Source organism: Callospermophilus lateralis, chromosome 4 (assembly GCF_048772815.1).
Source record: "Callospermophilus lateralis isolate mCalLat2 chromosome 4, mCalLat2.hap1, whole genome shotgun sequence".
NCBI lineage: Eukaryota > Metazoa > Chordata > Mammalia > Rodentia > Sciuridae > Callospermophilus > Callospermophilus lateralis.
In genome coordinates, this window is record NC_135308.1 from 15,617,559 (window position 1) to 15,689,647 (window position 72,089).

A 72,089-nucleotide genomic window follows, 5' to 3' on the forward strand; every position below is an offset into this window, starting at 1 on the left:
GTCATTAAAACGTGAGTGGATGAGTCCACTAATTCACAGATTGATCCATTCATAGATTAGTGGATGGATGGGGGATGGTGAACCCTCTGTTGTGCTTGCCCTGACGTGCCATGTGATGCCAGCCAGCATGTCATTACCCAGAAGGTAGGTCCTCCTCCGATGCCAACAGAAGCCAGCGCCAAACTGCTGGACTTCCAAAAGCATGAGCTAAATGCATTTATTTGCTTTTATAAATGATCCAGTGTGTGGTATTCAGTTCTGGCCACAGAAAATGGACGAAGACACCAGCCCTGTCCTTGCTGGCTGTTGCTAGAACTTCTTCACTACACAGCGCAGAGGAAGAGGCAACACTCCAGGTCAGATGGAAGGAAGAACTAGGAAACCAGCTCTCAGGAATATTCTTGGCTTTTTCTTTTCCTCATAGTAATTAAACTGATTTTTTTAAACAAAAGATATAGCTTTTTGCAAAACATGAACTTTTTGATGGGGCGAAGAACTTATTTTTTAAATTACATTAAATCTCCCTAGGCCTGGTTTACCTTCCTGAGAAATGGCAGTGGTTTAGGTGGGGGATAGGCCAACATTTGCCCCGTGATGATAGAGAGAGGAACCACCGTGAAGAACTAATGAGAACAAGATGGTGACCTGGAGTTTCAAACTAACTCAGAAGGGTGAAAAACTAATTTTAAGGATCATCAAGAATACAGAAAACCCATTAAGATGTGAATACTGAGGGAATCAACAAATACTTTGTTTATACATTGAAGTTTCAACAGGAGTTCTCGAAAACAATATCTCTAGGAAACATTCTAGTTAGATATAATCTTCAAGGTACAAAACTGGATCTCTTGAATCATTTTTAAAATCTATAGTTCCACAGCCAGGCACAGTGGTGTACGCTTGTAATCCCAGTGGCTCAGGAGGCTGAGGCAGGAGGATTGCTAGTTCAAAGCCAGCCCTCAGCAAAAAGTGAGGCACTAAGCAACTCAATGAGACCTTGTCTCTAAATAAAATAGAGACATATAGGGCTGAAGATGTGGCTCTGGGGTCGAGTGTCCCTGAGTTCAATCCTTGGTACCAAAAATACACACACATACATACACACACTTCCACAAGTGTAGGCAGGCCCTTCTTCTATTGACCAAAAATGCTGACTTGAATTCAAGGGAGACTGAACTCTCTTAGGATGTTGAGTCCTGGGTAGAATGACAGTAAGACCTTGTTCTCTAGGAGAGTAAGTGGTTCTGTTGGAAAGATAGGGAGTAAAACAAACCACTTGAAATATTATCTATGTTGGTCAGCTCGGGCTGCTCCGAGGGCCCAGTGGCTCACACAGCAGACACTTATCTTCTGACTGATCCGGAGGACCCTCTTCTGGTTTGCCGATGGCAGCTATCTCTCCATGTACTCACCCCGGTTTTCTTAAAGGCGTGGCTGTAGAGAGAGAGAGCTCTCCAGTGTCTCTTTTTATGAAGAAACCATGTCCCACCCTCATGAGCTCATTTAATCCTAATTAACCTCCCACAGGTCCACTCTCCAAATATATTCCATTGGGGGTTAGGGCTTCAACATTTGGGGTGCGGGGACAAGAATCTTCAGTCCATAAGAGTATGGAAGCTCACAGTCCATCAGGGTATGGAAGCTGTGGGAAAGTAACTGAAATGCAAATTCAGAAAATTTCTGAAAGAGCTCAAAGGAAGGTGAGATCTCTTGGTATGGAAAGATGCTATGGAAGCCATCGAGTCCGAGCTGCATTCCCAAGAAGCAATTGGGATTCAGCTGAGGAAAGAAGTTCAGGAATGCTTCCGGGAGAGCACAAGGTATTTTAGGGATATTGGAACCATGGATAGAAGATGGGGGAGGGATGGTCAGTGGGACGGGAAGAAGTGTCATGTTGAGCAGAAGTGGGAGCTAAGGAAGGAGAGGCAAGCTCCAAGGCCAAGTGGGGGAGACTGCTTTCTTTCTGGTGGTTAGGAAGAGACCACATGTAGTAGTCCAGGAAGACGGCTCCATGGCCAGGGCTATACAGAATAGAGAAGGGGGCCACAGGAGACAGGAGCCTGCTGAGAAGGCTGCAGCAGTGTCCTCAACCCTGAGGAAACCAGAGCCTGAACCAGGATCTTGGATCTTGCTTATTTTTGCCATGTTGCAGGTGGCCATCGCTGGCTTCCTTCTGTCTCCCAGAGTTGAAGGTGTTGCTCAATCTGGTGGAGTGTGAAGAAGTCCAAGAGGTTTTTTCAAAATCCTTGTCCTGTTTGGACTAAGAAAGCCAGAGGACAGTAGAAAGAGCGCCAGAAAGAAGTCAAAAGCCCAGAGAGACCATGAGCAAATAGCTCAAGGTGTTAGAATCAGCCACAGCTTGATCTGTGGTGGAATTAGAGAGATTCCTCTGGGGTCACATGTGGAAGCGTTTGTTGGTGGAAATCTGACTGTTAGGAAGCATGAAGACACCTCGTCCTTCCACACCTTCTCTCCCACACAGGGAGCGTGAACCAGAAAAATCACAGGGACTTGGGTTGGTTTCGTAAGATTCACTTTTCCACTAAAAACCCCCCAAAACTAAAACAACCACAAAACCAACACTCACTTTCTATCCAAACAAGATATCACTGGATATAATTCTCTGGAAATCATTTCACAACTCCCATTGCTACGCCAAATGCTCCTAGAGTAGATGGCTCTTCCTCTCCCGAGAGCACTGGTAAAGGAATTTCATTATATTTGGCAAAGAAAGTTAGACACATCCTTTTTAGGTGAAAGAGGACTTGACCAAGCCATATTAGCCCAACGCCTCACACAGTTTGTAAGCCAAGTAAAAAATTCAAACCAACAGTATCTGCCTTGTTTTTTCCCATCCCTGTTTATCATTTCAGTGCCCTAAATACAGTAAAGATACCATGATCCCTGACATGGAAGCTGCTGGTCCCTGTAGGGTGACCTGTGGTCAAGTGAGCCCCAGACAGGAAGCTGGCTGATAAGCCATTGGTCCAGAACTTGGATACGCCCCTGAACAGTATCTATTGGAAACATTCTATTTTAAGGTTTGTGTCAAGTCATGTTCAGAATGACGCTGAATGTGGAAGGGTCTGGAGGCACATTCAGGGTTGGGATGGGGAGCAATCACACATTCTGGAACTTTCCATCTCTAATGGGTCTAAAATAAATCTTAAAACTAGAAGAGGGTCTCCTCTGGTCTTGAGTGAGATAAATGTGGCACAGGATATGAAGGTTGAAGCTCCTAATGAAAAATAATGATATTATCTTAAATTCACAGGGCACCCTGCAACATATAGAAATCTCCTCATTTGATGTGACAGGAACAAGGCAGGTATCATTCATTCCACTCTGTAGACGGAGACCCAGACATTCTGGAAGGTTCTGTGTCACATGCAGGTCACAGAACTCATAAGTGGCACAGCCAGAATGCAATTCCAAGTCTTCTGACTCCCATCCATGATACTTTCTGAAATTTTTTTCTTATAAAGAAGCCTCTGTAAAATGAACCTATTTCCTTCTCTGAGTAAATGACCTGTAGCATAACAGTTGTAATAGTCAATTATAAGAAATGTTTCACCTGATTTTTATGCAGTTGGCAATCATCATTTGTGATTCAAGTCAAAGATAAGCAGATTTTCTAATATTTCCAGAGGGGAAGAACTTTGGGCTCCATTGTAGCCAAGCTCCTCTTCACAGTTCTACTTTTTAGCAAAATCTATCCTTCCACTCCCACCTCTCCACCTCAAACTTGCAAAATATACCTGAAACTGTTTCTAAATAATGTGGAGGCTCATTCTCATGCCCCTCTCCCCTAGATCCCAGACTCCAGAGGAGGAAGGAGCTAGTAAGGAGAATGTGGAGCTGTGTCTCTAATTTCTCTTACAGAATTCATGGGACTTGTTTCTCTTACCAGTTCTGCGCAGAGAGCTCTGCTTTATGTCCTGGACACATATGCTCCAGCAGTTTATTCTCCAGAATAAACTCCAACCCAAACAAGTCATAGATATTCTAAGGCTGTCACAATGACATTTTGGAGGTGGTCTCTGTTTTGTTTTAAATGGACAGCTGCAAGAACCTCACACAGTCTTCACATCAGTCCCCAACCTCTGCAGCAGATTCCATTGCCGACCCACCATGCTGTTTTATTTTGGGTCAAGCACAAAATTTTGTATAACAGCATAAATACGTACACATGTGCACATGTACATATCTAAAATTGTAGAAGACAAAACCTAATAAATATTCCTAAGAGTTTTGGGGAATGCAAAGGAAATTCTTAATGACGTCAGTGATCAACAGAGCAGGATAAGAGCTTGAGGCCATTGGGTGTTCCTTGATGTTTTCTTCTCTATCTTCTTTGACAAATGCAAAGATCTCATAACCTGTTTCCATGTTAATTAAAAAAAAATGATCACCACTAAAGTCAAATTTAATTTAAAAAGTCAAAACAATAGACCAAAGCTCTGCTTTGTTTTCTGCCCTTATGTCACCTGCTACCAATTTGTGATATACTTTTCAGAATAACAAAATTTCTTGTTCAACCATAACTTCGTATAGTAGAGGAAATCCTCAAGAGAAGCAAAGTGACTCAACAGGCAGCGTGACCTCACAGGAACCTTAGTTGGGGGATCAGAGCCTCTGAATTTTAGGTATAGATGCTCACTTGGGCCTGTATGACTTTCTCAAGGCCTTAGCTTTCTCATCCATTAAGTAGATATTTTTATAGGCCTTATTTTACTTCTTTCCATAAGAATGCACCAAGATCAAGCTAGATAATAGATAAAAACTATTCAAAGGTAGAGGAGAACTGTACATATGTAGTAAAGGGATGCATACTGATACCCTAATAAAGCAATGGATGAACTGATTATTGCTTCATTACGGCAGTTGTTGTACATTCGATTTTGGAGGCTTCCCCAAGCCTGCCTCTGGTTGCTCAACTCTCCAAGGCTCTCTGATTCCTTCCTATGCAGCCAGCGGTTTTAAAGTTGCCGAAATAGCACATTCTCTTCTCAAAGATCTCCTAAATTCCTCAGCAGAAGATAAGGAAGTTAGAAGCTGAAGAAAGTCCCTTGGTGAAAACCCACATATTTGATGTGTGACCCTGGGTGGCACTGCTTGAGGCCCAGGTGACTTAGGTCCACAGAGAGCTGGGCAATGTTCCCCTTCCTGCCCTAGAATCCCAAGTAGCCTGGGGGGCTTCAGAAGAGAAGCAAAGCAGGAACAGCAGGAGGATCAGCAGGATGCAGAGTTGCAGGAGTAGTTTTCAGGCTGTGGCAAGAGCTTCCTGCAGACATGACTTCTCAGGTGCCCACTTCTAGGAGGATGTGAACTCCAGAGAGCTTGCCTCCCACTGCAGCCTGCTTTAGAGGCCTCCCAATGGCCAAATTCAAGATGAACTGGAATAAAGCAAGAATGCTAGAATCTATGCTGAGATACAGTCGTTCTTCAGTATCCATGGGGGATGGGTTCCAGGATGCCCAAAGATATCAGAATCTGTAGTGTTTAAGTCCCTTTATATTTGCATATAACCTAAATACATGCTCCCAGACATTTTAAACACATCTCTAGATCCAGTGCAATGTAAATTATAAGAAAATAATTGTTATTCTGTATTGTTTAGGGAACAATGAAAAGAGAAAGAGTATGCACATGTTTAATATAGATGCGAGGTTTTTTTTAAAATATTTTCCATCCAAGGTTGGTTGAATCTGTGATTGCAGAATCCACAGATATGGGGGGCCAACTATGAATAAGCAAATGAATAATTAAATAAGTGAGGGAGAACAACGCCCTTTCTTAGTACAAAATTCCATCTAGCAAATGTAAAAGGGCTGAGAGAAATTGATCATCATTTGACAAACACAATGGTGATTGTTGTCACAGGTGAGAATCAAAATCAAGGTAGGCTAAACTTAATAGACAAAGGTATAAGGGGAACATAGTTTATATGCTCTGAAAGTATCTGCCCATAAGGCTTTTATTAGGTACAGAAGGAAAAATGGTAACTTTACTATGGAGAAACCATGTAGATATTATTACCTTAATAAGGGGTCAAAGTTAACATCAACTGGAAGGGGGAAAATTGACCTCGTGTGCTTCCTTATATGATGTCCTAACAAGGACAGGTCACTTCTGTGACATTTGTACCCTAAACAATGTAAATCATAAGGAAACACCAGGAACCTGAAGTAGAGAAAAACTGTACAAAATAACTGATCAGTATTCCTTTTGCGTGGGGGCTGGGTACCAGTGATTGAACTGAGGGGCACTCAATCGCTGAGCCACATCCCCAGCTAGATTTTGTATTTTATTTATAGACAGAGCCACACCTGATTGCTTAGTGCCTCACTTTTGCTGAGGCTGGCTTTGAACTTGTGATCCTCCTGCCTCAGCCTCCTTCAAAGCCGCTGGGATTGCAGGCTTGTGCCACTGTGCCCGGCCTGATCAGTACTCTTTGGCAATATCAAGATCATGAACATCAAAGGAAGCTTGAGGAACTGTTCCACATCAAGGTTGATGATGAAGAAATGACAACAAAATGCAGTCTGTGAACCTTGAGTGGATCTTGGGTCAGAAAAAGTGAAACTAGGGAGATTCTAGCAGATTCCGGCGTTATTTACACCAATGTTAATTTTACTGGGATCATTGTACTGAGGTTATGTAACATGTTGACATTTGAGGAATCTGGGTTATAGTAGAATTCTTTGAACTACTTTTGCAGTGTTTATTTAAATATGGAATTCCTTCAAAATGTAAAGTAAAAAAATGTAATTAACAAAAATACTTGTGAGACTCTTCAAGGTAAGGAGAGATACCTGGGGGCAGGGAGTGGGAGGGAGGTGTTTGTAAGGTGTGGAAGATGGAAGTCTACAGGTAGAAGCTGATACCTGTTATTGCTGGGTAAATATCACACGGTATGTCTACGTGAACTTCATTAGATTATTTTGGGCTTCAGTGGAATTGTGCACATAAAATGCCATTGTCCTCTTCGTTGCTACCATCATGGCTCTCGCAGGCTGGTGATGCCTAGGGATACTCTGGTGGCACAGAGGTTATTCTTGGAAATGTTCACCTCTGCACCTACTTTCCTCTCAGTTCAATTCTTAGGCAACTCTGCCACAATTTGTTAGGAAATGAAAAGTAGGATTTACGTGCATTTTTAAAATAAATGCATCCTTAAACACAGAGAATCTCAGAATTAGAGGATTAATTTGACTTCAGTGACTCTTGCATGGAGGAAGTGCTAAGTGAGCAGAGGAACACCTGAATCAGATAGTGACAAGGGGAGAGATGTATGCCACAAAACAAGGGTGACTTGAAGGACACCCAGTTGTTCTCCCTAAGTGTGCTTCTCTAACACAAACGCTCTGGGGTGGCACCACTCTGCAGAACCCAGCACTGCACTGCGTCTGCTGTCTGTGGTCGACCTTTTAGGGGGAACATGCAATTTAATTTTGAAAGTAAAAGGAGTGCTAAGAAGCCATGGGCTGATATCAGTTGCTCTGCAGCAGGAGCGCACTGAGACAGCCTGATGTAGAGCAAGTCACACCATCACCCTGTCTACAGAGAGATATTACGGGCTTGGTTCTCTGCTAGCATGCAAGTCCTAACCTACCATGCAAGGGCAGCCAGCGCGCACCTTCAGATGACAGGCAACCTCTCCCACCAGCCCTCCCAACCCTGACATCTGTGCAGACTTGGCTTCCTGCTGGGGAAAGATCGACCTTACAAGTCCCTGTCAGATTGTGCAACTGCATTTCCAGCACCCCTCCCACGCTCAGCTCTGGCTTCCTCCCAGTTCTTGCTTCTCTCTATGTGGCCGGGGGTGGAGGTCGTCCAGTACATGAGTTGCCTACTGCTCAACAGTGTCAGAGGGATGCCAAGAGAGCTCTACAGGCCCCCCTCTCCACATAATCCCCCACACCTTCCATTTGCTGATCTTTGAAATTCTTTAGCGGAGAAAAAAATCTTTTGTCCAGGAAACAGAGAGACGTGGGGAGACAATGGAAAATGAACGATGATCTTAGACTTGGATTTTAGTCTTTGCTCCTGGTTTTACTGTTTACCACTTGCCCTTGGAGCAATTTAACTCTCAGTGATGGGCTATGCTTACTAGATAAAGAACTGTGACACTTGCTCTGGACGTCCCAGGAGCTGCTTTGATGGTTGAATGACCTAACATATGTGAAGCTGCTGTGTGCACATTTGGAAGTATCATTATCCTGAGAACTAATGATCCAAGTCCCCATGCCTGGGAGAAGAGCATGCTGAGATTAAAAGAAGATAAAAACAGACAAACAAAAACAGGGACCTACCAATCTGTTGGGATGGAGAATTGGGTGCTGGTGATTTTACTTAGGTATATAGTTGAAAATTAAAACATTTAAGACTTTGAAGTGTTTTTACATCATGAAACAATCTTGGTCTATTTCACAGGTAGCTCTTACTGCTGTGGTTTAGGTAAGTGTCCCAATTAGGACCACATGTTAAAGACTTGGTCGCCATCCTGTAGCATTACTGGGAGATGGTAGAAACTTCCAGAGATGGAGCCTGGCAGGAGGTCTTTTGGTCATCAAGGGCATACCCTGCAAGGGAACATTCAGACTCCAGCCCCTTCCTCTTCCTCCCTTCTGTGTCCTGGTCATAAGGTGAATGGTTTTGCTCTGCTGCTCTGATGGGTTGCCTCGCCACAGGCCCCAAACTAACAAAGTCAACCGATCATGGATGGAAACTTCTAAAACTGTGAGCCAAAATAAACCTTTCCTCTGGATAAGCTGAATACCTCGGGTATCTGTTACAGTACCATAAAGCTGATTAGCACACTTATAAAAAGTGCATTATGATTGATCCTTTTCTCCTATATCCGTGAAACCTAGATGAGAGATCAAGAAAATAAAGTAAGAGCAAATGCTCCTCAGCTCCTGGCTTCCTGAATCTCTCACTCAAGCTTAAGGGATGCCAGGTAATTGGCAGGTCTTAATCCCTGCAAGAAGCTCAAAGGAAGGCAGTATGTGGGATTCGGGGACCAATCACACAGATGTCTCAACATGAGTATTTCCTGTAACAAGCCAGTGAAGTAACGGGGAATCAGTTAATCAGGAGGAAAGAGAATCCTAAAGAATGCAGGGTTCCCAGGTAAAAAGAAAAAAAAAAAAGCAGTCACTGCCCCAAGGCTGAGATCTTGTGTTTTCCATGGGGCCCAGCTGTGGCTCACTGCATGATCACAAAGTTGCAGAGTAACAGGCTGGCAGAAGTTGCTGGAAATCTGCCCTCTGTGGTGCCAGGAAGGGCTCTTCACACGGAGGCAGCAGCCTCAGAATGCACTGCGGTTTGCTGAGGAGGCACCGAGGAAGGCCGCTGACCCCTGGACAGCTGGGTGTTGAAGTGGCTGCTATCCCCTGGTGGCAGCTGGGCGCTGAAGTGGCTGCTCCCTTCTGGGACCAAATGTGGGATAGACTGTGGACTGCAAGAACCTGGAGGAGGAAGCGCCCCAGAACCTGAAGAGAAATCCCCTGCAGAAGTGTGGCTCCAACCTCTTCCCCTAACAACGGTTAACAGTGCACCGAGGGGCAAAGGAGACAGGCGTGTGTGGCTCCATTTATAGAACCACAGGGGGCGGACTAGAGGTAAGAGGCGAAGGATGGGTAATGGACACGAATCGTGACATCGTATGGGGAACGAGAGCTCAAGCCCCAGCACTGTGGCTCAGCACACATAGGACGTCAGGCAGGTCCTGTGGGGACAGGTGCATGGAGTACTGCATATGTGGCATACAATAAGGGCGTCTGAGTGGCAGGCCACTCCCCTAGTGCCAGGCATGAGAGCAGCAGGCCGCTTACCCCGTGGGCACAGCCCTGGGCGTGAGGCCATGAGTCACAGTCCTGAGCTTGCTCCACGGCCCACTCCTTGATTGATTGCTGCAAGTACAGTTAGCAGAAATTGCACTGGTGGCTGCCTGAAATCTGCTTAGCTACTGCCTGAGTATATATACATGGTAACCACATAATAAAATTAGACTGCTTCTTGCTTGGTCTTAGGAGGTCTTGATTAGTGACTCTGCAGCCATGCTGTGCTCTACCCCGTTCTGTGGACTTCCTCACTGGACGAGAGAGAGCCCATGCAAGATCCCACTCTCTGAGCCTCAACTTCTAGGGCTACATAGTAGAAAGGCTTTTGAACGTTTGCAACACAAAGAAGGGATAAATGTCTGAGGTGATAGATCTGTCAGTGACTGATATGATGACACATGTATGCATGCACACCACCATTATGATTATGTACAGTTACTATGTAGCAATTAAAATAAATAACTACATATCCATTAAAAATGTGTGTATGTGTGCGTGTATGTGTGTGTGTGTGTGTGTGTGTGTGTGTGTGTGTATTTCCATGGTTACAATGTATTGACATTATAATGATATCTATGCATTTATCTCTTGTGATGATCAAATAAGATGGATGGTGGGAATTGTGTGACATTAGTGATTGCATAGCAGCATTGATACAATACAGTGTTTAAAAGGAAGGACTCTGGTGACAGACTGCCTGATTCCAGCTCTCCCCTCAGGAGCTGTGTGCCTGTGAGCAAGCCACTTCTCTCAAGGCCTTATTTCCTTATGTGTAATGGTGACACCTTGTCACCTGCCATTGGGAAGAGTCAGTGAGAGAGTCCACTCAGCACATCAGCACAGAGTAAATGCCGATTGATGTTGTATTCACTCCTTATCATTAAATTGCTTCAAATAAAATACCTATATGCTCACTTTCCCCTGACTGGGGTTGTTCACCTTTATTTATTGAGCACCTACTATAATTTGCAGGTGTGATGCGAAGTGTCATCTTGGAGGCCCAGGCCCAGAGGCTGCCTTGAGAAGTGGGAGGATCGAATACTTTCAGGGAAATGGTTCTGTGGAAGGAAATGCTGCTCATTTTTCTCAAGATCTGAAAAGCCTCCTGTATTCCCTGGGATTATGTCCATTATAAAATCAGCCCACTGTGGTTTCTCTCCTGCTCCCACCACCCTGCATTTTATTGCTTATGACACTCAGAAGAAGGCTTTAATGCTGAAGAAGGTTTTACAGCCTGAATTGCTCAAAACATGTTCTGGAGGAGCATGATTGAGGTTTTTCTGTGTATTTATTTTAATGTAACTAAAGTAAAAAGTATGCAAACCACTAATAACAATGCACTGCTAAGAGTGGGGATGGGAACCAGCCCAGGACCCTCTGGGCTCTGCTGGCTCTGCTCAGCTCTTGTGCTGCAGATGCTGGAGAGGAGAGGCCAGCGGGATTTACATTAGGACAAGGCCAGAGCCCATGGTGCCTACATTGGCCTCAAGTTTTTTCTCAATTATAGTCTCTTAGGTTTTCCGTCCTTCTAGTGGAGGAATAATACATTCTTATGTTATTGACATTTGAGGCTGGAAAATTGTTCTGTGCAGAGTGCTTGCATTGTATGGTATTCAGTAGCATCCCCGGTCAACATCCACCAGATGCCAGTAAAACTACCTCCCTCCACTGACGGAAAGGTCTCTAGAAGTTACCAAGTCCTCAGGGACAAAATTGCCCCCTGGTTAAGAACTAAATTATAGTCCTTAAGAAAATTCCAGAAGCAAGTCTTTCACAAGCTTGAATAAGTCCATGACACTCAAGATTCTTCAGCAATCCAACTCTTTCTATAAAACACATCCCAATCTTATCGAATAGAAAAAGAAGCAATAGGCATGGACAAGAATGTAGAAAACAAACAGGACAAAAAAATCTGAGAATGTTCTAGAAATCAGCCTTATTATAAATGAAAACAACAAGGCCCTGTTTTTTATTATTAGGTCAAAGAGTATCGAGGTTGTTATTAAACAGAGTTTTCATGAATACAGGGAGAGAGAACGCTATCACTTGCTATGATTTAAAGGGAGAACAATTTGGCAATATCTTTCAAAATGCTAACTGGACTTTCTATCTGGTCATTCCACTTACAGGAATATATCCTATAGCTACCCTGTGTGATGTGTACAAAGAGAGAGATGCAAAGATATTCACTGAGGTATTCCTTAGTGATTGGTTAATAGCAAAAAGACTGAAAGTTCTCCATAAGTCCAGCCATATGAGAAATGGTACAGCAAATGATTATGTGACCATACGGAAGACTCCATGGGTGTGAAATACGTGTGTCAGTCTATATGGGTGAAATAGATTCAGGCACAAGATATGTTAAGAGAGAAGGAGGAGGGGGCAGGGATATCTGTGTGTGCATATGTGTATTTCTGTGCTTACAGGAGGAAATTTCTGGAAAATGACACAGAATTCACTAAGTTGGCTTTTGAGGGAGGAATGATTGGGATGTTAACAGGGGAGAAAAATTTTCTTTTAATTGCTTATCATTGGATTTAAAAATATATTTTGTATAATATCTATTAAAAATATGAGATTATACTTACATATCAACTCTATAAAAATAACAATATAGTTATAAAATATAGTTTATATATAATACATATAAACATACATGTTATGTGGAACATATAAGCACCCTTAGACTTAAAAAAATACTTGTTTTGCTCTTTTATTTTAAAATAATAAAACTCTCATCATTGATAATATTAGAGGAAGCCCTCATGAAGCTTAGTGACCGCCCTTGCCCACCATGCCACCGTGTGTCTCTCCCATTTTTATTGTCGAGGGTCCTCTTGTGAGTTCACATGGAGTCATCCATGGACCTCTGTCCTCCCAGCTACGCTGTGGCGGGTTCTCAGTGACTTTATTTCCCCACTAGGACGCCGGTGCAGAGCTCAGGCAGGTACGCCCTCACCTTACCTGGCCGTGGACTGACTCCTTCTAAGGATGATGTGCTCATCATGCAGAGAATGACAACGGAGCAGAGGATTATCCCGGGACAATGGGACACCAGAAGCGGAAGCCTTCTGGTCACTTTGCGGGTATGAAAAGGAAGCCTGGAGAAGTGAAAGTGGTCTTCCAAATTACCAACCAGTCAGCAGCGGGATGGAGACCAGAGCCCAGGAGCCAGAGCCCAGGAGCTGTGGGACCGTCTCCAACCTAAGAAGAGAGACAGAGGCAAATGTGTAAAATGATTTTTAAAAGGACTTTTTTTGTATACTTGTAAGAAACTGAAAAGTGGGCATCTTCTGTTTCTGTAAACTTATCCAGCCTGTAAAATGCATCCTTCCATGAGCTCCCATTTCTTAGGGCTGTTCACATAGCTCATGAGTACAGTGTTTCCTATTATAAGTGAAGCTCTGGGGGGGGGGGAACAAAAGAAAGATTTTATCTGTTACTTCATATTTCTCCAATATCTGATGATAAGAATTTCCAGTTTTCTGGAAATTATAAGAATCTGGATGATCTGTACTTTTTAAAACAGGTGATTCAAGTAAAGCTTATAATTAAGTAACGATATAAATGCCATTCTCAAAACAAGACAGAGATGGGAAATATATATATATTTTTATATATAAAATACTTTATCCCCATGTTATAGATGAGGAAACTGAAGCTTGCTGAGCTTAAGCAGCTTCCCTTTAATCCAAGAATGACATTCCAGTATTCCTTACTGATATACCATTCTCTCTCTTGTGGTCTAACTTACAATTAACTTTTCACTTTCAGCAACGAGAAAAGAGAGATTTTTTTTTTTTTTAAAGAGAGGGAGGGAGGGAGGGAGGGAGAGAGAGAGAGAGAGAGAGAGAGAGAGAGAGAGAGAGAGAGAATTTTTGATATTTAATTTTTAGTTTTTGGCAGACACAACATCTTTGTTTATATGTGGTGCTGAGGATCGAACCTGGGCCACACACATGCCAGGCGAGTGCACTACCTCTTGAGCCACATCCCCAGCCCCAAAGAGAGATATTATATGACTGCTAGCATATCCACATCTTCATTTAAGTTGCCATGATAAAGGTACCCGGAATGATGGAGCCCTGTGCTTGAGGTCAGTAAGAGTGAAGGTTACTGAGGGTGCATTCGAAGGAGAACTTAAGTGCTTGCATAAATCCCACCCAAGCCTTCCGGTTTAGAATGATCACAAAGAATGAAAAGGAGAAGGGTGATTTTTGCAAGTCAATACAATAATCCTGATCTTCCACTAAATCATTTTTTTCTCAACTGGAAGACCTTTTCTAAGACCTTGGAGGAGGAGGAAGCAACCGTATGAATCATGCTGCCACTTTGTCTTAAAATAAAAAAGCAACAGTGAAAACATTAATTTTAAGAAGAAAAGGGGAAACAGGCTTTGAAACCACACAAGCCCACAGGTTTCAGGACAGAGGTTACAGGCTGAACTCTTTCTGGGTTACTTAACGTGGAGGAAGCTCCCTTCTGGTCATCACACAAGGAAGCTTCTGTGGCCTTCCCTCCTCAACTTTAAAGTCAAATTCTAGGTACTTGGAACTCTGGCAATTAGCTGTTTCTGGGCGCTGATTTTTATTTTAATAGCTGAGGGGCAAAATATAAACTCAACCCAGCCGTTTTAGATGGAAATCAATTTTCAATAAATCTCCCCAGTATCTTATATGAGCTTCATCACACAGAATCTTTTTCAGAATGAGTGAAGTCACTGCTAGAAATGGCAGTCCTGGTAAGTTGCTCTAACAACAGTGATTCCCAGGGAATTACTGAGGAAGTCCATTTGGATGATGATCTTTTTGTCCCTTACTAAAGCTGAATGGTTTTTAAGTTGATGTGCTATTTTAAAATATTTTTTTCTAGAAAATTTGTACTCAACGCCTTGAATTGCTAGTAATTTTTTCACACGTCTTTTTTTCCATTGCTAGGTCTAAAGTCCCTTAAAGACAGGGAATCTACACTGTGCTTTTGGGTGTCACCCACTGCACATTGTCTTACAGACAGCAGTACTCATCAAGTATGCATTGATAAGAAGTGGGAAGGCAAGAGTGAGAGGTGTGAGCCACCTACAATGGCATAAAATCCCTGGGATGAATGGGAATGATTGACTAGGTGGATTTCCCACCCTAAAGACCTCTCAGGATCAGCTTGAGAAGATAAGCCCAATTAATCACTAATCAATCAATCAATCAATCACTAAAGAAGATTTACGTTAGGGAGAGGCTTCCAGTTTTCAGAGATAAGCATGTTTACTTTCATATAGATATTTGTTCTCTAGATGGACTTTCAGACTATAGATTGGATACAACTGAAATCAAAATCCCAAACAACATTTTCAAGGGTCTTGACAGACTGAGTTAAAAAATTGACCCAGGGAGATATGGCCAAGAATATTCAAGACACTTTCAAATGGGAAGACGAAGTGACATCCAAACATATTATAAAACTGAATTAGCTGAAGAAAGTGAAATACTGAAACGGAGCTAGAAGAATTCTCTGATAGAACTCGGAGTATGGAATGAGGCCAATATGGAAAGCCCATCTATGACAAAAGTGGACAGAAGACCCTCAGCAAACCAAACCAATGGTGATGAAATGAATGATTATGTAGTGGTGAGGTGGGACATGAAATTGGATCTCTTCCTCACACTACACACACACACATACACACACACACACACAAAACTGAAACTAGTGAAAACACCTAAATGCCAAAAGGAAATCATTAAAGCTTTTGTTAGAAAATATAGGTTGATATCTCTCTGTTCCTTAAGAAGGATTTCTTAAATAAGACTCTGAAAGATTGAGAGTTTAACCAAATTAAGAAGTTATGTTCATTAATAGAGGCTTCAGAGCAGGAAAAGAGTGTTGTTATGGTTTGGATGTGAGGTGTCCCCCAAAAGCTCATGTGAGAAACAATGCCAGAGAGTTTAGAGGAGAAATGATGGGGTTGTGAGAGTGTTAACCCAATCCTGTGTTGATCCCCTATAGGACTAACCGAGTGGTACCTGAAGGTGGGTAGGGTGTGGCTAGAGGAGGTGGGCCTTAGGGCATGACTTTGGGGTATACATTTTGTGTCTGGCGAGTAGAGTCTTTCTCTGCTTCCCTCCACCCCACTCTTCCACTATGATGTTCAGCTTCACCTTGAGCCCCAAGGAATGGAGCCGGCTGTCTATGGACTGAGACCACTGAAACCATGAGCCCCCCAATAAACTTTTCCTCCTCTACAATTGTTCTGGTTGGGTCCTTTAGTCACAGCAGTGAAAAAATCTGACTAAAACAAAAATGCCAAATATTTAGAGCTTTTCTGGCCACACAGTCTCTTTCACATATCTTTTTTGTAGTACCTTAATTTTTACAACCATTTAAGCATGTGAAAACCAGGCTTTGTGCAAATCCAGATTTGGTCAGCTAGTTACAGGCTGCAGGCCTCTGCTTATTTTATTTATTTATTTTAAAAATGTTTTTAAATTGCATATAGTTAACAATAGTGGGGTTCATTTTGACATGTTCATATATTTATGGAATATAATTTGCTCTATTTCAGTCCCCATTGCCTCTTCTTTCCTTCCCTTCTTCCTTCCTCATATTCTCTTTCCTCTGTCTACTGGTTTTGCTTTTATCTATTTATTTATATTCATTTTTTCAGTTGCAGACCCTTGCTTTAAAAAAAGGAAAAAGATGAGATACACACTGGATGTTCTCAACACATCCACCAGCCAAAGGATCATATAGATCAAGACTATATAAACTTTTCTATTAATTCCTGAGAGAACAGCAAATAGAAAAATATGTAAAAATCATGAACCTGCATTTCACAGGACAGGAAGGTACCCAGTAAGCATATGAAAATGCCATCAACAACCAGCATTTTAGACTTTTCAAACCATATGATTTTTGTTGCACCTAGATACAATTCTACACTTATTTAATTGTTAAAAAAAAAAATGTTGGGGCTGGGGATGTGGCTCAAGCGGTAGCGTGCTCACCTGGCATGCGTGCGGCCCGGGTTCAATCCTCAGCACCACATACAAACAAAGATGTTGTGTATGCTGAAAACTAAAATAAATAAATAAATAAATATTTAAAAAAAATTAAAAAAAAAATGTATGCCTCAGACATTACCAAGTGTTGGAGAAGATCTAAATCAATCAGAGAGTCCCTACAATGCTGCCGAGAAGGTAGATTGGTTCAACCATTTTGGAAAACAATTTGGTTGCATTATCTTATAAAATTCAGTTTTCCCATAGACAAGGACTCAGCTATTCCAACCTAGGTGTACCCCAAGAGGAACTATTACCTCTTACACATGTAAACATATATGAGAACATTCATTGCAGAGATGCTTACAATCATTTAAGAAATGGAAACATAAAATGCCCCTTGTTTTAGTTCCTTCTTGCGGTTATAACAAATTACCAAAAACTCAGTGGTTTAAAACAGCACACATCTATCATCCCATAGCCTAGAAGTCAGAAGCCTAAAGAGGCGCTCACTGGCCTAATACCAGAGCTGTTATCTGTATGCTATAGAGAAGAATCTGTTTTCTTGCCTTTTCCAGTTTCCAAAGGCCACCCACACTCCTTGGCTCTTGGCCCAGGTTTATCTTAAAACCAGCAACGGCTGACTCAGCCTTTTTCTGCTGCCTCACTCTGACACAGATTCTTTTGCTTCCCTCTTCTGTGTTTCAGGACCCTGACGATCACATTGGGCCCACCTGGATAATTCAGAATTATTGTCTCATCCCCGGGTCAGCTGATTACCAGTTTTAATTGCACACACAATTTTATTTCCTCTTTATACTGCATTATAACATATTTCCAGGCTCTGGGAACAATGACATGGTATCTTTAGAGAAGCCATTATTCTTCTTGGCTACACCTCTTGAGACGAGAAAGTATAAATAAATTTTGTGGGTCACACAATAGAATATATTATGCAGAAATAAAATAGTGAAATACAGATAATGCAACAATATGAATTAATCTTCGTGATATAATGTTGAGAAGCAAAAAGATAACCAAAAAAACTCTCCAATTTCCCAAACTATAAAATGTATGATACCCTTTTTAGTAAGTTCTAAAAATAACAAAAATAAAAGAGTAGAGTTGTTCCCAATTAAAACTACCTGTTTCAATTACTGACTTCATCATTACCCTCTAGTTACTTAGGTCCAAATCCCTCAGTTCAACTTTGATATCTTGCTACAACACATCCCAATGTACCAGTAGGTCTGGTTTTTATGCCTTCGAAATATATCCTAAATCTGACCACTTTCTCCATTTCTACTGCTGCACCCTCAGTTCAACCTTCCCTCATCATTTCACACAGGGATTAGCCCACTGGCCCCTTAATTCGTTTTTCTGCTTCTACCCTTGACCCTTAATGATAATCCACTCTTCACAGAGTGACCTTTCTAATGCATAAAATCAGTTCACAGCATTCCATTGCTTAAATCTTCAGGGCCTTCCAATTATAACCAGAATAAAGCCCCAAATCCTTTGCAAGGCCTGTAAGTCCCCGTGAGCTCTCACCCGGCCTGCATATTTCCATTCTTTTCTCTCTAGTCCCGCCTGCTTGGTCCCTCCCAGTGGCACTGGCTTCCTTTTCATGCATCAAGCAAGCTTTTCATGTCTCAGGGCCCTTCAGTCACAATTCCTCTCTCCCCAGGTCTCCAGGTGGCCGCCCTCTCAGTTCAGACAGGCGGGAGGAGGGGGCCCTTCTCTAGCAGCAGTTAAAGCACCAATTCCAGTCCTTCTCTATAATGCCACTTTATTTCTTAAAAAAAGAACTTTTGAGTTTGTTCATAGGTACATAGTTGTGGGTGAAAGGACACCTTCAGAGGGAAGGCTAGCTATATGACGTCAGATTCATGAAACTTTCTAGGTTTCCTTTTCCTCATTTATAAAATGGGGAAAGATGATGGTCCCACACAGGAAGCACTCAGAGCCTCTGACCTAATGCACATCCCTGAGGGTATTGGCTCTTCCTGTTGGCTCTATCCCTTCTTCTGATAAGGCTGCAGGAGCTTTGTGTATCACCATACACCTGCAGCCTAGAACATAGTAAAAGGTCCACAAGTTCTTGCTGCCAGCTTGCCCATCTGGAGTGGGACTCCGACACTTGCACTCTGCTCGCTGCACCAGCCCATCTGCCTCCTTTCTCTTTCCCAAGCTTCCACCTTGGGAACTTTGCTCCAGCTGTTCCTTCTTTCAGAAACTACACTGTCAGTTCTCTAACCCCCTCCAAGACTCAGTGAACCTCACCTTCTTAGGGAAGCCCATGACCTTCCTCCGGCTCCCCTTGGCCCTCCTGGTTTTCTTTACTGTGTTCTATTCCCTCTCCCCAATTTTCCATAGCCCTTAGCACTGCCTAACACGCTACAAAAATTATTTATTGTTCCAGACGGACCCTAAGGTGACCCTCAACAACCTTTTGCCTTCTGGCATTCCCTCCCTTGTGTAGCCCTCTTCATCTGGTTGTTGGCAGGAACCAAAATTTCAATCAGTAGAATTTGGCAAAAGGGATAGGATGTCACTCCCATGATTACATTGTGTTATATAAAACTGTCTTGTTAGCACACTCAACTTAGGGTCTGTCTCTCTGTTGCTGGCTTTAAAAAAAAGAGGTTGCCCTGGATATCAGCCACAAAAAATCAATTCTGTCAACAGCTGAGCAAGCTTGAAGTAGGCTGTGCTCCAGTTGAGCCTCCAGATGAGAACTCCACCCTGGCCAACACTGTCCTGGAAGCCCATCAGGGGACCCCACTAAAGCAAGCAGGCTTCTGACCCACAGGACCTGAGAGACAATAAATGTCTGTTGTTTTAAGCTGAGACGTCCGTGGTCATTTGTTATGCAGCATCAGAAAATGAATAAAGTTTTATGATGTGTCTCTCACTAAGAAAAAAATGAACTCAATGAGAGTAGGGGTCTTTTCTCGGTTATATTTGCTGAAAGATTCCAAACTATTCCAAAGTCCTACAACAGATACATAGTAGGGCTTCAATAAATATTTGTGGGATAAATAAAGGGAAAAAAATAAGGCTAGAATGGTAACAAAGTTGTAAGGACACTTTAACAAATCAGTAAGAAAAAAAATGGTCAGAAACCAGAAATGAGCAAATGTTAGGCTAATTGACTTAGACTCTCATTTCTACTCAAATACTATTGATGCAGCTGTGGCTATATTTGTGGATTAGCTCCTTGAGGGATGGGTAATGCAGAGTTCCAAGAGGGGCCAAATTTATAAAATATGATTCTATACGGAAGTATATCAAGAGCATCTTTAAGTTTCAGAGTTATAATCAACCGACCTGTTTGTGGGTGGGTACTTTGGTTACCCTGTATTCTCTAAAATTGCTTCAATATACTGTAAGACTTTGAAAATAAGGAAAGAAAACCCAATAAGATTAAAATTTTATGAAACAATATCCTGAAAGTGCAAACAAGCTAGGTGGTGGATCCGTGCATTTTTTGGCTCTGTCCCATCATGCTTTGTGTTTAGTCATTTCTCAGTTGTGGATGACCTAGTTTTAAAAACGGAACCAGCCAACTAATTTCGGTAAGATTCCCCATGGAGTTGAGCTTATTTTTTTTTTTTTTAATTTAAATCATTTTTAAAAGCCAAATGACATGTTCCAGAGGACAAAATAGGACATATTTTTGACTCAGATCCCAAATGCAGTCCTTACCAAGAGGCTGCCTTGTTTATGTCTGTGTGTGATGATGTGCGTATGCGTGCGAGTGTGTGTGAATATTCATACATACCTTTGTGTGTGTGAACCCTGGGTCCCAAGGCACTCTACTTATGGTTCCCATTCACATGACTTTTCCAAATAGGAGTCTCCTTTGAAATGACGCCATTAGAAACAGATGTAGAGCAGGGACATCCTTAGAGGGATTCAGGGATTCAGGGCTATCACCCAGAAATGTGGTAAGAAACAAAAACAAATATGGAGCCTTCAAGGGTTTATGATCCAGATGAAACTCACCTCCGATGAAATTCATGGAAGGCTTAGAAGGAAAAGCTGTCACACCATGGTTGGGTCAGGGAAGATTCATTCACTTATTTGTTCAACTAATAGCAGGCTCCTACAGTGTGCTAGGAAGAAAATACACTAGTGAACAAAACCTAGAATGATCCCTGCTTTGTGGGGTTTACCTTTGAGTGGGAGGTAGAGGGGAGACCCATAATACATAAATGAATTAATTCCACATGACATGGTGATAAGTGTCTTGTAGAAAACAATAAGCTGAGTCAGAGTGACAGAGAGATGGTATTTAAAGAAAGGGTGGTCTGGGAAGCTTCTTTGATAAAGTGGTTTTTGAGCGGAGGTTTAGATAAAGGGAAGTGACGGCAGATATCCAGAGAAAGAACATCTGAGCAGAGGAAAAAGCAACTGCAAGACTCCAAAGTGGGGGCTTGTTTGAGATGCATGAGGATCATACTCTCATCCCTATTCCCCTGAGTCATACCTACTAAGGACGCAATTGCAGTCACATCTGTTGTAAGCTGCCAGCCACAGCAATTGCTCTTGAGGGAGCAGGATGGGCAGAAGGTGGACAGGGGTTAGCGGTGAGGTTAGCAGTTGGTTGAGATCTTAGTGAAACGCCCTTCAAGGCGGGAGTGACTGGAGCAACTTCAGGGACATCTTCTCACCCATGTTTTTAGAATGCAAGTGTTTTCAATGAAGTGTGGGAGGAAGTTGGAAGCAGAGAGCCCATGTAGTAGGATAATGCCATAATTCGGTGAGTAGCAGCAGGAACAGAGAGAATCATTTGCCTTCTGGGTATATTTAAAGATAGAGCCAACAGGGTTTTCTGGTTGAATGGATGTGGGGTATGAGAGAAAAAGAGAAATAAAGCATGACGGCAAGGTTTTAAAAAAAAATATTTTGGGGCCAAATAGATGGAAGAATGGAGTTAGGGTTTTCTGGGATGAGGAAGAGCAGATGGGAAACAGATAACTGGGTGGTGGCTCACAGGTTAAGTTTAGATGTCTGCTCAACATCTGAATGCAAATGCCAAGTGGACAGTTTGCTGCGTGAGCCTGGAGTTCAGTGGAGGTCTACTCCAGAGATGCAGAGTTCAAGCCACCAGTCTGTAAGTGGCATTTGAGGCTGTGGCACAGAGTAAGATCATCTGGGAAGCGAGTGAAAGACAGCTGACTGAGGACGGAGCCCAGGGACAGAGGTCAGGAAGACAAAGAGGAACCAGCAAAGGAGGCCAGATGGAGCAGCTATGGAGGAGGGAGAGTCAGCTCCAAAGGAAATGAAGAAACCGAGGGAGAGATCAATTCTGCAGAGTGTTCATGACTACATGAGCAAAGAACTGAAAGTGTCCAAGATTAGGATCTGGCACAGGAAAGCCAATGCACATGTACATTTGACAAGATCAATTTTCCTGCATAGGAGGTGAAAGGCTGGTTGGAGTAGATACAAAATAAAAGGATGGGAGGAGAGGTGGAGATACTAAATATAGACGACTCTTTCACAGACTTTGGCTGTAAAGGGGAGCAGAGAAATGCAGTGTGGCTAGAGAGGAATTGTGGGGTAAAAGATTTAAATGACACATATTTATATGCTGTTGATATTAATGATCTAGTAGTAGGAAAAAATGATGATGGCAAGAGAGAGAAGAAACAACTGCACGAATAAAGCCCTTGGTCAGAGAAGGTAGATGGAGGGCAGATGGAGCAGCTGGTGGGAAGGTGGACCGGTCACCTACCGCATCAGGTAGAAATAGCATCCATATGCAGGACCATTAGGGCATTCAGTAATGGCAGCCCAATTTCAGCTTATTCCAGCTACATAACAAAATCAAAGGGAACATTTTTAAAAATAGCAATGGGAATGCAAATTAAAATCACCACAGTGGGGTGTGATGGTACACGCCTGTAATCTAGCAACTGGGGAGGCTGAAGCAGGAGGATCACAAGTTCAAGGAAACCTCAGCAACTCAGTGAGACCCTGTGTCAAAATAAAAATGAAAAAGGGCTGGTGATGCAGCTCAGGAGTGACATTCAATCCCAAGTACCAACAACCCGCTCCCCTCAAAATCACCAGTACTACATACCTGTGAGTATGGCCAAAATAAAACTATCCTCAATGCCAAGTTCTGACAAGGATGTAGAATAACTGAAACCACCATACACAGCTGGTGGGAGTGTAAAATGGTGTAGCCACTTTAGAAGAAGTTCAGTAATTTCTTACACATGACCCAGCAATCCTACTGCAAAATATTGACCCAGGAGAAATGAAAACATATTCACACTGAAACCTAAATAGGCATGCTTATAGCAGTTCTACTACTACCAACCGAAGACCAGAGGCAATCCACATGTCCTTCAACAGATAAATGGATACATGAGTCACACCTCCACCCAAGGGAACACTACTCCACCTCAGTAAATAGGAACAAATTGTTGATAAACACCACAGCGTGGATTGATCTCAAGGACACTAGGCAGAGGGAAAGAATCCAGTCTCAAATGTTACACACTGAACAATTCCATTTATATCACATGGCAGGGAAGGCAGAGTCAACACAGATGGAAAGGAAACCAGGAGCTGTTGCGGAAAGAGCAAGAGAAGCACGTGATGGTGAAGGAGTACTTGAGAGCCTTATTTGAGGTGATGGATTTGTTCTGTGCTCATTTGTTAAAACTCATCCAATTGGACATCAATACAACTGATTAAGAAGCCTAATAAAAAAGGCTGTTTTACTATATATTAGTTTTTTAAAATAATTTTATAGTCGTAGCTGGACACAGAACTTTTATTTATTTTTATGTGGTGCTGAGGATTGAACCCAGTGCCTCACACATACAAGGCAAGTGTTCCACTGCTGAGCTACAGCCCAGCCCTATATGTTGTTTTTTTAAGTGTCACCAGTACTAAGAACTATGGGGGAGCATGCGGTGGGCAGCCTTTATTCTGGGTGAAAGCTGCAGTGGAGAGGCCCCCTGCCAGCAAGGATGGGTGATTGCACTTGGCTACCCTGCCCACCCTGCCAGTCCCTGACTCCTGGACATCCTGCACATGACTTAATAGCCTTCAGGGAACCCCTTCCTTGCTAGAAATTCTTTAAAATAACAAAGACTAACTGCACTGCACCCCTCACCTTAATTAGAAGGAAATGTATGGATTTTTTTAAATTTAAAACTTTTTCTTATGCTTTACAGACAATTCTATTTCGCAGCCAGGGATAAAGACCCTCCAGTTAGATGAAGAGCATGAAGGTAAGGTTCAGCAAGAGTTCAGTGGTGTTTTCCTGATGGAAGACTATAAGCTGGAGAGGGCATAGGGGCCAGACATGGGGGTGTGTGTGGTCATGGGGCATGGGGTGGGGCAGCCACTGGTCATCTGGATTTTCCGTCATGAGATTAACTGTGGGGGTCTTTAGGCAGATTGAGGCAAGGAAGCTGCGAGTGCTGGGGAGAGGCGGGGTCTTGATGGCAGCTTTATGGATCTTTCCCTATAAGCTACACTGACAGTTGCAGAGACTACAAGAGAACATCTCACTCTTTTCCTCCAATAATGACAGGAGAGGGAATGTGGTTGTGGAAAAACCATTTATATATGATCAAAGCTGACATGATTAAATTTACATGATAAATACATTCACACACCTAAAGTCCTTAAAGCAGTACCCAGTGCTTAGTAAAACCTTAATAAAGTTTGGGGAGGAAAGGAAAGGGGTGTGTGAAGACATTGTTTCCCCCTGTGCATCAGTGTAAGAAATGATTATGTCTTCAAAGATTTGATACGGCTGACACATCCACCTTGTTTATCCATCCAATGGATCTATTTTCCTGGAGTTCCCGGAATCTGGGCTGGGCTCCATGATTTGGCACACTCTCAGGTAGCTCGATTTGTAGCAAAAAGTTTCCAGCAAATGCAGTCCAGAAGATCAATGATCCAGAACGTGTCTCTGGGACTCAGGATGGCTGAAAACACATGGGGGAACAGTTCACTGAGCTCAGACCCAGAGTTTGGGGTTCACCGTTCAGAGCTTCTCTCTCTCTCTCTCTCTCTCTCTCTCTCTGTTTTAGATCCCTTTCCCACAATTGACCCAGCAGAGCTCTGTGAGGGGATCACTCCATGGGAACCAGGAGCAAGTAGAGAATGTACCCTGAGTTTATTCTCTTGGGAACCTCACAAGAGCCAACTCCTCATTGAATGCTCAGAGGCAAGATAAACCTTCTGTCTGATTTGCAGATCATCTCAGATGCATGCTGGGAAGGGGTCCTTGCCGTGTGCTGCTCGGCTTCCTGTAATCTCCCTTTGATGACAATTCCATGAGGCAGGTTAGGTGAGGAAAAAGGTTTTATAAATGTGGAAGGGAAGGTTCTAAAAGAGATTTGCTAAGGCCACGGAGCTAGTGAGCAACAGAAGTGGGATTTATGTCTCCATCAGACCTTTCCTCTCCTGAAATTCTGTGACCTCTGGCCTCGCTCTGGAGTACACTAAGTCTCGGTGACAACCATTACCCTCAGTCCTCCTCCTAACTGCTTACTTCCTCTTGAGAAGAGTCATCCAGGGAGAGGTAAATCCTAGTTAGATCTGCTCTCAGCAGTTTGCATGTGCTGCCTCCTGTTTCCCTAGCCCCCGCGTCCCAGGGGTTTGCAGACCCAAAGTGGCACCTCAGTTCACCCACATCCTTGCTCCCAGACCAATCTGTCTCCAGGCACCAGGGTCCCCAACCAGCTGTTTCTGTGAATCACATCTTCCTCTATCTGTCCCCAGGGCAGGATGTGGGGAAATCACTGACCTATGACTTAAAAAGAAACACAGAGAACAACAAAAAGCAAGCGCAGGATGACTGTTCAGCAGAAGACTGCGCCTTCTCAGGAGCCCCTCTCTGCTCTGCGGGATCTGGTCATGGAACACGCTGGGCCCATCTCTGTCTGGATCCAGCTTCTTATTGCTCTTCTGTGGGCACCACTCTTTGTCTGACGAGAGAGCGTCTTTTGCTGAGATGTTCAGGTTTAGTACTAGAGGGGTCGTCTTGGACGATTCACCTGGGAAGGCCAAGGGAGGTCGCACAGTGGGGAAGATCAGAATTAAAGCCTTTTGTCTCTTTATTCCGGATTCTTCCTGATAACAGTAAAAGGGCCATTTCTAGAAATGCTAAATTTCTGCCTGGAAAACAAAATAAAGTTGTTTTTTTTCTTCTTTTTTAATGATGGGTGGATATATTCACCCCCTTTACTCTGAAATTCCCAAAGCTGGATCAAATTCTGGAAACAAAATTTCTCAAACTGGTAAATAGAAATAAAAAATGTTTTCAGAGGTACAAGCACTTTCATCTCCACCCTGACCTTTACTGATCTCTTACTGTGTGCTGTGCACTACTTTTGTACTTAAAAATGTGTTAGACAGACATTCAATCGTGTGAATTTAATCATGACCACATTAAAGACATTGTTAGAAAATAACAGCATCGACTAACACCTAGGTGCAGATGCGAAACTAAGTGTTTTCCATGTTATCTTATTGAACCCGAAATTCAAAGGGCTCTAGAACCAATCAGCAGCCCCTCACTTCAGTGTCTCTTCTTGAGTATCTCAGCAGCCCAACAACTCCAACATGTCCCGAAAGAAGCAAATCCCCTGCCCGTCATCAGAAGCCCCTCCCAGTGACCTCACCTAATAGTGTCTCTTACACACTTGCCTGTCCCAGGAGCAACTCCAGCTCTTTCATTCACTAGCACTCCACACCTGATCCGAACCCAATTCTCTGGGTTTTACCTCCCAAATCTCTGACAACTCCATCTACATTTCCCCATCTCTGCCAGACTACCCCAGCCCCAAATATCATCATTCCTCACTTAGATTCTGGCAGAAGCTTCCTAACTGGTCCGCCCAGCTCTACCCTTGCACTCCTTAGATTGTTTCACAAATTGTACCCAGGATCTCCTTAATAGTCAGATAGGAACATATCTCTTTCTAAAATACACTAATAACTTCCTATTGCTCTTTGGAAAAAAAAAAACTCCTTAATATGGTCAAGAGGGTTTATGCAATCTGCCGGAAGCTTCCCTTCCTCAGTCCTAGAACATTTCCCACCCACTCCAGTGACATTGTTTTTCCTCTAGTCTTGTTACATAGCAGTCACAGGACCTTTGAACATGTGGCTTCCCCACTTTTTTCTACCTAAATCCCCCATCCTTCAGCCTTTTTCAGCCTGAACTAACTTTTTTTTTCTTCTGGTACTAGAGTTTGAACCTAGGGGCATTCTACCACTTAGCCACATCCTCACTGCCTTCTATTTTTTTTTTTTTTTTATTTTGAGACAATATCTCCCTAAGTTGCCCAGGCTGGCCTCAAACTTTTGATCCTCCTTCCTCAGTTTCCCGAGTTACTGGGATTCCAGGTGTGCACGGTCATAATCAATATTTCCTACTTTTAAGATTAATTGAAATCTCTCCCATTCTATCTCCTCATAAGACCAGGGAGCTCTCATTTGTAATATTGATCATAGTCATCATTTTTTTTTTTTTATATATATTGGGGATTGAACCCAGGGGCACTTAACCACTGAGCCACATCCCAGCCCTTTTTTATATTTTAGATAGAAACAGGGTTTCACTAAGTTGCTTAGGGTCTAACTAAATTGCTGAGGCTAGCTTTGAACTCTCGATCCTCCAGCCTCAGCCTCCTGAGTTGTTGAGATTATAGCCTGCTCCACCGTACCTGGCCTCAGTTTTTAACTTATTTGTGTGATGCATATCTTTCTTCTTCACCAAACAGCACACTCCAAGAGTGTCTATATTTACTCGAAATTGAATTCCTACTTCTAAGAATAAAGTCTTAACCTGGGCATTCACCTGATAGGTGTTGTTCGAAAGATGAATAAAGTAAATAAACAGATTTACCCAAAATGGTAGAAATTTCATTTGTGCTGTCACTAGTATTCCAGTATGTTTTATACTGACTCTAGGAAATCTCCTGCATGTGAAGGGGCGACAAACTCAGATGCACCAAGGTTCAGACAATCATTGTATAAGAGGGGACAGATGTCACCTAAAGAGGGCAGCAGCCACAGGGATAAGGCCCAGCAATGATCAATAGAAGCTGAATTTGTGAATTATACAGTGTTTCTTACAGGTAGAGAAAACACCAATGTGGCCAGAAAGATGAAGAAAAGGAATGAAGAGGCTTTGTTAAATGTTGCTTGTAAGGTGTGGTGGGCTGAAGAGTGTGTCCCCAACACTCATTTCCACCCGGAACCTCAGAATGTGACTTTATTTGAAAATAGGGTCTTCACAGATGTACCTATTAAGGGGAAGATGAGAGCATATTGGATTGGAGTGGGCCCTCAATCCAATGGTGAATATACAGAAAGAAGAGCGTGCACAGAGAAGTCCCCAGACACCCAGGCAAAGAGTGCAGGACGTTGCCACACGCCAAGCAAGGTCAAGGATTGAAGCAGCTACTAGCAGCTGGGAGAGAGGCCGGGAACAGATTATCCCTCAGAGCCCTCAGAGGGCGCCAAGCCTGCTGCCACTTGACTTCAGACCTTTGGCCCCATGACCTGCGAAAGAATAGATTTCTGTTGTTTTGAGACACCTTCTTTGCGGTCATTGGCTTGGGCAGCTATAGAAAATGATCACAGCAGATTTTAAAAAGTCAGAACTGAAAACCAGGTGGATAAGATTTGGTTCCTTGTCTGAATCCCTGTCCCTGACACCTAATCCATGCTGGGAATGAGGAGGGATACCCTGGGGCATTCACCTGCCTGCAGGTCTGCCCAAGGTATGGGGTAGAGGGACTTCTAGTTCTTGGCCAACCCTCAGGACTGAGGCTGGCTGGGCACAAGACTAAGGAGGAGTTTGGCTCTGCTCAGGCCAATACCGTGACACAGTTTAGAGGACAGGGAGAAGAACAGAGCCAGGTGGAGGCAGGGCCTGGCCACATGGGGAAGCTGGGGACAGTGAACAGCTGGGGAAATGAATTGGACTGCAGAAGCCAGACCCAGCACAGTCCCGGAGAGCCCCAGGCTATCCAGATAGAGGTCAAGGTCAGGTGCAGTTCAGAAAAGCACATCAGGAGGCCGGGTCCAGCCAGAGGGAAGCTGGCCAGGGCTTCCAAGCAGAGAGTGATAAGAGAAGAGTCACGTGGAAGTGCCTTGTTGTTCTAAGAATCCTGTCTATTCTCGGCTGGAGCCTGGTAGCTGGAGAAATGTGCACCCTGAGAGGAGGGTGGCCAGGAGTCTGGATCTAAGGAGGGCCATGGAGTGCTTCATTCTAAAACACTGCACACTTTTAACTGGACTCTGAGCAGCTCACCTCCAGCTGCCCCCCTTAATTGACTCACTCTTTCACTTACTGCCCTGTGTTTCCATTTCTTTATTTACTTTCCTGCATTCTTCATAAAGCTGTTTCTATGTTATCATTTCATAGGTTGCTTTAGGCTTGCTCCTCCTTGCTTAATGGGAATAATGTCACCATTATCCCAACACCTTCCTAAGCAGTGGGCTGTGGAATACTCTCCCCACCCCAGTTCCTTTAACATCAGCCCAGTCCTACTCTTTAAAAAAAAAATAACAAAACCACAAAATTACACTTCAGTAAAAATGACTGTTTTTAAGTGTGCACCTGCTTCCCTTGGACACACCTCTTGCTTTCAAGTGAGCTTTAGTTCAGATGCACAGCAACCACTGAGGACAGTTTGGCAAATAATAAGAAGGTGACTGTGATTAGGGAAAAACCTCAAGAGATTAAGAAATTACCTACTTAATTTGCGTATTTGTTCTTTCCAACAGTCTAGTGTGTGCCAGACAATCTCCTAGGCACTAACATGGAGCAGAGAACAAAGCAAATGAAGTCCAACTCCTTGCCCTCGAGGAAAAGACAGTAAACCTATATGCCAAAGCCATCTGGTCTGTAGATCCATAGATCCATAAGATCTGGGGCTGTAGATCCATAGATCCATAAGATCTGGGGCTGTAGATCCATAGATCCATAAGAGCCAAGAGTTGCAGAACAGAGAATTCTAGTGGCTGCTATTTTAGACCACGTGCTCAGGAAAGTCTAAGGTGTGAGTCCTGAGCGAGCAAAGAGCTTCTGTATGAAGTCAAGGGACTGAACCAGGGATATGTGCTTGGGAGAGAGGTCCAGTCGAAGGGAGGGCCTTGTACTAGGCACTGTTAAAACAAGCGACTGGCTACTTCCTGTCTCTTCTGGAAATAAAGGTGTTCATGGACCTTGTGCCTGGGACCCTCCATACCCAGCTGCCCACTATTTGGGTCATGGAAGCAGCTCAATGTGGCTGCCACACCCTTTGATAATGGAACCAAACCTGGCCCTCTGACATATTCACATTGCAAGAAAGAGTAGCCCCCTGTGTCCTTGGAACTCCGTCAGATGCCCTAATGTTGGAGGAGGCCACCACTATCCCAGACTCCTTGGCCACCAGGGGAGCCCTTGGTGTTAACCAGGTGAACAGCAATGGGAGTCTATGGACTGTACAAATGGAACTGCCAGCCACCAGAAAAGTCCAAGCTCAGTGGAATATTGCCATTTTCTGTCCCTTAGCTGGATGTAACTGATAAAAGATAGGACCCAAGGAGCATCACACTTGGACAAATTCCAGGCACTTATCCTAGCACTGGATGCCTTAGAAAATTCCCTATTTTGATCCATACCTCAATTTCTCTTAATTTACACTCCATGGCCGACTCATAATTATACCAACTTTAAACACTTTCCCATCACCTTTCCCTATATTTAAGGGGAGACCTGTCTTGCTGCCACAAATAAAAAGATTCATTATATTTTAGTCCCTTTAACAAAGCCACTCTTTCTTTAAACATGTTTTATTTTGTCTTTATCCCATACAGACTAGAGATCAAAGGTACATCCCTTCCAGGTATCCATTAACTATAGCCAATCCCTTGGGTCAGGCAGCTACTCATCTGATATGGGACCAATTTGAGCATAAACTTTAACTCTACAGAAATAGAACATGAACTCCAAGCAAGCTATGATTTTGAGCAAACATGACAAATGTTAAGGCCCACATGCTCTTAAATTTGGCTAATACAAACCCTATAATCCAGAGACCATCACCAACTCTGTGGTTTGAACTGCTCCCTCCAAAATTCAGGTATTGAAACTTCATGGGCAATATGATGGGATTAAGATGGGGGATTTGAATGAGTGGTTAAGTCAGGAGGATTCCTCTCCTCATGAATGAAATAAGGCCTTTATTACAGAGACGTCACCTGTGTAAGCAAACTTGCCCTTCTGCTTTCTGCCATGTGAGGACGCAGCTCCTCCCCTTAGGAGATGCCATTTTGGAAGCAGAGAGCAGGACTCATCAGTATACTGAACATGCCAGCATCTTGAACTTGAGTTTTCCAGACTCTAGAACTGTGAGAAAATACATTTCGGTACCTTATAAATTACCCGGTCTGTGGTATCCTGTTATAGTAGTATAAAAAGACTGAGAGACCAACCACACCAACTGAGACAAAGGACCCATAGTAATTGGCCAAATTAGAGGACCTGTCTATAGGCTAATAATCCTGGAGCTCCATGCTCAGACAGATATTGGTCAACAACCTGAGGCTTTATTAGCAACATATGCTTCCTGCTTCTCTTAGCATTGGCTAATTCCTAGATTTAATGAACAATTGGCTTGGATCACACTAGTCAAATGCAAAGTAATTAATTGGAGCCCACACCCCCACCACTTCTTACCACTCCTCTACACACTCTGGGCCAGAATTTCCCTGTCCTAATCATCAGGGCCAAATGCCAATTAGGAATGACCCTATGCCCCAGAGTTGCCAAAAGTATTTTGATCACCCCTTCCAAAGCTTCACTTCCCCTGCCCACCCTGTTTCTTTGAGTGAGAAACCTAATAATCACTCCTGCCCACATTTCCCCGACTCCCTCCCTCTCCTAACTGACCCTGGTGCTTCCCGGTGGCATGATGCCCTATGGTGTGACATACCTCCTCTTCTTGGGATATGAGAGTCTAAAAAATTTTCCATGACGGTTGTCTCCTGATCTGTTGGCCTTGCATACTTAAGTAATCACACAACCTCTATTTTAAGGTTGCTGGGCCCTGATAGCCTGGCTACTTTTTCCAAATCCAGGGCAAGCCCTCCAGACCCATCAGAGGCAGCAGAGCCCCATGGCCATCTCTCCCAGGTGGTAATGAGATGACCTCTCTGATCTGGCTCCTGCAGGAGAACTTTGGTGGCCTAGCTGACTCCATGGTACCCTCCTGTCCCATATCAGCAATGTCATATCCTTCCTGGAGTACTCACTGGGTCTGGGGATGGTTGGGAAGGGTACTCAACTGAGTGTTGATTACTCTAAGTCCACATCTGCTCCTCTGGGATAGGGCCCACTAAATTGGAAGGAAAGAACTCCCAGAATTAGGATCTAATCTTTCAAGTGATGAAGATACTGTGTCACGGGCCACCTATCTGCCAATTTAGAAAGGCCCAGGGGTTACCTGGCCATTCTTTGTATTTCAAAAGGTAGAGGTTGGCTTTTCTTCTGCAGGGACACTCCCTCCTTCTGCAGGGACACTCCCCCATGCTTTCCCTTGAGATGTTATGAGACAGTATGAATACACTTCTGCTAACATAGAAACCAGCAGCCTGACCAGGGCAGGCAAGGCATTTCTCACAGCCTTGAAGTTATTTTTCTCACCACGATGACAAGGTGAAAGTCATGTATGTCCCAATCCCTGTGCTCACTCACTCTTGTCTACAGATAATGGGATGTGGCAATTCATTTCCTGGTAACCTGCGATCAGGTTAAATAAAGTGTGGACTGGAAAGGGGATGACCACCACATGGCCACACTACCACCAAGGGCTAAGGACAGGCTACCTGTGCTGTGAAAGATGTGGATCTATCACAGCAGGGTGCTGCTGGCCACCAGTTATTACCCTGGTCAGACTATTCCCACCCTTGAGGATGAGCTAACTGTGCTCTTAGAAAGGGATTCACAGATTATCAGTGTGTCATTTTAATGACACCCCAATTTATCTCCCATTATTTTATCACATTTCTCAAAAATTCTCAAAACTAAATTAACTTGAGGCCAAATTCCCCAATTCAACAATGTTGAGAGGTGGGACCTTCAGCAGGTCTGAAGGATCCTGCCCTCGTGAATGGATTAAGGCCATTCTTGCAGGAGCAGGTAAGTAGGAATTTCAATTGCACTCTTTAATTCAGTCTTGAATTATTTCTCTCTTTTACCACTGGTCACTATGGATCCCACTGTATTGGAGTTAATTTCTCACTATTTTGATTTTAAACTTCTTTGGGTGGAGATTCCTATTTTTCCTTAAAAGTATGAGTAAATATGAGGTGCTCAATAAGTTCTTAGACAAGCATGTAGTCTTTATCTATATAAAATAAAACTGGTTGTAATGTCTGTGGTATCTTCAGGTTAATGTCACACAGCATAATGTCAATGGACAAGTGTTTTTCAGTTCAGATAAGAAACTGGGTTCAATTGGTGGAAACACATATCCAATTTTTTTTTTTTATTTCCCTCTTGAACAGCAAACATAAGAAATGACCATGTGGACTTCAGCACAGGATATTGATTGGAAAAAACAGAACATGCTCAGTCATCCACATTTCTTTTGACATATCTGCAAAATATAGAAGAACATATTGGGTGTGTTGGGGCTGATCTCCCAACAATGCCTCTGCTCACAATGGCTTGTGGGGGCAACAGCAAAGGAGGAAGGCTCTGCCATTTCTAGGTTTACAACTGATGCAAACTCTCAGGCAATCAAATTAGAAAACCAGTGAGAGATGACCCAAATCACATCCATTAGTGCCAAGAGAAGTATGTCACAGTTTTCTGCTCTGTTCAGCTTGCATGTTTTACTAATACCCTCGCTACTTGATTTCTCCAGGTTCCTAATACGTGAAGTAAGCTCTACACATCAGTAAACTTAAGGTTCTTCCGGAGGCTATCGGAAATACAGAATATCAACTCCCCCATCGCAGTCACAAAGGCGGAAATACAGAATATCAACTCCCCTATCCCAGTCACATAACGATGACATGTTTGTGTCTTCCAGCTGCTTCCAGAACAGGAATTCCAGAACACCCATGGATTCTCACACAGGGGCTCACTCCAGGCTGAGTAGAATGTATCCCCAGTTGGAAAGAGAATGGCAGAAGCTGGAGGAGGGTCCTTCTAGGAGGGTTTCAGTAGTGAGTCCTGAGCTCACACCCCAGTGTGGTCACATGAAGGAGCAGGAAGGAAACACACCGGGGATAAACAGGTGTCTTCCTTCACCAGTCTGTGTAATGAGCATCACTCTGAGACAGCATTTGATTACCAACAAGGACTTTGGAGCCAGACAAATCGGTTCAAATGCTATCTGATTTAATAATGTCCACTGGTTCATATAAGATTTTGTCACTGGAAGAAATTGGGGGAATGATATATGAGAACTCTCCACATTATTTTAGAACATCTTAAAGTCTCAAACTATGCCAAAAAAAGCCTCAAAAATAAAAAAATAGAAAAAAATTAGAATCTGAGACAACTTTGCTTTCTAAGCCTTTATTAACTATTCTATAACATGGGGCTATGGTTTGACTATGTCCCCTGAAGTTCCTGGATTGCAAACTTAATCCCCAATTCAACAGTGTTGAAAGGTGGGGCCGTCAGCAGGTCTGAAGGATCCTGCCTTCATGAATGGATGAAGGCCATTCTTGCAGGAGCAGGTTAGTAATATGGAGAGTGAGTTCCCGATGAGGGATTAGTTTGGTCCCCTTTTTCTCATCTGCATGTTTTCTCTCCATGTGACATCTTCTGCCTTGTTTTGATGCAGCAGGAATACCCTAACCAGATGTGGCCTACAGGACTGGGAGCCCAAAACAAAACAAAATTCTATTCTTTATATATTACCCAGTGGCAGATTGTGTTCCATTACAGAAGCACAAAATGGACTAAAATAAATGACTATACCATAGTATTCATAATACAGTGTAACTATACATACTATAATTACATTTATAAATGTATATTAGATTATAGTGTATATACTTGCTCTTTTTTTTAATCACTGAATATACATTTTCCTTTCTTCAGGGACTACAGATTTGCATTTTATCTTGATTGAACAATTGGTCAATATTCTCTGCTCTTTCCTAGACAAGGATATGAGGTTGGAGGAAGATTTAAGACAAGCTAACAGAATCCGTTATCCACTGGTATAGAACAAACCATCCCCAAATACAGTGGTTTGAACACCAACAGCATTGTGTGCTCTCACAATTTAGGGTTGGAAGAGTAGATCTCCTAGTCTCACCCAAGTTCCCTCATGCAGTAAGCTGGTGGATTGGATCATGTCAGAAACCTGACATGAATAGCTCCTTCTGGAGGTGTTATGAGGATTAAGTGCAATAAGGTAAATAAAGCACTTCGCTGGATCTAGGCCCAGAAAAAAACTCCTGAGACATTTCCTTATGATTAAGGTGATTGGAACTAGAGAGAACAAGCATGAGTCAAGCCGGGTACATGGAGGAAATGATTGCTCTCTCCCAGGGACATGAGGAGCATTGGACCTGACACAGTCTGGCTCCTCGTGTGAGTCAGGCCTCTGTACGACTTCCATAAACAGGCACAAAGAGTCTCTGTCCAGCCTTTGGCGGGTTTTAAAGTTAATTTTATGTGATTCCATCATAAATTTGCTCTCCAAGAAAGGAGAGTAAGTGCTTCCCCCATGACTACCACTTTCCATACACAATTTCCCTGGTGCACTACAAAAGAGAATGAAGCAAATATGGGAACATGTTGGTGGTGATGATTGTGGTGGGGTGCCTTGCTACTCCTGCTCCCCTGCTCGTGAGCTTATGCTCTCCGATGGAGTCATTCTTGGAAGTTCTGGTCTGCAAACATGTGAAAAAGAATTGATAAAGATGACCTCAGAATCAGTGCAGAAAAGTGGAAATTGGGTAGTCACTTGTGGAAAAACCCTCTACCACACCCTAGCATAATTTCCAAGTAAATTATCCAATATCAAAAAGTTAAAAAAAAAAAAAGATTAAACAGCTAGAGGAAAACATGGAGAAGAATAGGAAAATAAATTAGCATGATACTTATAGAAGCCAGCTTGTCAATAAATACTAAAATCATAAATGCCTATGCTTTCTACCAGGAAATTATACTTTCAGGACTTTATACTACAAATATATTCACATACGTGTGAAATAGTTCATGATTGTGCAGACTAGAAGTAATTAATTTCCATCCAGAGGGGACTGTTATATTATGATACATTCACACAAAAGAATTCATTTGGTGGTTGAAAAAGAAGAAGAAAAGGAAATGAGAAAGCTTTTGATGTGCTGATATGAAAGTATTCTAAGATTTTTTTTTTAAGAAAAAAAATGTAGTACACCACAAAGAACACACTGTGTCACCATTTGAGGTTAAAAAGATAGGAGGAAGGAGGGAATGCATTTTGAAATGTATAAGTGTTTTTGCCTACACATATTTTCAAAAACTCTAGGAGCTCACTGAAAAACTGGTAACCGGAGAGGATGGGCATACTAAGAAAGGGCAGGGACATCTTAGCTGGTGATACCTTCTTGTGTCTTTTGCTTTTTTTTTAATATTTATTTTTGTAGTTGTATTAGGACACAATAGCTTTATTTTATTTATTTATATGTGTTGCTGAGGATCGAACTCAGGGCCTTGCATGTGTGAGGCAAGCACTCTACCTCTGAGCCATAACCCCAGCCCTGTCTTTTGCTTTTTGAACTATGTCAATATATAGCTAAGTTAAAACTTAGTAAAAAAAAATTGAAACAACTCTATCAAGCAGACAAGAAAAAAAAAAGTGAAGGTCCCATCTCTCAGGGAAGACTCAGGATTTTAAGACCTTCCACATGCTTAAGTTTAATGGAAATGATTATAATTACCACTTGTCAAGCCTGCATGCTTCACAGAGTATTAACCTGTACTTCTAACTACCTCTATACTGCCCCATTGCTCCCTTAATTTTTAAAACAATACATGGGGTTGGTTTTGTAATCCCTACTTATTAGCTGAGAAAATTGGACCTCTGAGGTTTGGTGGTCCTCAGGCCCAGCATTCATTAACACAGAGCAGGAGCGTAAACCAGTCTCCAGGATCCAGACTCACTTCTTTCAACTCTGCTGTTCTGCTTCTGGGCACTCAACCCTGGCCAGTGGTGGACCTACCCTCTACACGTCCCATTGTCCTATGGAATGTGCAGTCCATACTGATTCTCTGGGTTGATAATACAGATGTTTGTGCCAACCCTGCTCTCAAACAAGTCTCCTGCAGTCTTCTTCCTGTGCAGGAACATGATGTTGTTTTCCTGAACATAATACAACACTGATAAGATAAACACCTGATTTTCCACACACATCAAAACTCTTAGCAGAGAACATTTGTGTCCACGAATCGAGCCAACTATGGCACACTTGGACAGTTCCAGAATTTCTGCCAAGGAGGGATATTGTGAAACTTGAGAGATGCATGAAGTAGAATGGGTGGGGAAAAGGACCGAGAGCAGGCAGTGGGGAGCTCACCCACTGCAGGGAGAATCTTAGAGAACTCTCAACTCGTTAGTTCCTGTAAGAACTTTGGAGATAGTGCAATTGCCTTATTTTACAGATAATAAAAGGGAGTTTTATTAGGCCTACAGGGCTTCATGTTGAGAACTCACTTAATTTTCCTATCAACAGTAAATACTGTTGTAAATCTCTTGTCTACAGATGGATAAATGGAGGCTGAGAGAATTTAAGCAACTTGCCTAAGATCACCCAGCTTGTAAGTGGTGGAGCAGGTTATCTGAACCCAGACACAGGGGCTCTGTGTTCATGCTCTCTCTCAATCATCAAGCTCTGACATAGAGTGATTTGCCCAACTCAACTCCTGAGGGAACCAAACTGGGACCAAGTTATCTGCATCCAAGTCCAGAGGGCATCCGCGTAGACCTAGAATAGGATGGAATTGAGAAGATGCTTCTGGAAGGAGGGAGGTCGGGGAGGAGAGAGCATCATTTTCTCTGACCTCAGGGTATATGGCTTAGCTTCCCATTGGGCTTCTGTCCATCTGCAGAGGAACCACTCTGATGTCAACATGTTGATCCTGTCACTTTGGCCAAAGTTCCACCGTATGACTATATTGCTCTAAGTACACTTCTTTCTGCCTTCTGCCTTCTTTCTTGTTGACTAGCGGAAAATTGCCCTGATTAACAAAACCATGCTTCTGGGTTTTGGGGAGAATAATAATTAGTAGCAAGAACAATTTGCCAACTTCTTCCTGTACATTAATTCACTCGACCATCACAGAACACCCTTGGGTAGCTATTATCATCTCCATTTTAGAGATGATAAAGCTGAGTCTCAAGCAGGTTCAGTAATTTGCTCAAAGTCATATAACTAGCTACAGAAAGGCTGAGATTTGGACTTAGGACTGTTTGATTCTAAAGCCTGATCATTAATATGATGATGTATTGCTTCCCTGGTCTGTACTCTGAATCCTATTGATAATTTCATAAGGCAGGAACATTCAGGTCCTTATGTTGTAATGTCCACCAATTTTGAAAAAAGCAAGCTATGAGCATGTATTATCCAATGGCAAAGAGACTCCCTCTTTTCCAGCCCTCTCCTATTCCCAGTAGGTCAAACTGGCTTTGACCAGATCACAGTGAGATAATAACGTCTTTATGTAAAAACTGATCCAGAAGCTAGCCATTTGAGAATAATTTAGAACCATGTTCTAGGCCAAGAGAAAATAACTCAAAAACAAGAACACAATCCCCAAAAGAAAATGGATTTCTTGTTGGCAGAACACTCAATCTGCTTTATAATTCTGCAGCAATAGCAGATCTCTCTAAGTTACTGAGCCCAGAAAATGTGTTTAATAAAAAAAAATTTAAAAAATTAAAAAGAGGAAAACAAAAGACAGAAATCAATGAGCTTGGTTTTCTCCTTGCAATAACCAGCGTGCATTTTTTAAAAAAATTTTTTAGTATTTATTTTTAGTTGTAGTTGGACATAATACCTTTATTTTATTTATTTATTTTTATGTGGTGCTGAGGATCAAACCCAGGGCCTTGCATTTGCTAGGTGAGCATTCTACTGCTGAGCCACAACACCAGCCCAGCATGCATTTTTTGAAAGCCTATGAAATACTCTGCTCAAAGAGAATATTCTGCAGGGCCCCCTATCAGCAGTCTCACTCCAGCCTCTTCTTCTCTGAACTTGTCTCATTTCACCAGAAGGTCAACAAACCAGTTGCACCTGACCTTGCATTTCCTAATGCTCTTTCCCAGGCAGCAGCCAATGAGAGAAATTAAAAGTCCATTGAAAGATCCTGCAGTCCCAAAAGAACTGGAGTGAAAGTCAAGTGGCGAGATAGCAAAGTGCTGAGCAGACATTTTGCTGGGTGGAACCATTCTGTGGAAGTGGAAAGCCCACCTGTGGGGGAGCGAAGTTGGCTTCTCTTCCATTTCCATGCATCTGATATTCTCCAAGTGTCCGCTGTGTCCTAGGCTTGATTCTGAGCTTAGGATCCAAAACAGATAACAATCTCTGCCTTCCAGAATTTCACACTCTGATGGAGGACAGAATATAAGCATAACTGCAAGTGAATTAAATTATATGGTAAAGAATGATGTGTTTGGGAGAAAGAAAATAGGGGGTGGGATTAGAGCAGGTCAGGAGGCGGGCAGTTTCCCTAAGTCACTGGGGCTGGCTCTGAACTTGCAATCTTCCTGCCGCAGCCTCCCTAGTCACTGACAGGATTACTGCACCCTGCAAGAGGTGGGAAGTTCTAAGAAGTGTGTTGTAGTGAGGAAAAACTTCACTGACAACTTGACGTTAGAATAAGCCCTAGAGAAGAAGAGGGAGAGGGCAAGCTGATATCATGCAGGACAGCAAGCTAAGCAGAGGGAGGAGTAACTAGTTAGGCCTGAAGAGGGCAGAGCAGTTATCATTGTCCCCATGTTAGAGATAAACCAGACTCAGGATATTGGGTCAATTAGCAGCATCTCAGGGAATGGTTTGATCTGGGTTTCTAGATCTTTCCTCTTTCCATTGCAACTTGACTCTCCTCTAGGGTGTCTTTGCTTTTAAAATGGAAGAGCCGACAAAAGGAAAACAGAATGCTAGCCTTGTTCTTAGCAAATCTCTGGTATCATTATCCGTTTTCTATGGCTATTATTGAGTACCGCAGTTGAGTAATTTATAAAGAGCAGAGATCTATTCAGTGCACAGTTCTGGAGGTTGGGAAGTCCAAGAACATGACATTGGGATCTGGTGAAGGTCTGTCTTTCTGCTGTGTCACACGGTGGAGTAGAGCATCATGGGTCCAGATAGAGCGAGCATGCCAGAGAGAGCTCCCTTTTATTACAAAGCCACTCTGGTGATACTGAGCCCACTCTTGTGATAGCAACGCTACTCCACTCACAGAGGCAGGGGGATTAAGTTTCCAACACATGAGCTTTTGGGAGACAAGTTCAAACCATAGCATCTTTTATCTTTTTGTACAGAAACTCTCTAGTTTCTTGTTTCACTTTACTATCCATGGACGAAATGGGTGCTGGTTACACACAGCCTAATCTGTTAGGCACCATTCAGACAGACTTCTGTGTTCACACTTCTCCTGGCATTGAGCCAAGTATAGGTACCGCCACTACTCATCGTCTTTCCATATCTTGACTTTATTCCTCATTTTTAGTCCCACATTTGACCTCTGAACTCAGTGGAAGAATTTCATCTCCCCTGTTTTGACTTTAGGTATTTGTAGTGATACCAATAGTTTGCACTGATACTTTGGTAAATAACTGTCCCAAACCCAACTCTGCCTCCGACCTCCTTTGCTTGAAAGACATCTCGGCCACCACTGCTCCTTCCAGTCCCTTCTTTTATCCAGCCTTGAGAAAGTCTTTTCAGGGGGGCTGGGGATGTGGCTCAAGCGGTAGCGCACTCGCCTGGCATGCGTGCGGCCCAGGTTCGATCCTCAGCACCACATACAAAGAAAGATGTTGTGTCCGCAGAAAACTAAGAAATAAATATTAAAAAAAATTCTCTCTCTCTAAAAAAAAAAAAAAAAAAAAAAAAAAATCCAAATGGAGGAGACCTCCAATTTAAAGATTTCAGATTCTTAGATAGTTAGTATTTATCTTTAATTCTTGTATTTATTTCTAACCCTCTCAGACCCTGGGCTATAAGAATTTTTGTGTGTGCTGCCTTTGTGGGTCTTTGACAGTGTTTTCACAGTCTACTAAGCCTCAGCCAATTTGATGAATGGAATCCTCAGAAATAGACATTCATTAAACAAACAGATCTGCTAAGCTAATAAACTTTGTTATGGGCTAAGCAAATTTCCTCTTATGTAATCTTTCCTCCGCTAGCCGAGCTGTGTGGGGGAGGAAAGCAGCTGCTTTCTCAAGGGCCTTGTGTCCCTAGTTACTGCTGCAATTTACAGAGGGGCGACGATAGTCATGTGCTTTCCCACGCCCCACCTCCTGACTCCTTGGTTTGCAGTGGTTGGAAGAATCCTTGAAGTTTTCCAATTGAGACCTCAGGCAACAGATTGCGTGCATCTCTTCCGTCCCCTGGATGAGTACTTGCTTCTGACACTGCTTCCCAATTCTGCACTGTAGATGCCCTGTCTTTTCCAACTAAACCTTTTTTTGGTTTCTCTAATCCTCCAATTCTGGATTCTCTTGGATCACACAGTTCTCTTAATTTACCGACAGCATGCTACATTTGGAGGAAACAGATACATAGTCATCTCTCTGATAACTATTGACATATGAATTACAAGATTCAAACATATGAACACAGGAAACACCAAAGGACCACATCACAAGTGCAGTGCCCTCGGTGGGCCAGGGAGTATTTTCTGGCTGTCTGTCCCGTGTCTGTTTCTTGATTTCTTCCTAGAAATAACTTTCTCCAATTAAGCATGAAAGACATTGTTTTTGCTTTCTCAAGTGCTGGCTTCTTATTTCGAGTCGAGCCTCAAATTTAGCATTTGAAAATGTCTTAGAAGAAACCACTGACGTAGCAGGAGTGAGCCAAGATGTGGGAAAGGAGAACCAGGATGGATCAAGGCACAGTTTGGTTAAGGCTCTTTCAAGGGAACATGTGAAAATCCATGTCAGAATAATACCGAATACTTTTTACAGTCACACACAGTGGCTTTTCATTATTCATGGTAGTTACGATCTGTGAAGCCACTGTAAACACTGCATTAATTAAATCTGACACATCAGTCCTGGGAGGAAATACAAGCTTCTATGGAGACTCTGGTCACATTTTCCTCTGCTGGTTGAAACATATCCTTGTTTTCTATGTATCTCTGTTAAAAAGACACTTGAGCGAATATATATGATATGATTCCTTAATACGGACCTCTTGGCCAACAGCACTGTGACTCATTCCAGAACAAAGCTTACCAACGTGTGTATTTTTTATATGGCACAACTCAGCTCTCTTACATTTAGGGACACTAGAAAGTACTTAAGCATGTATGCTCAGGGACCATTCTGAACAGGAAATCAATGAAAAAAAAAAAAAAAAGGTACAAACAGACCACAGAAAGGACACTTGTTTACACAATGAGAGGTAAAAAAAGGTGGAGTGTTGTCTTGTCCAACCTTAGCTGGGGACATTCAAAACAGGTAGTTCAAATATTTTGTCACTTGATGCATGTCCACAAAGCCTGAAAAAGTGCCATGGGTATGGATTCTGGGATTGCAAATAAGTTTTAGTGAGTAATAGAATCTATGAAAAAGTGAATGAACTTCATATGCATCTTAGTGAACATATATTTATGTACATACATGTATACATATATGTAATATATAAAAACCATTTTCCAAATAAGGTCATGTTCATAGTTGTAGGGATTTGGCACCGACATATCATATGGGGCGGGGGTCCTCTTTAGTCCACTGCACTCTTCTTTCATCTGTTCTCAACAAGTTGTTTTTTCACGGGACACCAAAGTAGTCAACTAGCCTTAGATGTAAATAAAAAAGAAAAACTTCCCTTGGTTTCAATGCAAAGGTCCAGAGAAACCCACACTGGGGAGGACCATCCGTCCCTATGATTGAAATCTTTCTGGCCTCCTAATTCATCTTCCCTAGCACTTCTTCTTCATTTGTACTGAAACCCTTGTATCTGACTAATGCATCAACTCTGGTGTTTCACCACTGGCAGCCACAAACCTAGATATGAATGCTTCCCCAGAGAGGATACAGCTAAGTCAGAGCCTGGTCCTTCTCCACTCTCTCACCACCGTGGATATATCCCTAACAAAGTCTCAGAGACTCCTTCTGCCTAAAACCAATCCATACCAAGAGGCTTTCACAAAATTAACACTAGGTGTTCACTGAATGAAGAAATGAATAAGCTGTAAACTCCTTCTTTCACAATGATATCTTTACAGATCCCATTATTCAAGGACAATCGCTGAAACTGTAGGCAAGCAAACGCCTGTGTAACATCAAAGTAAACCCAACTTGAAAGCAAAAGCAAAGTAAACATATAAAATGAAATAAACCTCTTTCAAAGGTTCATTTTATGTGTCAGCTTGGCGGGGTCATGGTGCCCAGATACTTGGTCAACCTTATTCCGGTCATTTATACAAAGGTGTTTTGAATTAAATTTGCATTTATGTCAGTGGACCTAGGGTTAAGCAGGTTGTTCTGCATCAATAGCTGGGCTTCATCCAATCCATTGAAGACCTGAATAGAACAAAAGACTGATCTCCATAAGCAAGAGGGAACTCACTAGCAGACTCCCCTTGGACTTCCTCCCAGCTCCTCCTGGCTCACCAGAAGACTGTCTTTAAACCTGAACTTTAGTTCTTCCCTGATTTCCCCAGTCTGCTGACCTGCACCATTGGATTTGGAGGTCATCAAGCCTCTATAATCATGTAAGCCAATTCTGTAAAATAAATAAGTCTTTGTACACACACACACACACACACACACACACACACACCTTATTGTTCACTGTTTCTCTGCAGAACCCTGATAAATACATCCATACCATGTCAAAGGACAAACACAAAATCAGTGGCAATAACCCTGCCTTCTTCTTTTTTTATCTGACTAAAGTTGATATGACTCCAGTTACTGTCAAAAGCCTTTGTATACCTAGAAGTCATGTTGTAATGTTTGTCTTTTATATTGCACAATCTCAAAAACAAACTCAGAGCATTTAATCACTGGCATACTTAATTTTTTTATATTCAGGTTGTTGATATGAACTATTTCCTCATACCTGGGCTGGTGTCGCTTCCAAGTGTCACAAGCAAGGATGGGAAAGCTCACTGCATCGTCCTCTTATTCAGTGGTATTCCGTGTTGTCCCCAATCAGCAATGTCAACATCGCAGGAACTTGTTAGAAATGCAAATTCTCAGGCCCCACTGTAGATCTACCAAACCAGAAACTCTCAGGGTGAGGTGCAGTCATCTGTTTTAAGTTTTCTGGGTGATTTTGATAAAAACTAAAGTTTGAGAACCACTATGTTTGGTTTAGATGTGGTATCCCCCAAAAGCTCATGTGTGAGACAATGCAAGAAGGTTCAGAGGAGAAATGATTGGGTTATAAGAGTCTTGACCCAATCAGTGAATTAATCTCCTGATAGGGATTAACTGAGTGGTAATTGAAGTGGGTAGGGTATACCTGGAGAAGGTGGGAATTGGGTCATGTCTTTGGAGTATATATTTGTATCTGGCAAGTGGAATCTGCCCACCCCCTTGCTTCCTGATTATGGTGTGAGCTGCTTCCCTCTGCCACCCTTTCTTGCCATAATATTCAGTCTCACCTCGAGCCCTGAGGAATAGAGCCGGCCTTCCATGGACTAAGACCTCTGAAACCGTGAGCCCTCAAATAAACTTTTCCTCCTGTACAACTATTCTGTCAGGTCCTTTTGGTCAGAGCAGAAAAATAAAAGCTGACTAAAACACACGACTGTAAATATGGAAGACTAAAGACTAAACTATTTCCCCAATTTCCTCAATTATAGAAGGCAAAGTTATTTTCCCTCAAACACCTTTTGACTGGTAGGGTCGCGAATGGAATCATTTCAGATTGGCTATTGAAAAAAAATTTTTTGTCTGCCACCAGAAATGCAAGTAGATTCAGAAAAAGTAGTTATAACCTGATTTTATCATACCTCCAAAATTAGCAATAGTGGCGGAACAAATTTCTGAAGTACCTAATACTTACTTCCACTTTAGACTCAACTTGCCTTCATTTTTTATTCTGTGCCTTCCTCATGCTTCTTCTGTCACCCAAGCTGCCCACCCCTCTTCCCTCTCTCTGTTCATCAATTCATCATTGAAGACCAATTGCATCCTTTCTTCTTCGTGAAGCCTTTCATCTATCTGTATGCTCTTGCTCCCTTTACCAACCACCTGGTTGGAATATTGCATTTCCTTGTTTAATTACTTCAACATTGGATTGTTTGGATATTTACCTTTTCTCCCTTCTCCGCTTTGCAAAAAAAAAAAAAAGATTGCAAATATCTGGAAGAAAGGGCATACAGCATTAGGTTGTGCACAGAGCACAGTGCTAACTAAACACATTGTAGATAAGCAACTAGAAGGACAGAATTGTAGAAAACAACTGAATTACAGCAGTGATCACCGACAATTTTGTCTGTCTCTAGCAATCGGTAACGGATTTGCTTATTTTTCACTCAGCAATCATGAAGAAATCTCCATTCCTTGCCCAGGAGTGATTATAAAATATTCTAGAAAAAGGAAAGTAGATATTCAGGAAGAAATATCAAAAATAGTATTGGGTCATTGCAGAGGTGCAAACATTGCCCCATAGGATGGTGGAGGTGGGAGCAACACGGCGTGATCCAAGCAAGTTGTAACTTCTGCACCCACAGCACTGTCTGCACTTAGCAAATACTTATGATGAACTTAAAGGTGTCCAGATTTTGTATGTTTTGAATAGAACTTGATATTTTCTCAAGAATTGTTCCTGGAGTGAGTAAATGAGCTCTGAAGTTAAACTTCATGCCTGACTCTCTAGTGTCATCCCAGTGTCCTAGGCTAAGAGAATGCCTGGTAGTGGTGGGCACTCTGGCTTCTACGGTCTGTGAACCCAGCTGGTACTGTAGCAGGAATTTGCCTTCGCAGAGAGTGGATCAGGAGCTTGCTCCTGCACAGGGAAGACAGGATTGTGTTGTGACTATATCCCTCTTCCCTTGTGTAGTCAACCACACACTCAGCATCATTTGGTGACTGCGGCCATCTGCTCAGCGCTCTCTGTATCCCTGGGGAGCTGAATCCTTCTGTTCCTACTAGGGGCCCTAAACTTGGTCTAGTAGGACTCAGTAAGTAGATGGGGCTCCAGGTGTTTCTGCTAACATGACTTGAAAGTCCACCCATACCAATGCCCTCTCTTGAGCTCTGGGACTGCTTAGAAATGGTGGGCTGGATGAAGAATCTCTGTGAGCAGGGAACATGCCTCACTTCATGCAAGGGTATGTTGCCTATTAAGAAGGAAAGGACCTACCCCCAGGTTGGGCAACTTTGTTCTACTAGGAAGAACACTATCATGAGAGCCAGGTGGTGGCCAATTCTGAGCTCTGACATGAGCTGACGATGTGTGACTATGGGAAAATCACAACATTGGTGGGCTTCAGTCTTTTCTGTAGAACAAACACTTCAACTGGCATATCCCTAGGATGCTTCCAGCACCAACATTCTATTATTTGCGATTTGCCTGTGCTCTTGTCCTACTTGGTACTGGTTTATAGCTTTCAAAGAATATGTCTGCCTCAAAGCCTCATGTCCACCTGGCTTAAGCTTTCATACTTGCTTAAGGTTCTGGCTAATTTTTCATCACTGTTTGGGTTGGCTGGAAAATACTAATATATAAGTCTCTTCATGCCTGGTTATAAAGCATGCCACTAATTTCTAGTTTTCTGTTTCAAATTGCTAGTTTTAGAAGCATCCTAATTACTCAGACTATAAAATCAAGGTTCTAAACTATAAACAAAGGAATTTTCACGTTTTAAACCATCTCTTTAGATCTGGACAGTCACTGGAGTGCAGCCATTGGAGCTATTGAAGTCCAAGTTACTCAAACTATGAGGTCTCCAAGGCCACCTGACCCAAAATGGTAAGTATTTTTAGAAACTGGCATAGAGTTACTACTGAGAAATGCATGATAAAATTACTTGCAGCAGTATTTGTTGGCGGAACTGAATAGTCTTCAATTCTGTTTCATGTTTGATGGCAAGGTGAACAAAGCGTATGGAATTTGAGATCTGTCGCATTCAGAGATTTTTTTTTTTTTCTTAAGCTTCTGGATGGAGCTGATCTTAAATACAAAAAAAAAAAAAGAAGAAGAAGAAAAGAAAGAAAAGAAAAGAAATGCATTCTCTGATAGAAACTTCTTTTTTAAAAAAAAATGTTTGGAAACTTGAGGGGTTTAAGTATCATGGTTCTCCACTTAAGAGCTAGGAGGACCCTTCTTTATCCCACATGGATAAGAAGGTTCCCAATGATGTGAGGCTGTGAGTATCTAAAAGATCGCATTTATACCAAAGGAAAATCACAGCACTGGTGGGCTTCAGATCATATTTAGATATTCTTAGGTCAATATGCCATAAAATATCTTAGAAAATTCTCAGAAATTTTTAATGAGAATTCTTTTGTTGGAGTGTTTTGTTTTTTTTTTTTAAATTTATTCTCTGTCTTAGACCATCTTGGATAGGAAATCCAAACTTCCCACTATTAATCCTACCAGTGACTGTCATCTGCTGAGGACTTACTGCAGTGTAGAACTGTGGTGTCTGATACAGTAACTTCATGAGACTATTTAAATATAAATTTAATTTAATTTAATTTAAATTCCTGTGTCACATATTGCAAGCACTCCGTTGCTACCTGTGTCTAGTAGCTACTACATAACAGGGCAAGAGAGGGAGTTTCCATCACTGCAGAAAGTTGTTAGACAGTGCCGTGGGCTCTTTCTAAATATCTTCTGGGCATTGTTCTTAATCCTCATGCCAGCCTACAGTAAGAACTGTCACCCCTCTTTCACTGCCATGGTATCACTCAAAGATCTATATGTTAAAGGATGGTGCCACTGGGTGGTTGTAGAACCTTTAGGAAGTGGTATCCTGTGGGAGTTCCTTAGGTTATTAGGAGTTTACCTTGAAGGAGATTGGGGGAGCTTGTTCTCCTCCTCCCACCTTCCTCCTATTCAAGATGTGACCATTTGCCCCTGCCCATGCTGCCACCATCATGTCTACAGTTCATCTCCCTCACCAAAGACCAAACAAATGGAGCTTCCCAATCTTGGACTTTGAACCTCCCAAACTGGGAGCTAAATGTACACTTCTATGCTTCATAAATATCCTGTGTCCAGTATTTTGTTATAATAATGAACTGTGACTAATACAGCTGTTGAGGAAACTGAATTTCAGAGGGATTCAGTGATGAGGTCAAATTCACGTACAGAGTAAATGGCAGGGATAGAACACAATTTTAAGATAGTCTAGTTCCTAAATTCCTAAATCCTCTCTTTACACCATGTTTTTTAATATAGCTTTTCATCATGGAACTTTCTTTTCAAAAGGAAATTCTTAAAAAAATACAATTATCATTGAGCTATTAAAATTTTAAGTAGAACAGTTCAAACTATCAAAGCCAAGGAATGTATCATAAGATCATCCCCATAAAATTATCTCAATTGCTGGGAAAATAATATGGAGCTTTGGTATAGTTATATATAAATATGCTTTGTCACATTTGGGCATCAAAAAGAGATTTGGAAAATGTTAGACTAAGCCTGACAGTTAATAATCCAGAAAGTCAATATAGACACCATTGATTATGTTGTTCCAATTGTGCTGCTAAAGTCAACAAAAGTCAACTTGCTATTGGGTATCACCTATAAACCATGAGAAATCAGCATAAAATATGACTTCACCTTGGAGAAAATTATGTATTGTCTAAATCTTGACGACTATCTATACAGTACTAGGATGTGCCTTAACAAAGTCTTAAGAGCAATGAATAGAAAGATTCCAGATAATGTTAAACTAAATTCATTAAAGAAATGGTAACCCCTAGATGAAGGGAGGAAAAAATGTGAGAAGTTTTGCTGATTAAATGATAGAGGTGGAATTACGGCTTAAACAACTGGTCTTCGTTTCTCAAGGGTAGGCAGCCTTTATATGTCCATTTTTAAAGTATATGGCATGGTACATATCATTAGTATACAGTTGTTGCTCATTAATATTTCCTAGAATTGAACCAAATGTAAGAACTTCCTATCTCCACAAATCCTAATGAAAGAATGAGATTGATAGGGTAGATTATACAATCTGGCATTTCTGTTGGTTTTGGATGAACAGCTTCTTTTCCTTCTAATGTGCATATTTTCTCTCACAATACATTTTCCTTTGATTTTTTTTTAAAGAGAGAGAACATTTATTTTTAAAAAAATATTTTTTAAGTTGTAGATGGACCTTTGTTTTATTTATTTCTATGTGGCGCTGAGAATCAAACCCAGTGCCTCACACATCCCAGGGAAGCACTCCACTACTGAGCTACAGCCCCAACCTTTCCTTTGATGTTTTGAAAGGTTTGTGGCTAATACTTATTATGTGCTCTGAGAAGACAAGCTTTATTATACCCTTCAGATGTGCTGTCCCTTCAAAGCCAGCAGAGCTCAGCTCCAAGGGCGTCTGTGAGCCCCACCTCACATGCCCAAAAGATGGTCTAAGTACAGACTGTGAGTCCTTGAAGCTTGGGTGTCTGCCCTGGAAGGCAATCTGGACAGAGATGACACCAGCTGTACTCAAAAGGGAGCGAGGACAACGTGTTTATGACACGGGGAATGGGAATCAAGCCAGAGGGCGTGGAGGGAAGGGGATGGTCAGAGGGAAACACTCTATCTTGCCAACATTTTTCTACCACTAGGCTATTGGTCATCTTCAAAGCTACTTCTAGTTAAGGTTACAGTGAAAGGGATGGCGATCCTGCCTTATCCTCATGTGCCAGGGATACTCATACCTGATATTCATAAGACATAACCAGGCCTGGGGCGAGGTGGATCTGAGATCCATGAGGAAAAATAATGGTAGCATTAGCTGTGTGGTTGCTAGCTTTCCCACAGCTCCAAATCCCAGAGCTGTGAGTTCCTGCTTTGAGGGTGGGCAGGGAGGTTTTCCTGAGCATTTCTTATGAAGAAGGTCTACCTCAACTCACAGCACAAAAAGCTGTCTATAAAACCTTCTGAGATGTGGTATTTCTCCCGGGATTGGATCATGAGTGAATCATCCTTCCCTTTAACTTGGACAAGTAACATGGATGTGAAGGATGAAGGTGATAGAGAATGTTGTAAGTGTGAGAAGGAAGAAAAGTACTCCTTAGTAGCTCTTAGTCTCTGCTAATTTCCAAGCTTTGCAATCCATCACTTTTGTGCCAGTGAGAACAATTAGAAAGCTGTCTAGTCATGCTAGGAATAGTGCTGCAATTCATTCATTTGATATCGATCCTTTATTCAATGATGCCCAGCCATGGGGGGCCCATGTGAGTATATGGAAGGGTGCTTATGCCAAACTAGGAGTGCAAAACAGGTGAAGAAGAACCCTCCGAGGGGAGGATTTCTGAGATAAGGTGTGCACAATGAGTAACAGATAAATTAGGGAAAGGGTGTTCTAAGTAGTAGGAGTAGTATATGCAAAGACCTGAAAATGAAATGAAAATATGAATATTTGGGAAAAAGTTCAAAGTGACAGCAGCTTAGAACATAAAGGGGGCATCTAGATGCTGCTGAGGATGTGGCCAGGCCCACTCAGGCCTTTTAAGTGACATAAGCAACAGCAGTTCTCATCACCTGAATGCTGGTACGAACCCACCTCTTTGTTTTATGTGTTCTTCTATGGACTACAGGTCAACACTAGGACCTGGCTACTATTATTTTCCCCTCTTTTTAAAAAAAAGGAAATGGGGGACCTAGTGAATTCATAACTTGTCTATGATCATTTTTCTTTGGTTAACTAATGAGATTGTCAGAATTTGAATCCAGGCAGCCTATTATCAAAGCAGTCCTAGGGATTCGATGACAGCATGAAATGATATGATTGAGTTAAGAGTTGCAGAATTTTTCATCAAAATCGGATCTTACTCAAGTTCACCGAGCCATTATGTTTTAGAGTTTAGTTTAAAAATTGATAATATTTAGAATTGAATTATGTAACTTATTGCCTTACTCAATTCCATTCATTTATTCCTTCAATAATTACTTCCACATTATTTATTGAGTACCTACTGTGTGGTATAAGTGTTATAGGTAGTGAGAATAAGCCAGTGAACAAAACACAAAAACCCTTGCCTTGATAGAGTCTACATTTCTGATGAGGATGGTCAAGCAGTTCACTACAATACAATAAATAAGTACAGCCTACAGTATGTGAGGAGATGGATGTGCTTTGGAAGTAAGAGTTGGATTAGGATTCTTCTGCTGGACAGAACTTCATTGTAATATAGTCAAATACATCAATCTTTTCTTATGTAATCATTTTATGTGTGTCTTTTTAAAGGACACTATTTCTATCTCAAAGTCTAAAAGATATCCATGTATCTTTACATTTATATTTTGCCCAATATTTTCATTTTACTATTCCTATTTTTAGTGCAATATAGTTATACATAAAAGTGGGGTTATTTTGACATATTCATAAATGAATATACATGGATTTCTTCATTTCTAGCTCCAGTTCTGCCCCCTTACCTCCTTCCTTCCTCCCCCTAATCCCCTTGCTCTACTCCAGTGGTCTTCCTTCTATTTATTTAAATATTGTTTAATAGGTGCATTATAGTTACATATAAAATTGAAATGCATTGTGATATATTCATATACTCATCAATAGATGAATGGACAAAGAATATGTGGTATAATATACACAGCGGAGTTCTACTCAACCCTAAAGACGAATGAAATTATGTTCCTTGCTGGTAAATAGATGGAACTGGAGAAGATCATGCTAACTGAAATAAACCAGACCCAGAAAGTCAAGAGTCAAATGTTTTCTCTCATATGTAGAAACTAAAGAGAAAAAAGAAATTTAAAAAACAGGTCTCCCAATATTTTTTTTAATTTTCAATCTACAGAAATATGGTAAGATTAATGCAAAAACATCAGTATACTCTTTACCTGGATTCATCTATTTTTGTTAATTGCTAATATTTTGTCATATACATAAATTTTTATCACCACCACTACTACTATTTTTAGTGTTTTGAACTATTTGGGAATAAGTTGCAAACATTGACTACTTTGTCCCAAATATTTCAGTAAGATTTCATGTTTTACTATGTATGGCTATTTTATTAATCAATATGATTTTCATATTCTAATATCTCGAGTTGTATCAATAATGTCATATATATATATATATATATATATATATATATATTTTTTTTTTTTTTTTTTTTTTTTTTTTGGTTTGGACTCAAGGGTCCAGTCAAGGATTTTGTGTTGCATTCCGTTGTCATGATCCATTAGGCTTTTTAAATTTGGTACCCAACTTCTTTTTATCTTTTATGATACAGATTTTTTTCAAGAAGCAAGGCCATTTGTTCTGCAGAATGTTCTTCTCTGTGGCTTTTTCTGATGGTTTGCTTGTGTTTAGGTTCAAGCTAGTTTCTGTTCCTGGTTTTCCTGGCATTCACCGATGGTTGATAAGTCTCCATTTCCTCTGTGAAAGGCTCAAGCTCTGTTCAGTCACACATTAATCAGGGAACTGAATGATCCAATGTAGCAACAATACGCACATCTCTGGAGCACAAACAGGATGGCTCTTGATTTCTCTCATGCCTAACAGTCTAGAGCAAGCGGGCTGCTGTCTCAGTGTAGTGGCTCTGCTCCACAAGGTCACTCAGGGACCCACGCTCCTTCTATCTTGTTGCTCCATCATGGTCATCCACAAGCTTTTGTTCTTCTCAAAGTCAAAACTGCCTCATCCAAACTGCAGCCTGCTGGAAGGGGAAAGAGAAAGTCAAGAATATACAACTTCCCACTTTAAAATATGAGACCTAGAAGTTGCTCTTAAATTTTCTACTTGCACCCTTGGCCAGACCCTACACCTATCCACAAAGCAAACTGAGGAAAAAAAGTCAAAAGCTGGGAAGCCAGTTGCCCAGCTAAAACTCTAGAGGCTGTATTAATAAAAGTAAGGAGAGAATGTACATAGAGAGGCCATTAGTGGTCTGTGACACAGCCATCCCTGGAGGTCATTCCTTCCCTCCCTGAAGACTCAACATGTGAACAACAATTCAGCTTATTAATCATTTCCTCAGGTTCTCTTTCATGATATTTATTCAGTTTCCTTCTCTGGGTAGAGGTCTTCCAGACTTCTCCTAATACAGTTTTAACATTATCAAAAATATCTGTAAAAATATCATGATTCCTAATTTGCCTGAGCGGAGTGTTGTCATCTCAGGAGTCAATATTTTCTCAATGACAGTGACAGTGATGACAAAATGAATCAAAAAGCAGAATCAGAGTACCCCAGTCTCAGAGTCTAGTCTTCTCACTTTTCATCTATCCCCAAACAACATTTGGAAAAAGAAAAATAAAGTGCTTTTAATTGTTTGGCTCATTTAAAGTGTAAAAGACAGAACCCTGAGGGCTATCTATAACATGTTAGGGCCATAAGTGACCTTAGTGATCTGTTGAACTTATTCCTTCATTTCACAGGTAAGAGACAGGCTCCGGGAGTGGATGAAATTGTAGATGGCTCACAGCTGGTTAAGGTTGGAACCAGATTTCCCTGACTCTGGTCTGGATACTTCCTCCAAGTCACATAATCAGCCACTCTTTCCCCACGTATCTGGTTCCAGTCACTAGAGAGTCCAGGTAATATCTTTATCTCTTCCAAGTTACCTGAAAAAGAGGTGCATTCAAAAACCACCACCAACAAGGTGTTGCTGAAATTATTTGTTTGAGTCATGCTTTGGAACCTCTTTTAAAGTAAGAGGAGAACACATGATACCTCCGGGCTGGCACATCCACCTTCCCTCATGCTGAGGGATTATTTCTTCTGCCTCTGCCAGATTCCACCCTTGGTCACTGCCCAGATCCGGGGCCCTTGATGATATCAAACTCATGCAAAGCTATTCCTGTCAACAGCTTCCAAGGCCTCATGTAAAAACAAAAACCAAGCAGGAAGATATAACATTATCTTTTAAGTTCTCTTTCCACTTTGATATAAAAGGCCTCAGTGTATTTTATTTATTTTTGATTTCTTTCTTCTAAATTTTTATTATAAAAATTTCAAATATAAAAACAAGAACAAAATAATAATATTTATATATCCATTACTGAACTTAAAGGGCCCTTAATGTCTGGAATCTTTACTTCAGACTTTTTTTTTTTTAAACGAAGATATAAGGCATTACAGATACTGTCAAAGTTTGATTAACCACCTCCTTGAATTGAATGTTGTCATATTTTTAGTTTCAAATTATTTATTTATCCAGTAGAAAACTTCATATTGGTTGGCAGGTTTGAAAATGGTACATTAATGATGGCACATTGTCTACAACCCTCTGAACCTTGCTTTTGTACTTAAGTTTTTCTATTTTTCCAGGTTGATACATGGTATACAGCATTTCTTTCCTTTTTTTTTTTTTTGGCACCTGGGATTGAACCCAGGGGTGCTTTACACTGAGCCAAATCTCCAGCCCCTTTTATGTTTTATTTAGAAGAGTCTTGCTAAATTGCTTAGGGCCTCACTAAATTGCTGAGGCTGACTTTGAACTAGCAATCCTCCTGCCTCAGCCTCCTGAGCCGCTGGGATTATAGGCATGCACCACCATGCCCAGCTATAGCATTTCTTTGGATATTATAATTTGATATATTTATATATTTTCCTTTAAGTGTAGATTATTTTCTATATTTTTATTACTAAAAATGACTACATTAAACACATTTACATGTCACTACATAACATTGTCTTTGGGAGATAAATGTAGAGGATGTGAACTATGTTGAAACTTGATCAATCTTCTCAAACTTCTCAGCAATCTTTTTTACTAGTTTAGTTCCAACATGCATTGTACTAGAGTTTCCATTTCTCCACATCCTCTTCAAAACCATACTTCTTACTGTTCACCAATATGTTGGCTATGAAATGGAATTTCACTGTATTTGTACGTCTCTAATTGCTCAAGGAATTGAGCATCATTCTATTTATTGGCTGCTCACATCTCCTCTTTGGCCAATTGCCCATCATTTACTTATGGATTTGTAGTTGCTTACTTATTTTAGGTACTAATTCAGTACCAGATTGTACATTATACATATTTTCTCCAAACCTGTGACATGTCTTTTCACTTTGTAATATCTTGTTATGCAGAAGGTTTTATTGCAATAGATGGCTTTGGCTTTCTGTACTGTTTATATCCTGAGGTCATAAACTTCTTCTATTGCATATTCCTTTAAAAATTTTAAAGCTTTGTCTTTCATATCTAAGTCTTTACCTAAAATGATATGGTACAAAATAGGGAATTACTTTTATTTTATATAGATAGATTGTCCCAGCACTGATTTTTTAAATAAACCATATATATGTTCACCCTTGATTTATAATACCACCTGTGTGATGTACCAACTTTCCTAGTATGTGAGATTCTCTTTGTTGGAGCTTAGTCTCATTTTCTGTCTATCTTTGAAATATTCTCAATGAGTATGAGTCTTGACATTTGGTAGTATAACCTTCCCCCCAACATACATGTATTATTCTTCTAGTAGAAAACTGTCTTAGATAATTTTCTTCTGTTTCCTTGTGAATTTTAGGATCCTGAAAAATCCTACTGAGATCTTGATGGAAAGTGAATTCAGTTTACAGATTTATTTGGGAAGACTGAAAATCTTTATAATTTAAGGCCCTTCACCTGGTCTATTTTCCATTATTTCTTTTCATAATATCTTGAAAATTTCTCCATTGAGGTCTTTCATATTTTACTTATTTATTGGTGCATAACTTTCATTGCTATTGCATATGGACTTTTTTGAACCCCTGCTGTTTCAAATCAAAGCTATAGAAAGTTTTTTGTCTGTTTGCTTTTCACTTTGGAGGTTTATTGGCTTCCTGTAGCTGCCATAATAAATGACCACAAACTTTGAGCCTTAAAACAAAAGAAATCTGGGGCTGGAGATGTGGCTCAAGCGGTAGCGCGCTCGCCTGGCATGCGTGCGGCCCGGGTTCGATCCTCAGCACCACATACAAACAAAGTGTTGTGTCCGCCAAATATTAAAAAATAAATAAATAAAGTCAATTGTTTAAAAAAAAAAAAAAGAAAAGAAATCTATCCACTCGTAGTTCTAGAGGACAGGGGTCTAAAACCAAGAGGTGGCCAGCTGAGCTCCCTACAGAGAGTATCCTGTCTGGTCTCTTCCAGTCTCTGGTGGCTACCAGCACTCCTTGGCACGTGGCCATATCACTCCAGACTCCGCCTCCCTCATTTTCCTTCCCTTTCTCTCATCTATCAATCATCAAATCTCCCTCTACAGGGAGAGGACACTTGTAATTAGCTGATTCTCTTAATTCTCGATTTTTTAGATCTAAAAATATCTTTATTCCCACCTTTAATGGTGTTTTATGGACCCCAAATCCTGTTTAATATAATTTTCCCTTAATACTTTAAAATATAGCTCCATGATCACCTACTGTAGCTGCTGAGAAACACTCTTCATCCAGCTCTTTGTGGGCAATTTGCCCTTTGTTTCCAGAAGCTTTAAGATTGTCTTTGTGATTCTCTGCCTCGTATCCTGCCAATCCCAAGCACTTTCAGTTGGAGGATCCAATCTTTATTTAATTTGAGGAAATTCTTATCAATTATTTCTTCAAACACTGTCTCTCCACCATTTCCTTCATTCTGTCCTTTCAGAGGTTCTATCAGATATGTCTTGGGCCCTATCTATCCTTCATCTTCTAGGTGGTACTCATTTGCTTCTTTCTTTTGTCTTTCTTGTGCTATATTGAGTTTAGACTTACTGCCATTTTCTTCTTTTTTTTAAAAAAATTTATTGTTTAAATCAGTTATACATGACAGCAGAATGCATTTATGCACTTTGATATATCACACATAGATGGATATAATTTCTCATTTTTCTGAGTGTACATGTTGCAGAATCATATTGGTCATGTAGTCACATATATACATACAGTAATAATGTCTGTTTCTACTATCTTTCCTATCCCCACATCCCCTCCTCCCCCCCATCCCTTCCCTATACCTAACTAAGGTAACACTATTTTTCCCTAGTGCCCCACTCCTTATTGTGAATTAACATCCACATATTAGAGAAAACATTCGGCCTTTTGGTTTTGTGGGATTGGCTTATTTCATTTAACATGATATTCTCCAACTCCAACCATTTACTGGTAAATGCCATAATTTCACTCTTCTTTAAAGCTCAGTAACATTCCATTGAGTATATATACCACGTTTTCTTTATCCATTCATCTATTGAGGGACACCTAGGTTGGTTCCATAGTCTAGCTATTGTGAATGGAGCTGCTATAAACATTGATGTGGCTGCATCACTTTAGTATGCTGATTTTGGGTCCTTTGGGTATAAACCCAGGAGTGGGATAGCTGGGTCAAATGGTGGTTCCATTCCAAGTTTTCTGAGGAATCTCCGTACTGCTTTCCAGAGCGGTTGCACCAATTTGCAGTTCCACCAGCAATGTATGAGTACATTGCCAACATTTGTTGTTGCCTGTCTTCTTGATGATTGCCATTCTGACTGGAGTGAGATGAAATCTCAGAGTAGTTTAAATTTCTCTAATTGCTGGAGATGTTGAACACTTTTTCATGTATCTGTTGATCAACTGTATTTCTTCTTCTGTGAAGTGTCTGTTTCTTAGCCCACTTATTGATTGGGTTATTTGTTTTTTGGGTATTAAGTTTTTGGGGTTCTTGATATATATCCTAGAGATTAATGCTTTATCATAGGTGAATGTGGTAAAGATGTTCTCCCAATTTGTAGGCTCTCTCCTCATGTTATTAATTGTTTCCTTTGCTGAGAAGAAGCTTTTTAATTTGAATCCATCCCAGTTGTTGATTCTTGATTTTACTTCTTGCACTTTAGGAGTCTTGTTAAGGAAGTCAGATCCTAGGCCAATGTGGTGAAGGTTTTTTTTTTCTTCTATTAGGCTCAGGGTCTCTGTTCTAGTGCCTAAGTCTTTGATCCACTTTAAGTTGATTTTTGTGCAGGGTGAGAGATAGAGGTTTAATTTCATTTTGCTACATATGGATTTCCAGTTTTGCCTGCACCATTTGTTGAATAAGCTATCTAGTATGAGATAACTGTATTTATGTGGGTTAGTCTTTGTGTCCTCTACTCTCTACCATTGGTCTACAAGTCTATTTTGGTGCCAATACCATGCCATTTTTGTTACTATAGCTGTGTAGTATAGTTTAAAGTCTGGTATTGTGATATCTCCTGCTTCACTTTTCTTGCTAAGGATTGCTTTAGCTATTCTGAGTCTCTTATTCTTCCAAATAAATTTCATGATTGCTTTTTCTATTTCTATGAAGAATGTCATTGGGATTTTAATAGGAATTGCATTAAATCTGGATAATGCTTTTGGTAGGTATGGCCACTTTGACAATATTAATTCTGCCTATCCAAGAGCATGGGAAATCTTTCCATCTTCTGAGCTTTTCTTCAATTTATTTCTTTAGTGTTCTGTAGTTTTCATTGTAGAGGTCTTTCACCTCTTTTGTTAGATTGATTCCTACTTTCTTTCTTTTCTTTTTTTTTTTTTGAGGCTATTGTGAATGGAGTAGTTTTCCTAATTTCTCTTTCAGTGGATTCATCACTGATGTATAGGAATGCATTTGATTGATGGTGTTGATTTTATTTCCTGCTACTTTGTTGAATTCATTTATTCTAGAAGTTTTCTGGTGGAATTTTTTGGATCTTCTAAATATAGAATCATGTCATCAGCAAATAGTGATGGTTTGAATTCTTCTTTACCTATTTATATCCCTTTAATTTCTTTCTTTTGTCTAATTTCTCTGGCTAGAGTTTCAAGGATGATGTTGAATAGAAGTGGTGGAAGAGAACATCCTTGGCTTGTTCCAGTTTTTAGCAGGAATGCTTTAATTTTTCTCCATTTAGAATGATGCTGGCCTTTTGTGCTGTATTTTGTCAAATGCTTTTTCTGAATCTATTGAGATGATCATATGATTCTTGTTCTTAAGTCTATTAATATGGTGAAATATATCTATTGATTTCCATATGTTGAACCAACTCTGCATCCCTGTGATGAACCCCACTTGATCATTGTGCAATATCTTTTTAATATATTTTTTGTATGTAATTTGCCATAATTTTATTAAGAATTTTTGCATCTATGTTCATCAGGGATATTGGTTTGAAGTTTTCTTTTCTTCATGTGTCTTTGTCTGATTTTAGTATCAGGGTGATATTAGCCTCATAGAATGAATTTGGAAGGGGTCCCTCATTTTCTATTTCATGGAATACTTTGAGGAGTATTGGTGTTAATTCTTTGAAATTCTTATAGAACTTGGCTGAGAATCCATCTGATCCTGGGCTTTTCTTGGCTAGTAGACTTTTGATGGTGTTTTCTATTTCATTACTTGAAATTGATTGTTTAAATCGTGTAGGACCTCCAGATTCAGTCATATGTCTCTAGAAATTTGTCAATGTCTTCAATATTTTCTATTTTATTAGAGTATAAAATTTCAAAATAGTTTCTAATTGTTTTCTGTATTTCAGATATGTCCATTGTGATATTTCCTTCTTCGTCTTGTATTTTAGTAATTTGAGTTTTCTCTCTTTTTCTCTTCATTAGTATGTCTAGGGGTTTATCTATTTTATTTACTTTCTCAAAGAATGAACTTTTTGTTTTGTCAATTTTTTCAACTGCTTCTTGTGTTTCAAATTCATTAATTTCAGCTTTGATTTTAATTAGCTGCAGCCACCACTACTGCGGGCAACAACCACCACCACTAATACTGCTACCACAGTTTTGAGGACTGCTTCAGGGGAGATTCCAGGTTTGATTGCAAGTGGCTTCACCCATTTTGGGACACCAGCCAAGGCATGGAGCCTGGGTGCCAGCAGGTTTACCACCACAATAGCCTCTCTGGGGACTCCAGCTGGGACCCGTAGGTTTGGAGGATCCTGGGGTCTTTCTATTGAGAGTGCTGGTGACCCTTGTCTTGCTGCTGCATCTTGAGGTTGCTGCTTTGTATCCCTGGTGGTCTCTCTGCAAGTAGGAGCAACACTGAGATCCTGGGATTGGAGTGTGGCTGATCCTGAAGTATCTGTAGCCCAGATTGGTGGGATAGAGACTGGATTTGCGAGGGCTGATCTGGGTTTGAGATCCTTAGCGATCTCAAAGACAGGGCTGAGAAACTGTTGAACACTGACAGAGACGATTCGACTTTCCAGCAAGATTTATGTTATTTTACTTTTTGATTTACTACTCTCTCTACCCTATTTGGGACAGAATGCTTTTTATGCATCAGTGTGTGGAGGATATATAAATGGTATATGAATGCTGTTTTGCATTTTTGTTGTATTCTTATGTCTTTTTTCCTCTTTGTTTGTATTCTTCCTCTCTCTTGTCTATTTTCTTGAATTTTCTTTCCATTTCTCCAACCAACAGCCAATCTCTGTCAGCTCCTCTTTCACTCTTCCTGTGAATTTTTACTTCCAGCTTCTCTCTTCCTCCCTTGTAAATAATGCATGCTATACTACTTCTGCTCTCTCATCCACCATTTGGAATTGTAAATTGTTTTTAACAAATATTCTGTTTGTACTATAGGTAGTTATTGAACTCACCATTTTGATTTAATGTGAGAAAGCAGTAGACACCTTAGTGGGAGCTATTAGGTTTAAGGCTATATATTGTGTACCCTGGGTGCTGTTGATATTGGTCTCACCAGTAAAGGCAAAGCGCTAGAAACTTTCAGGGACATTATAGGTCTACAGGGTAGAATTTATGCTGCCTTAGATCTATACTTTTAGATGGGAAAATATACTAACAACATGACAAAACAAGAGAGTAAAGTGCTCCAAACAAAAAGATGTTTCAACAACAGAAGCCACTTGATAACACAGTAGAAGAAATATCCAAGAAGGAGTTCAGATTTTTTATAGTTAAACTGATATGTGAAGATTAGTACAAGGAGTGAAATCAAAGAAAAAATACAGGAAGTGAAAGACCATTTCAATCAAAAAATCAAGCAGAAATCCTCAAAATGAAGAAATAGGTAAACCAAATTATAAACTCAATAGAAAGTATCACCAACAGACTAGATCACTTGGAAGACAGAATCTCAGGCAATGAAGACAAAATATATAATCTTGAAAGTAGAGTTGAACATGCAGAGAAAATTGTCAGAAACCACAAAGAGAACATCCAAGAATTATGTGATAACATGAAAAGACCAAATTTAAGAGTTATCGGAATAGATGAAGGAGAAGAGATATAAACCAAAGAAATGAACAATATTTTCAATGATATTATAGGCAGAAAATTTCACAAACCTAAAGAATGGAATGGAAAATCACATACAAGAGGCTGACAGGATCCCTAATGTACAAAATTACAGCAGACCCACACTAGGATACATTATAATGAGAATGACTAACACAGAGAATAAAGATAAAATCTTAAAGGCTGTGAGAGAAAAAAATCAAATTACATTTAGGGGGAAACCAATTTGGATCTCAACTGATTTTTCAACCTAGACCCTGAAAGCTAGAAGCTCCTGAAATAATATATTTCAAGCTCTGAGAGAAAGTGGATGCCAACCAAGAATTCTGTATGCAGCAAAATTAAGTTACAGATTTGAAGATTAAATTGAAACATCCCATGATAAACAAAAATTAAAAGAATTCACAACTAGAAAGCCTATATCACAGAGCTTTCTCAACATAATATTCCATGAGGATGAAGTCGGGGGGAAAAGTGAAAACAAGCAAAGGGAGGGTCTACACTAAAGGGATATTCAACCAAATGAGAAACTAAGGCAAATCAAAGTCACAGGGAACACGAATCATATTTCAATAATAACCTTGAACGTTAACGGCCTAAACTCATCAATCAAAAGACACAGATTGGCAGATTGGATTAAAAAGCCAGACCCAACAACATGCTGTCTCCAAGAGACTCACCTCATGGGCAAACACATCCACAGGCTGAAGGAGAAAGGATGGGAAAAACCTTATCACTCATATGGATTACGTAAACAAGCAGGGGTTTCCATCCTCGGATCTCAGATAAAGTAGACTTCAAACCAAAGTTAATCAGAAGAGACGAAGAAGAACATTTCATACTCCTTAAGGGAAGTATATATAAGCAGAACATACCAATTATAAATATTTATGCCCCAAACAATGGAGCATCAATGTACAACAAACAATCCCTTCTCAATTTCAAGAGTCAAATAGACCACAATACAATAATACTGCCATCTTCTAACCTTCTAATTCACAAATCCTCTCATTCAAAATCTAGGCCTAGGCAGACTTAGGGGATATTTAAGAGATAGGGCTCTGTTACCAGCTTGATGAGTTTCAAATTCCACTCTGCTATTCATTAGCTACTGGGCTTAGACAAATTGCTAGCTTCTCAGGGTTTCATCTTTTCATCTCTAAAATAAGAATAATAGTACTTACTTGAGAGTGTTTGTGACTGTTAGAAGAGCCAATTTGGACATAACTCTTGGTGTAATAAATATTAGCTATTATTAATATTTAAATTGATTTCCAAAATTATTTGCTTAATTTTAAGAATTTTTACATTTTTATCTGCCATTTTAAAAACATTCTTTGTCTTCATTTACATCTTCATTTATCTCCTTTGGACATAATAAACATCCTATTTTAAAGTCAATTTCATATTGCTTCATTAACTAAATGTCATCTGTAAAGAAATCCTCTTCTGATTTGTTTGGGTCTGTTGACTACTAAATGTCCTGGGCTTTGGAATGTTGAGTAACAGGCTTATTTTGAGATTTTTGCCTGTTTGTTTCAGCTCTTACTCCACACTGACCCTGACCCTGGACTCATTTTTTTTTTTTTTTTTGTCTATTAGTTGTGTGATTGCCTCCCTCTGGCCTTGCAAACCTCCAACAAAGACGTAGGTCTTTAAATGCTAATTTGGGGTTCATTCCTGCCTTGCATTGATATTAGAGCTATCAAAGGTAGTATCAGAACCAATCCCTCCCTAGTAGGCAACTATGAGTTAAAGAAAAATTAGCTTATCACATTTTATGAAATCCAGGATGTCACTGGTTATAGGAGGCTCGCCATTTTATTTAGCATTTAAGGAAAAGAAAACTATCAATTAAACCTTGCCACACTACTTTATCAAAAAATATCATTTTTATTTTATACTTTCTAAAAAAAGAGTTCTACTGACTTAATTTTTGTCATATATCCCTTTGTGCATAAATACAAATTAATAGCAAAGGTGTTCCTAGAATGTCTTAGCATTCATAGCACAATTCTTTTGAATGGTTTTTTTTTTTTTTTTTTTGGTTCAGAGAGTGATGTTCTTGTTTTCCACCCACCTTGGTCTCTGTCCAGTAGGAGCATGGGGAGTGCAGCATTCCTTAAAATATCGTCTTCAGGGTTTCTTCACGTCTATGACCTCCATTCTTCTCATTCTGATGTTTGTGTTCTAGAAACAGCAAGCTCACAAATGCCTTCTGGTCAACAGAAATCCTGGGAAACTTTGAGATTTTGGAGATATATGTTAATGTGTGAAAAAAAAATGCACCTCATGGGATTAACAAAAACAAAACCAAAACACTAAGGTAGTCCTCCTAACCCACTGTTGGGCTTTCTGGGGTCAACTGCAGCCTGAAAATAATGGAAAATGCAAGAAATAGACGATTCAAAGGTTTTAAATTGTGCACTTTTATAAGTAACATGATGAAATCCATCCTGCCCGGGATGCAAATCATCCCTTTGTATCCACACTGTGTGCTGCCTGCCCTTAGCCACTTGGAAGCTTGATTATCAGTTTGTCTGTGGTAATATTGCAGTACTTGGGTTCAGGTAACCCTTATGCAGCAGTTCAATGTCACAATACCTTCACTTCAGCATATAGGCACCTCGTCATCATCAGAAGATTGAGCACAGTACAGTGAGATACTTTGATAGAGAAACTACATTCACATTTTATGATAATATATTGCTCTAATGATCTATTAGTAGTAATTATTATGAATAGTATTAATTTATCAATTAAATGTTATCATAGATATGCCTGGAAAGAAAAGAAGACCCATAGCATGTAGGGTTCAGTACTATCCATGGTTCAGGCACCCGCAAGGGGTCTTGAACACAGGCCTTGAGGAGAAGAAAGGATCCCCTACTGAAGTTACCAAGGATTTGTATTCCTAACTGGTCACCTGCCTAGAATAAGACATTTAATAGAACCTGGAGCATCTTAACTCAGAGTGAAAGGGGAGATGGGCTGGAATTCTCAGCCTATTTAAGGGGGACCTGTGGTCCTTCAGAACAGTGATTAAAAAGCCCGCTCTGCCTCTTACTCACGTTATCCTGGGGAAGTGAGTTTCCTCCCATACTTATATGCTGCCCCCTCAGAGGCTCTGAGGGCATCAATCGGTTGATTTGTGCAGAGCATCTACAGCACGTGCATCGGCACGTTCATGATGACCCTTCTCCTGGTCGCCCAGTTCAAACTTCTCCGTTGTTAGTAACTTCCTTCACTGGTAGGGGGCCTCCTAGTCCCCCACCCCTGTGTTCCAGCAGTGAACTTGAGCCCTTGTCCTCCCACCCCAGCCCTCCTGCTTGAGGGGGGGCCTCTCTTGAGTCCTCTTTTCCAGGCAGCATCTCAGCTCTGTTCCTGTCCCTGTTTCCAGGCCCAGAGCCTGTCCTTCCTCCCTGTTCTCTGCTTCTGGCTCATAGAAATGTTTGGTTTCTGAGCCCGCAACATCTCCTTGGTTGTTCCTGCTTTATTTTACCAGTAATTAATTGATAAATTAATACTATTCATAAAAAATTCACAGAGAACTGTAGATCATGTGGATCAAAGTGGATGATTTTCACATGGATCTCTTGGGTCACCTTGGCTAGGACTGCTAACCACGCGTGTACACCTCCATTTCCTTCATTTCATTATGACCTCCCCAAAAGGAGGTTTATGTTTTGGGTCATCATGAAAAAGATCTAGTCAGGAAGGGACTAAAAAATTAGATGGATAAAATAATAGTTTTGTAGTTCAAAATGTATCTCAGCACCTTTTTAAAATGTTTTATTTTTCCTAATTCGGAATTCCAAGTTTCTATATTTGATTTTTTTAATGAGACTTGGGTATTACCTGGATCATGATTTCTTGTTTGTTTGTTTGTTGCTTTTTTCTTAGTCAAGTTTATTTTTTTTTAATTTGGAAATAATTTCAAATCTACAGAAAAGTTGCATGAGTAGTACAAAAACTCTAGCGTCTATGTCGCCAATTCTTTCCACTTCCTCCTTTTCTTCTTATAAGTGTGTGTGTGTGTGTGTGTGTGTGTGTGTGTATACATACATACACATACACACATACACACAGACTGACACGATGTCTCATCACCTCTAAGTATTAGAGTATGTGACTGAAAACAAAAACACTTTCATACACTAGTGTTCATTGCTACTCTGTGGCCCTCCCAATCAGAATATTCACATTACTACAGTAAGAGTATTCAATCCACAGACTCCCTTCAAATTTTTCTAGTTGTCCTATGTAGTTTTCTAGTCACCTCAAGGACTAGCATCCTTTTAGGTTCAGGATCCCAGCAGGAACTAGTGCTGCACTTGGTTGTCACATTCCATCAGTTTCCTACCATGCAGAACAGACTCTTGTTTTCTTGGTCCATGATGATATTAAAGATTGCAAGCCTTCCTTCTGTAAAATGATCTCAATGGACCCATGCAATGGCTTCCTGTATGAAGATTTGAATTTGGGGCCAACATACCTTATATACAAATAGAGATATGAAAAATTGTAGTATATATGTATATTAAGAATTGTAATGCAAAAAATACATGTATAATGGCATAAGTTGGTGTGAACATACTTTATATACAGAGATACGAAAAATTGTGCTCTATATGTGTAATAAGGATTGTAATGCATTCCACTGTTGTGTATTTAAAAAAAAAGAAAATCAATGGAATTAAAAAGAATGTTTATATAAGATAACAGATGAGGGATTAATATTCAGAATATATAGAAAAGTAAAACTCGACAACAAAATGAACAACACCATCAAAAAATTCACAGAGAACTTAAATAGACAAATGTTCATTGGGGCTGAGGCTGTGGCTCAGCGGTAGCGTACTTGCCTGTTATGTGTGAGGTACTGGTTTCGATTCTTAGCACCGTGTATAAATAAATAAAATAAAGATCTATCAAAAACTGAAAAAAATTAAAGTAAATTTACTAAAAAAATAAATTGTCTAAAGAAGATGCTCAGATGACCAGTGATAATATAAAGATGCTCAATTTCTTTGATCTTAGGAAAAAAGAAATCAATACTACAATGACATATCTCATACCCATTAGGTTCTCATACCCATCTCCATTCATATGGAGAATAATTGCTTCCATAAGGACATGGAGAAATTGGAATCCTCATGCATTGTTGGTAAAAATGTAAAATAGTACAGCTCCTGTGGAAGACAATGTGATTTTTTTTTAAAAGATAGAATTACCAAATTATCCAGCAATTCTACTTCTGTGCCTATACTCAAAAGAATCAAAACTAGAGTCTTAAAGAGATATCCCTATAACCTGTTTCAAAGCATCTTTATTCAAAGGGGCTAAAACATGAAAGCAACCCAGGCATCTATGAATAGATGGTACATGTATGTATACAGAGGATTATTTTTCAGCCCTTAAAAGGAAAGAAATTCTGACATCTGCTACAACATGAATGAAACTTGAAGTCATTAGACTGAGAAAAAAAAGTCAGTCAGAGACACCAAGTTGTATGATTATGAATCCATTCGTATGAGGTACTTAGAGTAATCAGTATCATAGAGATAGAGAGTAGAATACTGATCTCTAGGCACTGTGGCAGGGGAAGATAAAGAGTTGTTTAATGGGTAGAGGATCTTAGTTTTACATGATGAAAATTATTCTGGAGATGGTTGTTGGTGGTGACTATGCAACAATGTGAATTACTCAATACTTCTGAACTAAATGTTTCAAAGTAATTAGGACAGTAAGTCTTATGTGATGTGGTGTATTTTGCCACAATCAAAAAAAAAAAATTGAAAAAAAAAAAAGGTAAAAGGCATAATACCGAACACTGCAGATAGCAATTTATAATTCAATTATTTTCTTTTATAATATTCAGAGTTTATGAATGTCAGAGAATGGTAAAATTTCTATACAATTTGATATTGAAAAAATTCAATAAATTTTGGGTCTAAATACACCCAATACCCAAACTTATTGCCTAAACTTCTATATATGTATCCCCCCACCCCATCGAACCCAAGGCCTTGTGCTTGTGAGGCAAGCACTCTAACTGAGCTAAATTCCCAGCCCCTAATCTTATATTTTGAATTTTTCCTTTGTGTGCTTGTGTGTGTGTGTGTACTTTTCTCCAAGTAATTGCTTATTGATTCTATTCTTTTTGCTTTCATCTCTCTTCTTGATGGAATGAATTATTTAGTATTTCTTTCAGAAACATCTTGTGGACAGTAAAATTGTTTTACTACATGTACCAAAAATACCTTATTTTTATGCTTCTACTTAACTGAGAGTTTAATTGAGTAGCGAATCCTTTAATTGTTGTGCTTTTTCTCTTAATTTTGAGTTTTTCTCTATTGACTTCTCTAATTATAAAGTTGTCAGTGTGACCTTTTTGTTAATAGTAATTTGCAAGAAGTTATTTTTATTCTTCAAATTCTGTAACTGCACTATGATGATTCTTACTTATTAATGTATTTTTTAATTGCTCTTGGCTTTCAGTGAGACTAGGTCAATATAGAAATCTGTGTCTTTGCCTGGCAGGTTGGCACACTCTGGTGATCCCAGCAGACTTGGCAGACTGAGTTCAAAGCCAACCCTAGCAAATTGGCAAGCCCTGAGCAACTTAGAGAGACTCTGTCTCTAAATAAAAAAAAAAAAAAAAAAAAAAAAAATATATATATATATATATATATATATATATATATATATATATGGCTGGGGATGTGGCTTAGTGGCTAAGCACCCCTGAGTTCAATCCCCAGTACCAAAAAATAAATAAAAATAAAAATAAAAATTCATGTCTTTAATTCTGGAAAAAATCTGCAAATATCACTATCCTTCTATCCAATCTATCTAATACCTTCTGTCCATTATCTCTCTTTAACAACTACCTATTCTTGTTCCATAATGTCTTTTTGTTGTTGTTGTTTCATGGTCTAGTTTTTTTTTAATCTTCCTGAGAATTTTATTTTTTAAATTTAGGTTTACTGAGGTACAATTTTTAAGAATATAGTTAAAATAGTTTCAACAAGTATATGGTTTGGAATCTAACCAAAATATGAAATATTTCCACAATCTAAAAAAAATTTTCTTATGCCTCCTTTAAGTCAATACCCTTCTCCAACGATCAATACCAATACCCAGCCTTTCATAAGCAATAGTAGTACTTCTATTTTGATAGTTTCTTTTTCTCAAGTGTGATACAAATGGAACTGTATATACATTTTGTGCATGGCTTCATCATTTATCACAAAGCTGGTAAGAATCACCCATGTCACTTCATGTACACATACTTTTTTTTTTTTGAATGTTGAGTGGGATGCTAATGTATGACTATACCATAATTTATCTCTTTATCACATGGGCATTTGGATTCTGATTTTGGCAGTTTGGTTAAAGTTGTTTTAAACACTCACACATATTTCTGATCTTAAGTAAATGCAAAAAGTGAGATTTCCAGGTTATTTGGTAAGTTTACATTGAACATAAAAGGAACCTCCAGATTGTTTTCTAGAATAACTGTACTATTGCACTCATGCCAGCTGTATGTGAGAGTTCTGGCTTTTCCACATCCTTGTCAGCACTCAGTGCTGGCTGTTTTTATTCTTGTTTTTAGCTATCATTCTGGCAGTATAGAGTGGCACTTCAATGGAATTTTTATTTTCATTTTTATAATGCCTGGTGACTTTGGATATCATTTCCTGTACATCTTGCAATCTCTCTCTCTCTCTCTCTTCTTTTGCACATTTATGTTTGTGTGCATTTATATATTTTGGAATTAAGATCATTATCCAATATGTGGTTTGCAAATATTTTATTCTGGGCTATGGATTATGATTTCTTTTTTACTGGTGCATAATAATTTTTATATAAAAGTGGGATTCTTTGTGACACATTCAAACATGCACAAAACATCATTTGCTGAATTTGCCCAGTACCTCTCCCTTCTTTCCCCTCCTCCTTCCCCCTAATCTCTTTACTTTGCTCTACTGGTTTCCCTTCTTGCTTTCTGTTTCCAATAACGTCTTTTGAAGAGCAGCAATTTTAACATTCATTGATGGTGACTAGTTTATACTGTTTTCTATTTTGTTTCACAATTTCATATCCTATACATGAAATATTTATAACCTATAGAGACATAAAATTTTCCTTCTATTATTTTCCAGGAGATTGGTGATTTTGATTTTTATGTTTTTATATTTCAACTTGAGTTTTGTATGCGGTACAAGACACAGATAATGACTCATTTGGCTAGGATGCCCAAACCTTCACCACATGTTAGGAGGACGTCTTTTCTCCATTGACTTTCCTTAGAGGATTTGTGAAAAACCAACCTCATACCTTAGTACTGATTGGTTTGTAGACACTCTCTTCTGTTATACTTACCTATATGTCTGTGTCAGGTTTAAGAAGGGTCTGGGGTTGAAGCTAGTAAAAAAGCGCTTGCCTAGCATGCATGAAGCCCTGGGTTGGATCTCCAGTGCTGGCAGGTGGGGAAGGAGAATTGTTATCAAATATATCAGGCAGCTTGTTGATAAAAATCACATCACTTCTCTAGACTTTATAATATTTATAGTTCAAATTTATTATGACTTTTTGTTCTACAAATAAATGTTGACTTTTATCACTAACTTTATATTTACAGTTTATTGTTTTTCTTATACAACTTCCCTCAGTAGTATAATCTCCAGCCCCCAAAACTGGATTTGTGTTGGAAAGTGTAGTTTCCCAAACATTTTTTTTCTGAGTGTCTGCCTATGAGACCACTTTAATCTCCAAGAAATACTTTAGCTCTTAATAGATTAATGTGATTAGCACTAGAGTTAGTGATTTTGAGATAGGCACAGAAATCTGGGTTTCAAAGGTGTGGGGAAGAGCAAGACAAAATCAGAAGATTCCATGCTCTGTTTGCCCAGATTTGTTTGTGAACTTCAAAGAGTATGTGTGGCTACTTTGAACAAAATTGATCATTAATTTATTGTTGTAATAATTTTTAAATCCTATTCTTTGAGCCTACTTGAAATTAAAGTTTGTTTTCATTATTCTAAGTATAATGAGTTTTAATAATTGCCTTTAACAGCAGTTTTTGATTATCAATCAACGCATACTGAAATGATAAAATATCTCAAATAGTCAACGCTATTAAGACTTAAGTATAGATTTGCAAACACTTTAAGCTTGCTTTTGAGAGTATAATGGACTTGATTTCTTTCAAGGTACTTGGAATGCTGAGCCTAGACAGCACAACCTATGCTAACTAGCCACTTTCCTAAATCTAAATAAATTATTCTGAAAAATACAAGGAATTCTAAGTTTCATTAAACATTTTAATTTTGTTCACAAATTTGTCCTTTTGTCTTTTTTCAACTAAAAATCTGAAGCCCTAAAAACAAATTAAGGCCACATTTTACATTGGAATCACAAGGTTGATCTGTCAGATACAAAAATAAGTAGAATTATCTTGAGTGTAACACTTTAAACACCAAATACATGGCTTATACCTAAATTTAGCCCCAAATTATCACCAGATGCTTGATTTATTTTATTGCCCCTACATACATAATTCTAAAATTTTACAGGGTTAAAGTTTGTTGAGGCAAACTGGGGTCACCATCCTTAGGGACTTGAGGTGCCTACCATCCAGAGCTTTTTAGGCAACATGAGACGCCTGGAGTGGTATGATGGGCTCTGAAGATGGCCCTTCAACGTACCATGCCTCTTAGAATCTATACCCTTGTTGCGCCTCAAACTCTGGGCTGGTTCTGTAGCTTCTAATTAGTTTCAGTTGAAACCAATAGAATATGGCAGAAAAGAAATGTGGCTTCCCCCTGGTGTCCCGGAAGGTCAGTCAGCTGCTCTGTGAGAAGGTTGACCACGTTGGGTCCACCGTGCCATGGAGAGGCCCAGGCTAGCCGTGCAGAGATGCTGTGTGAAGAGAGAGTCCTGGCTAGCCCCAGCTGTTCCCAACACCCCCTCACCCATTCACACTTTCAACTATGTTTCCAAATGAAATCATCCCTGCCCAACTCCTTCTGAATGCTGCTCTACAAAATTGTGAGACATAAAAATAACCACTTGTTTTCAGCTACCAAGTTCTAGGGGAGTTCATCATACAACAACAGTTAAATGGAGCGCCCAACAGGTTGTTCATCTCTCAGGCTCCTGTAACTTGCTGAGCTATAAGTTTCTCTACAGAATATTCCAGGTACGTCTCTTTCCACTAGGATTCTATTATCCTGGTTTGTACCATTCTCTGAATCTTCCCTCTGACTTGAGTCCACTGGCTCCCAGTCCAAAGGTTGGAGTTGCTTCCTCCACAGCTTGATGGGAGCTGCCTGTTTGTTTACTTTCTTTCTTTTAGTCTGGGCTGAAACTCACAAAGACATCAAGGACACCTGACTGGACGCTCAGGCTGATGAAGAGGACGCTAGGCCTGGGAAGGCTCGGGGTCCCCAAGTGAGCGGTGAGGGAGGACGTCCCTGAGATGGAGAGCACTTCCTCAGTCCCTGGCCCTTCCTTCTGTGACACCAGACAGCCCGAGGGCTCACAGTGCTGAGAGGTTTTGGCTTATTAATTTTGAGACTTGAAAATATAATTATCGGCCTCAAAATAGGCTAAGGAATCTACAATCAGAATTAAAAATACCATAAATTAAATGCCCACAAATATGCCAACTTCATTAAATGCTGAATTTAATACTTATTAAAAACT

General features: G+C 40.5%; 1 long non-coding RNA gene across 1 annotated transcript; it reads left to right on the forward strand.

The window, feature by feature from the left end:
* The first annotated feature begins 9,299 nt into the window (after window positions 1-9,299).
* Window positions 9,300-13,433, forward strand: LOC143396451 (uncharacterized). The gene is made up of 2 exons (XR_013091103.1): window positions 9,300-9,626; window positions 10,821-13,433. It is a non-coding gene; the product is annotated as an uncharacterized LOC143396451 (long non-coding RNA).
* The last annotated feature ends 58,656 nt before the right edge of the window (window positions 13,434-72,089 follow it).